The 71,034-nt window shown below is 42.2% G+C and overlaps 3 protein-coding genes, 1 long non-coding RNA gene and 1 pseudogene across 8 annotated transcripts in view; 1 reads left to right on the top strand and 4 right to left on the bottom strand.

Annotated features, from left to right (window-relative positions):
• Positions 1-7,220, bottom strand: part of LOC139355943 (uncharacterized) — an 8,157-nt gene extending 937 nt beyond the window's left edge. The window contains exons 1-3 of one of the 5 annotated variants that reach the window (XR_011607279.1): positions 7,079-7,099; positions 1,917-2,020; positions 1,594-1,743 (exon numbers count right to left, since the gene is read on the bottom strand). This is a non-coding gene — a long non-coding RNA (uncharacterized lncRNA). Of the gene's footprint in view, positions 1-1,593; positions 1,774-1,916; positions 2,021-4,160; positions 4,312-7,078 lie in introns of those variants that run through there. The other 4 variants (XR_011607280.1, XR_011607278.1, XR_011607282.1 and 1 more) reach the window with 4 other exon arrangements.
• An 18,448-nt stretch (positions 7,221-25,668) lies between these two features.
• LOC105499844 (defensin beta 4A-like) lies at positions 25,669-27,841 on the bottom strand. Its single transcript, XM_011772651.2, has 2 exons — positions 27,648-27,841; positions 25,669-25,911 (listed from the first exon to the last, which is right to left on the bottom strand). The coding sequence occupies exons 1-2, from the start codon at positions 27,703-27,705 to the stop codon at positions 25,775-25,777; spliced, it is 195 nt and encodes a 64-aa protein (XP_011770953.2). The 5' UTR covers positions 27,706-27,841; the 3' UTR covers positions 25,669-25,774.
• Positions 27,842-29,725: 1,884 nt separating this feature from the next.
• Positions 29,726-31,387, top strand: LOC105499845 (60 kDa heat shock protein, mitochondrial pseudogene; annotated as a pseudogene).
• A 14,727-nt stretch (positions 31,388-46,114) lies between these two features.
• Positions 46,115-49,124, bottom strand: LOC112423340 (defensin beta 4A-like). The gene is made up of 2 exons (XM_024787073.2): positions 48,765-49,124; positions 46,115-46,357 (listed from the first exon to the last, which is right to left on the bottom strand). The coding sequence occupies exons 1-2, from the start codon at positions 48,820-48,822 to the stop codon at positions 46,221-46,223; spliced, it is 195 nt and encodes a 64-aa protein (XP_024642841.1). The 5' UTR covers positions 48,823-49,124; the 3' UTR covers positions 46,115-46,220.
• A 9,262-nt stretch (positions 49,125-58,386) lies between these two features.
• LOC105499846 (beta-defensin 103A) lies at positions 58,387-59,848 on the bottom strand. Its single transcript, XM_011772653.1, has 2 exons — positions 59,573-59,848; positions 58,387-58,618 (listed from the first exon to the last, which is right to left on the bottom strand). Exons 1-2 carry the CDS (start codon positions 59,628-59,630, stop codon positions 58,473-58,475), a joined length of 204 nt encoding a protein of 67 aa, XP_011770955.1. The 5' UTR covers positions 59,631-59,848; the 3' UTR covers positions 58,387-58,472.
• Between the last annotated feature and the right edge of the window lie 11,186 nt (positions 59,849-71,034).

Genomic DNA, 71,034 nt, shown 5'->3' with positions numbered 1-71,034 from the left:
TGACATAACATCCAGGAGGTTGAGCTTAGTCCTACAGAGAGCAGGTCTAGAGAGCCAGAGAGAGAATGACCAACAACCATAAGAAAAAAGTGAGTATGAAGTGTTTCCGTTAGAGTTTATGTCTCTTAAAAGCATGGCATTGTGATGGAAAGCATACTCAACTAGGATTAGGAATCTTGGTTTCTAATTCCTGATCCATCCACCACAACTATAGTTATTTGCAGCCAGGTTTTGCTATGTGAGTCACAGATGCTCCTAATCTCTCATAAGAAGAGAAGGATACATGTATAGATACAGGTATATATTCATATCTGAATCTACATCCATATCTATAGCTATGTATCTGTCTATCATCTATGTAATCTATCCTTTATCATCTATATTCTATTAACCATCTGTCTATCTATCTATCTATCTATCTATCTATCTAATTATCTATCTATGTCATCTATCATCAATCATCTATCTATCACAATCAGGCTGTTAGGCTATTCACCAAATAGATCTGGCTATTTTCCTGACACAAAGTAGGATTGCCTCCCTACCTTTGAGACTTACTTGGGTAACAAATTTTGAGCAGAAGTGATGTGTCCTTTCAGGGCTGAAGCCCTTACCTGCAAGTGTAAGAACCTCAGAGCTCTTTCCTTTGCAGTGGCCAACAGTAGTCAAGGTGGTGGCTGCTCCACCAGGGGGAGCTGAGCAACTACAGTGAGCAGTGCAGCCCTGTGGCCATGATGCATTTGTACCAGAAGTGGGAATTAAATCTTTGCTCTTTTAGGATACCAAGATTTGAATGTTGTTTTCACCACATCGTTACCTGGCCCATGCTATCATATGCAGAAGATTGCCAGGAAAATGAGAGACCTCTAGTTAAATTTGAATATCAGATAAACAATGAATAATCTTGTAGTATAAGCTTGTCCCAAGTGTTGCATGGGACATGCCCATATTTAAAACTGTTCGTTTTTGTATATAATTTAATAAGTAAATCTATTTTCAGGTACTGTTGAGTATTTGGTAAGAGGGTAATCTTGGGAATCAAACCAACTTAAGCTTGAATCTTGGCTTCAACATATACAATCCTTGTGACTTTGGACAAATGATGCCATTTTTTTGGACTCATAAGACAGGGCTAAAAAATACCTGCCCCAGAAATATTGTTATGAGGAGTACATGGGAGATAATATGTGAAAACACAACACATCTTTGCTGTGATGTCTGGTAAAGAGAAAGTGGTCAGCATTATTTGTTGTTAGTACTAGTGTTGTTGTTGCCATTGTTTTGATTCACATGGAAATGGTTTGTAAGCTGTGATGCTTACTATTAATGTTATCTATCACAATAGTTAGTTAAGTCTGGTATCTATTGCAACAACTAGATTAAGGTAATCTTGGGAAAAAATTTTAAATTTCTTTAAGCTTCTCTCTCCTGATTTGTAAAATGAAATTTGTTGTACATGCTGGGCTTTTTCTCAGCTATTCGGCTGTTCTGTTACTCCATATTTCAGTGCATCGTTGGCTGATGAATTAATTTGGCCCATGTCAGCTCCAAGGGCATCCACCTCATCATCCTCCAGGTGGACTCATAGCTTACCTGAGGCTGTTTGTATTAGACACCCAAGAAGGAGAAACAGAAGGAACAGCAGTCTCATGATGGGAAATGAGTGGTCAGGATTATACGATGACCTCACAGCCCGAAGGTAGCTCTTTCTCCAGTGTACATTAATTGACGAGGACAAGTGATCTGGGAATGAGTTTGAATTCAGTTGGGAAACTAACACAGGAATAGAAAACCAAATATTGCATGTTCTCACTTATAAATGAGAGCTAAGCATTGAGCAGACATGGACAAATATGGGAATTATAGACACTGTGAACTACTAGAGGGTGGAAGGAGGAGTTGGGTTAAAAAATTACCTCTCTGGTATTATGTTCACTACCAGGGTAATGAGATCCATACTCCAAAACACAGCATAATGCAATATTGCCATGTAACAAATCTGTGCATGTACCTACTGTACCTAAAACAAATTGAAATTTTAAAAAATGAACATACAGCAAATAAATGGGTCTTTTTTGAAATATTTTTGGGTAACTAATACTTAAATCCAAGAAGCAGCATTTTATTGCACTTTGGTTTCATTTTAGCCAATTTCTGCATGTGTGTGGCTAAGCACACCACAAGGGCGTGATGCAAAAATGACAAAAGAGATACGCTGAGCTACCTGCAAATGCCTTTCAGAAATAAAATAAAGCATCCCTTAGTGGTGATGCTTCTTCTCAAGAGCAAATGAATCCACTTAAAGTAAATCACTGCAAAATTTAAAAAGAAGAAGAAGAAGAAGAAAGAAGAAGAAGAAGAAGAAGAACAAGAACAACAACAACAACAATAACAACAACAACAACAACAACAGTTCAACCAGAGAGAAAAAGCTTGCATTCCTGATTCAAATGTTCAAATTACGCATGGGTGTAACCTTTGAATGTTCCATCTATGAACTCATGATTACAGATCCAAGTCTCCTCCTTTTCAAATAGAAGGGCTTCCGAGTAATTTTGCATTTTCTGGTGGATTTTCATTTTTGCTTATGACTCTGAGGTTTGGTGCCTTTTTTCCCTCAGAATAAATTATTATACAATAGTGATTTTGAGGATTCATCCATTTATTCATCTATCCTCATTCTTTTCATATCCCTGCATCTGTCAGCTTTCCCTTTGGAAATACAAAGAAAACCACCCTTTAAAAAAATTGTGTTTTTTCCATTCTATAAAAAAGTTTATTTTTAATGCCAGACCATGTAAGGGCAGCTATTTTAAAATTGCATTTTGATTAAAATTGAATTTTGAGTTAATGCACGATTACTTTCTGTCAACTGCCTGTTTCCACACATCTATGGATTAAATAAACCAATATTTAATACCATTGGCATTACATTATTTCAAGATCTGAAAGTGCTTCATGAATCATTAAGGAGAGGTTAAATTCTTCTTTACAAATTTCAATAGCATTTGGGGTACAGGGAGTTTTTTGTTACATGGATGGGATTATATAGTGGTGAATTCTGATATTTTAGTACACCTGTCACCTGAGCAGAGTACATTTTACCTAATGTGTAGTTTTGTATCCCTAGCCCTGCCCACCATCTGAGTCTCTAAAATCTATCATATCACTCTGCATGTCTTTTTGTATTCATAGCTTAGCTCCCACTTATAAATGAGAACATATGGTTTTTTGGAAAACCACCCATTTTAGAAGCTAAAAAAGGAGAAGAAATTCTGTAAATGGAAATTACCTTTTTTCCTTTGTCGAGTTGAATTTTTGATTTTTTTTTTTTTTTGTTACCCAGTTAAAAGAGATAATTCTAGGCAGACTCTTACCGTGTCAAAGTCTTGCATAGGTTACAACTAGGTGACCCATTAGCGGCCAAAGGATTTCTTAATCCATGTAGTACAATGCATTCTTATGGTAAAGGAATTAAACAGCAGGAAGTATACAAGGTAAAGCACTGAAATTCTTCCTTGTCTCTTTCCCCTCCACATCTGTGTTGCTTTATATTATTTCTACATCTCTCTCCTTCTCCACACCGTGAGCTTCTAAAGTAACAGGCACTGTCTGATTACCTTACTTCCTCAGCCCCTGAGCAGTACCTAGCAGAGAGAAGGTTCTCACGTATTTGTTTAAACAAATGAGACTTGAGTGAAAGAATCAATACATGGATGAATACATTGATAGAGGGAGGAAGGAGGTAAGGAAATGCTGCGGCCTAAATGTTTGAATGCTTGTGTCTCCCCATTCATCTGTTGAAATGCCAACCCCCAAGGTGGCGATGATATTAGGAGGTACGGGCTTTGGGGAGGTGATTAAGTCATGAAGCCAAAGCCCTTCTGATGGAATTGCTGCCCTTATAAAAAGAGGCCTGAAGGAGCTTGTTTGTACTTTTCACCGTGTGACAACACGGAGAAGGAAGCGGGCTCTCTCCAGACACCAGTGATGGTGTTCAATCTTGAACTTCCAGCCTCCAGAACTGTGAGAAGTAAACTTCTGTTCTTTGTAAGCCACCCTGTTTATATTACTTTTCAATAGCATCCCAAATGGACTAAGGCAGAAAGGAAGGAAGAAAACAAGAAAGGAAAGCAGGGAGGAAACTCAGGGATGCATACCTTTTGACCTCTCTAACAGTGGTTACCCTTCATTAATAATCAGTATGTGTTGAGAAGCCAAAAGACAGATTGTTGCTGAGACGTAGACATCAGAGAAATCAGCCAAGCTATGATGTAAGCTGTGGTCTTTGTGGAAATAGAGATTTTTTTTTGTACCTAAGAGCAAAAGAGCTCTAAAATCAGATAACCCTTGTTTCAAAGTTTTGCTCTGTCATTCATTAACTGAGTAATCTTGTGCAAATAACTCAACCTTTCAAAGCTCCAGTGTCTCCTGTTTATTTGGTGATGGCTATAGTGCCAACCTCCTAGTCTTTATCTCAGAAAAAAAAAAAAATCTTAGGGGGAGTCAGTTGCTACCAAATACCTGTCCACACAGAAAGTTGTGTTTTATCTAGGATCACCACAAGAGTTTCAACCCCATCAAAAAGTGGGTGAAGGATATGAACAGACATTTCTCAAAAGAAGGCATTTATGCAGCCAAAAAACATCTGAAAAAAGCTCACCATCACTTGTCATTAGAGAAATGTAAATCAACCTAAACTGTAAGAAGAATTTTTAAGTCAACTTCTGGATACCTGAAATCATACAAGATACTACTTTCCTCCATAAGGCCTGGAATGTCTCCAAAAAAATCCCTAAAATTTAAAATTTAATAAGGACAACTTTGCCTTTTAGGGTCCATAGAATTAGAGGCTGTTAGGGAAACTTTGGCCGTTTAGGGTGTGGGAGAAAGATGGTCTTAGATAAGACCTAAAATTGTAGGAACATACTGAATTTCACTTATCAAATGTTAGCATAACTTAAGTTTACAGAATTTAATGAAATAATGCTGAAACTCCTCTGTCACTCCAGTAAGAATGAACATTCTTGAACACCTATCACGTACCATGAATCTTGAAAGTGGTATCTTAGTTGACGTAACTTTTATAAGGGATAGGCATTTTCTCTGAGCAAGTCAGTGTAGGTTATACAAATAGTGATTGAGCTGGGATTTGAACTCTATCCACAATCAAAACTTTTGCTTAATTTACAGTCTTTCTTGCTAAGAAAGAAAGATAATGTTTTTTGAATAAAGGAACACATCTCTGGTGAGATAAACCAGCTCTGTGTGTTTGACAGCAAAAGAGCTAGAGGTTTAGAGAATGAACAGGGTCGTGCATAAAAGGTTGTCTGACTTGCACTTTCCTAACAAAGGGGAAACTCTGCATCAGGTGGAGCATGGTGGGTCAAGTGGGTAAAGGCTAGCGCTCCCTAAGCAAGCTCACCAAATAATTTATAACCCAAACAGAAATACTTTTTAGGGGCCTATTATTGATGGTTACGCTTGAACAACAGACATAAACTGGGACTGCCCCCAGATAATCTGGATATATCGCTACCCTGTCCCTAAGGAAACTCCTTTGTTGGTAACCACCAATTTCTCTGCTGCAGGCTTAGTTAAAGCCTTGGAGTTGATCACTGTCTCTGCATTGTCCTCCCCGTCACCACCCTGGAAATTGTCAACAACACATTGACCAATCATAGGGGTCTCCTAGGACACAGAGATCATTGATGGCACAGGCTCATCTTTCTAGCTCATTCCAGTTTTGTCTCTCGGCCAAAGATTATGGTAGGAAAAGACTTGAGAAAGAGTACCACCTTCTTCCACTGGGAAATCGTTCAGCAACTCAATTAGTATGCATTTCTGATTTTATGCTAAGGTTGAACACACTTTTACTTCTAACTACATACCATCCACAATCGCATCCTAAAAGAGACAGCATTGTCACGGTAAGCATTCTTCCAGGAGGAGATGCTGAGTGGGTTTTCCTGCTTACCCATTCTTGGGGGGTGTACAAATTCATCTGTCATCTCTTAGAAAATCCTCATCACACAAGGATAACATCAAATTATTTTTGGAACAAGGTAAGGGTATCAGTGAACAATTTCTTTAATATTGTAGCCCATGTATCACCTCCTGGGTTGGGAGGGGGTCTGGTGAGGATGCTCTAATCTGCCTATCCTCAGTCTCTCTGGGCACAAGCAGCCTCCTCCAGCCCCCTCCTCAGCCTGCCATCGATCAAGTCTTCATTCTTGCTCTTCATTTACCTCTGTCCTTAGACAACTGCATGAAACTCTCAGTAAATGAACTAAGTAGGTTTCTTACATTTTCCCTTGGTCCAGGGGAAAGGTAGAAATTAAATGTTTCCACTTTGAAATTTTCAATCAGTATTTGAACCCTTTAACACATAGAGATCTATTTTTGTTTAGTGATCCTGACCTGGAATAAAAGTAATGTTTCTGGTAAAATATTTTAAATAAATCACACAATTTAACACAGAGGCTGTGAGGATTTTGCCTCCTTGGCCTCAGCAATAGGACTTTTGTGATAGTAATGATGATGATGATGAAAATGTCTTAGTCCTTTTGTGATACTATAACAAACTACTTTAGAATGAGTCATTCATAAACAATAGAAATGCGTCACTCACAGAGGCTGGGAAGTCCCAGATCAAGACCCTGGCAGATTTGGTGTCTGGTGAGGGCCCATTCCTTATAGAGAGTGGCTTCTAACTGGACCCTCACAAGGTAGAAAGGGAAAGGGAGCTCTCTAGGACCTCTTTTACAAGGGTCTTAACTATTTGTGAAGGCTCTGCCCTCATGAACTAATCCCTTCCCAAAGGTTCCGCTTCTTAATACTATTGCATTGGGGATTAGATTTCAGCATGAATTTTGGGGGAGAGACACAAACACTCAAACCATGGCGAATAATGATGGTGATGATAATACTGATAATAATAATAATGCCACTAGAAAGTAAAGTGGAGGCTGAAAGCTGTTGTCTACATTCCTGTCTCCTACACTTGCACCCTGAAAGCAATCCTCTTTATTGCCTCCCACTCCTTCTTTAACCCCAGTTGGTCCTACTGGAAACCCACCTTGCAGTTGGTTCCTCCACCCTCCACAGGCTGTGTGCTGTATGTCCCTTTGGGCAAGGACACCTGAGAGCAGCTTCCAGTGACCACATAATTAGGGGTCAGATCAATGGGCAGAGGCAGGGCTGAGTTAGGTCATGCAGAAGGCATTATGACCCTAGTGACAGAAGTCAGGTTTGAGTGGCAGTGAGGGAAAGAAGTGTGGTAGGATGTGGGGACTGTGCAGGCACCCCTTTCATAGGGTTTCCCTTAAAAGCTGGGCAAACACAAAAGATGACAGCTCTTGTGTGTCCAAGAAGTGTTTTTCTTTTAGTTGGCATAGATGCAGTAGAGGGGAATAAGAGATAGAGCAGGTGAGAGAAAGAATTGCTGGAGTCCTGATATGGTTTGGCTTGGTGTCTCCACCCAAATCTCATCTCCAATTGTAATTCCCATATGTCAAGGGAGGGATCTGGTGGGAGGTGATTAGATCATGGAGGCAGTTTCTCCCATGCTGTTCTTGTGACAGTGAGTGAGTTCTCATGAAATCTGATGGCTTAAAAATGGTGCTTCCCTCTTCTCTGTCTCTCCTATGAGCCTTGGTCGTTTCTATGAAAAAAACATATTAAGTTCAGTAACTTGTTGTGAGTTTTTCATCATTTTTTTTCTCCATTAAACAAACGTAGGCTTAGGTCTTTTGTGTTACTAATTTTTGCTCAATTCATGATTTGAAACCAAGATATAGTCGACCTTCTGTGTTGACGGGTTCAACATCTGAAAATATTCAGGAAAAAAAATGTGTCTGATCTGAACATGTATAGGCTTTTTTTGGTCATTATTCCCTAAACAATATAAGATAACACCCATTTACTTAGCATTTACATTGAGTTAGGTATTACAGGTAATCTAGAGATGATTTAAAGTACATAGCAGGAAATGTAAAGGTTATATGATAATTCCATGCCATTTTACATCAATCACTTCAGCATCTGAGGAATTTCATATCCACAGAGGGCCTGAAACCAATCCCTCACTGGATACCAAGGGTCAAGTGTATTTGTTAATTACTGTTGAAGTAGCAAATTGTCATTAACTTTAGTGGCTTTAAACAACACTAATTAATTATCTTACACTTTGGGGGAATAAAATATCCAAAATCCAGGTGTCAGCGGGACTGTGTTCCTTTCTAGAGTCTCTAAGTGAGAATCTTTGTTTGCTGTTTTGTTTTGTTTTGTTTTGCATTTTCAAGCTTTAGAAGCTGCCCAGCTTTCTTGGCTTGTGGCTTCTTCATCTCAAAGCCTGCAATGCCTGTCAAGTCATTCTCACATCACATCATGAAGACACTGACTGTTGTGTCTCTCTTTCCAAATTTAAGGATGCTTTTGATTACATTGGTCTCATTTACCTAATCTAAGATAACCTCCCTATTTGAAAGTCAGCTGATTAGCAACCTTAATTCTATATGCTAACATTAATTCTCATCTGCTATGTAAAGAAGCATACTCATAGGTTCTAGGAATTAGGATGTGGACTTCTTTGGGAGGCCATTATTATGCCTACTACATCTAGTAAAATAAAACTCAGTGGTGTAGCAAATAAATACTTTGGCCACAAAAATTGTCTTTAAGGGAGAAAAATGTCTGTGAATAACTTTTGAGTATATGGACATTGCAAATATCATGGGATATGTAATGTAGACTCTACCTAAACTTCCAGGCACCAGGAGAGCAACAAGTTCACTCAAACTAAAAATGTCACATATTATAAAAATTAAATGACTAAATAAATACACTATTAGACAGGCCTGGGATCAAGGTGAGGTGGGTAAGTTTGAGCTGGGCAATAGCAGGATTAGATTCTGTCCTTATTTAAAACTGGAATATTTTGTTGATCATGGGTTACTTTTGAATCAATTATTTTTTACAAAAAAAATGCATTATAAGATCATCTATCTTGAGTGCAGAAGTTTTTGATCCTCAAATTTTGCACCTGCATCTGGTGCCTCCCTCGCCTCTTGGCCCTGTTAAAGGATCTAGACAAAATCCCTAGGTCTGATTTTTTTTTTCCAATTTTGATACTCTAGGAAATCCAACGGATTATTTTAGATGAAAATGCATTTAGCCAGAGGTTGACGGTATGCACATTAAGTGAAGAGTTAATATCAAGAAGCAGAGAGCTTCATAGACATGTAGAGTATTCCTGCAGAGATCACGATTTCACTATCAAACCCTCCCAACGAGAGAGGGCAGGGCTAGGCAGGTATCTTGATGCTTCCCCTTAGAGTCTATGCTGTCTTTCTTCTTAATATTTGCTCCCCTCTCGTTGTGTTCTGTGCTATATTGCCTTCATTTAACTGTACCTTCTAAAAGGACCTGTTTTTAAGAGCTTTTGCATGAATCGAAATTATGTCTAGATGTGAGGAAATGCTTTGTGCAATTCAATTTTGCCATTAAATGTATAATAATTTATGAAGTAACACCTCTTCCTCAATGACCAGTGCATACATGAATAAGAGAAAGTCCATACCTGTAGAGAGCTCATAGACTAATGGAGAAGTAAAACTGTATCCACATGAGCAGGAGGCACAATTGCATAAGCAGCCTAAACCAGAAGGAGGGAGTGCTTGTGAAGAACAGGAGGTCAGGGCGTTCCCTCCTTAGTGGATCACCCTGATTCCAGGAGGAAAAAGGTCTTTGAGCTGGGACAATAATGAGTCACAGTCTTCAGGGAAGATATGGGGTAGGTGAGGGCATGCAAGGAGAGGAAGTAGGAGGAGCAAAGCACAGGTTATAGGAAAACAATGGGAATAATTGGGGAAGGTCAAGGGTCCTAAAGGGAACAGATGTCAATGAACCTGGAAAGCATTCCAGGTTCTGGGAACTAAGCCTCCCCCAAATCACAGCAGTGCCAGTCTCCTTGTCAGAAACGTACGACTCATAATCATTCACTCACAACTCATGATCCTGATGGAAAAGCTCAGGCTTGGAAAAGAAACTCACCATGGATTTATTCAAGATGATACTGACACAGACTTTGTGTCTTTCTGACATGGGGTTTGGAATTCTAACATCCTATTGCTCTTGTTGGTTTTGGGTTACTGGAGGAGCAACCCAAAAAATTTCTCCTGTACCATCCCTGACCTCTGGTCTGGGGAGCTGGGAAGGACATTCCAAGGATGTCAGAGATTGGCTTGTCCAAAACCAACATTACACAGTCACAATTACAATTACTAAGACCAAGATTCCACATCTTTGAACACCGTAGCTTCATTTGGTTTACATGTCGCATGTCTCTGCTGAGGGAGCCCTTTCTGAACCCACATCAACCACAGCAACTTCTTGGACTCCTCATTACTTTTTGCAGCATTTTATTCTGTCATGCCCATAGGTGCCAATCTGTTTCAAGCTTGTAGAGCAAACATTCAGAACACACACACCTTTATTCCTGTGTCAGCTAGCAGGGTTTCTTATATCTTTAGAAAAAACCTGAAGAAAGGAAAAAATGAAAAAAAGAAAAAAAAAAAAAGAAGCAATAAACGATAAGCAAACCAAAGAACAATAGGAGCGATAGGGTGCTGGAATTCAAAATCCCATGTTAGAAAGGCACAAAGCCTGTGTCAGTATCATCTTGAATCAGTCTGCGGTGAGTTTCTTTTCCACGTCTGGGCTTTTTCATCATAATCATGAGACATGAGTGAATGATTTTGTGAACCTCAGTTTCTTAAAAGGAGGCTGGCCCTGCTGTGGTTTGGGGATGCTTAGTTCCTGGAACCAGAATGTGAAAGACTGATCTCTGCTAAGTGACCGGGGCCTCCAGATGGGCTCAGGTAGGAGCTCAACAAGGATTTTTTGAGAATTCAGCTCCACTACAAAAAAATAACCTCAAAGCTACCCTACCTCCATTTACACACACAGGCCAGTAACCTCTGCTTTCCAAATCATGAAGTCCATTAAGTATTTGAACTGAGATGGAAGAAAAAGATGTGGCTTAAAGGGTAGAAATTGTTTAATGTGAATTTAATATAAAAGTACCTTAGGGCCAGGCCCAGTGGCTCACGCCTCTAATCCCAGTACTTTGGGAGACTCAGGTGGGTGGATCACCTGAGGTCAGGAGTTTGAGACCAGCCTGGCCAACCTGGTGAAACCCTGTCTCTACTAAAAATACAAAAATTAGCTTAGTGTGGTGGTGGGCACCTGTAATCCCAGCTACTCAGGAGGCTGAGGCAGGAGAATCACTTGAACCTGGGAGGTGAAAGTTGCAGTGAGCCAAGATAGTGCCATTGCACTCCAGCCTGGGTGACAGAACGAGACTCCGTCTCAAAAAAAAAAAAAAGAAAAAAAAGAAAAAAAAAGAAAAAAAAAAGAGGGACAGGGAGGGGCAGTGAGAGGGAGGCTGGGAATAAAAAAAAAAGAAAAGAAAAATAAAGTAGCTTACAATTAAAAACAATAATTAATAGTAGAAGTAAATCTTTGTAATGAATTGTTTCTAATCTCTAAATTCTGTTCTCCATCTCACCCTTCCATTTGTCCTCCCTCCTTCCCCTCCTCCCTCCCTCCCTTTTGTCTCTTCCTTCCTACTCTCCTAAGTGGTGGAATATCGCCAGTGTCTGGTGCCTCCAGGAACGCCGCTGCTTCTCTGTAACCCAAACGCATAAACAATATGGATAAAATGAGGCTTTTTCAATGTAATTTCTATCAGATTTGATATCTCAGGTCTTGGTCTCAAATTATCTTTCTCTCTCCCTCCCTTCCACTCTCCTTTTCTTCCTTCACCCTTTTATTTTATTCTTATAATATCAAGGAGAAAATAAAATTAGGCATTCGATTTTAAAAGTGGCGTTCAATAGGCTTTTTTGTTCTGTGAACCTAGAGCAGCCACAGAGGGTAAGCGTTCTCCAGAGCCTTCCATCTGAAAAGACGAAGGGCCAGCGTCCCAAACACAACTTCCCAAAGTACGGGCTGTGCCTTATCATTCCCTAAAATTCTCTAGGTCACTCAAATCTACACTTTAAATTCAAAAATTTAGAAAATGACATTCTATATTTACTTCTTTGGATAAAATCAAAATTTCTCGCTTTTATTGAAAAATAAAAGTCACCTGACAGGTTTCAACCATCGTTTTCGCGGTCATAGAGTGAAGATCAGGGAGGAGATGAGATTTACAAGCTACTGGGCCCCTCTGGCTTAGAAGAGGGAGTGAGGCAGCCATGAGGCTTTTAAACTCCTTTCATATTGAAGGAAATAGAGTTTGGTTCAATAAAGCAAGGCATGCAATCTACTCAGTCTAGAAGTGAGCGTAGAAGAAAGAGAGAAATGGAGTCAGGCTGTAGGCTGTAGGGGAAGACAGGGAGAGAGGGAGTGCCCTGACACTGAGAGAAATACAAGAGGCAGAGAAAGAAGAAAGAGAGACAAGGGAGAGATACAGATATAAGAGAGACAGAGAAAAAGAGAGACAGAGAAAAAGAGAGACAGTGTCTAAAGCCATATCACCTTGAACACATTTGATCTCCTCTGATCTTAGCAGAGGCCGATCCCTGAAGCTAAGCAGGGGTGGGCCTAATTAGTACTTGGATGAGAGAGAAAGAGGTGAGAGAGTGGCAAGAGAAAGTCTCTACCCCATTTTTTCACTTGTCCAAACCTCCTGTTTCCCTGACCCATCTCACGTGGAAGAGGCATCCGGAATATGAAGAGGAACGAGAAGAGAAGATACAGAACCTTCATGGGCAATGGCTGGGAGCTTCACCACAAGCTGAGGCTGGGGAGGACACCGAGCCTTCCACCTAAACAGGTCTTGGCCCCTGGTCACTGGGCAGAGTTTGGAACAGGTATTGCCTGCCATGTTAGTGATTACAGTGATTGAAACTAACCACCTTACCGGGGCATCAGAGAAATGGCCCTCTGACAGCAAAGTACACCCAGGAGCTCCTAGGCAAATTTGGACTCAGGAAACCCCAGGACATCCCCTTGTTCTGCTCATAGGACCAGGACTTCTTTCTGTCTTGCACCATTTGGGACCTGGGATGTGAATGGAGTGAGGGGCAATGCCTTTCTTATAGGGGAACAGTCTCAGGGCCTGTGAACTGGAGATCACCTGCCTGCTCTGTGGGATGTCATGTTTTTCCTGAATGTCTAGGGACAGTCTCAGGCCAAACTGTGAGCTGGTTCCATCTAATTCTATCTATTGCTGGAACATTCAGCTCCTGGGGATGAAACAGGGTTGGCTCAAACCCAGGGCCCCTGGAGGGGCTCACAGCTTCTGGCAGTACCAGGAGCATGGTGGGCCCCGTCCTCCCAGCAGATCCGAACTGGTGAAATTCATGTGAAAGTTGCCCTGAAACTCCCTATCTTCCCCCCGGGACAGAGACGAGGCTGATGGGTGCCCATTTGCTTCCTCTGAGAAGGAGAATGGGAGGGTGGGATTGTGACTACATGTGTCCCCTCAGAGTCCACCCAGGCCCAGCCAGGAGGTGGCCTATGGCCACACTTGAGTTCCTTCCACTCACACTGTCACTCAGGGAACGTCCGCTCCACAGGACTTCAGGGCTTTGCGAGCCAGGGCTTTCTCTGCTTTCCACAGACGTCAGCGCTAAGGGAGTTCACTGCCATTGGGATTTGGTGGAGAAGCACGGAGTGGGGCTGCAAGGCCTCCACGTGGTCTCCATGTTGGTGATGGGACCCACTTCTGCAGAAGCCCTGTGTTTTCAGGGCTGTGTGAGGTCTCTGGGGACTCTCAGGACTCTGTCCTTCCTCCATAACCCAGAGTAGCAATCGGTGGCCACAGGCAATGAACAGAGCCCCTGGTGCCAGATGCTCAAGGGTGGGGCTTTTCACGGGAAAATAAGTGGCATTCATCCTGGTTCCTCCCTCTTTGGATGTAAGGGAAGTTTGAGAGACGAGCAGGCCCCAGTGTCAGTGTCTATACTGTCACGGAAGTGTAGCAGTGACAGACTTGGGGACAACGAGCCTCGAGCCATGGTCTACACTGAAAATGTCACACTTTAAGAACTCACAGTTTGAGGCAGGCCAGAGGTGTTTTTAAAGAAAGCTGCAATGCATTGTATGACCAAGATCTTTAATGTCTTTCTTATCATGAAAGAAAGTTTCTGATGGGGTATGCGAAGAGAGGGCTGGGTTGGGTGCCCTCAGAACTGCTAAAAGAATCTGCATCCGGGGCTGCTGCTGCCTCACCAGGGAGTCACTTCCTCTGACAGGGCTTTGTTTTCCTCTGTGCCGAGCAGGCTGGAATTGAGGGGCAGACTCATTCATTCCTGACACTAAAACTATTTATTCCTGGCCAAGGAAGCCAAACAGAAAAACTGAATGTGAAAAAAAAAAAGTCTATATGTGCTCTAAATTAATAAATAATTTTAAAAATATACTTTCTACGTCACTGTCACCTCTTGAAAGTAACAAGCAAATGTCATGACACTTCACCCTAATTATCTCAGCATGGATCTGTTATAAATAAGGAAAAAAATCCCGCATCAATCACAATACCATTTATGCACATTAACAAGAAAAATTCCCTGGCCTGAACACTGGGACAGGAGCCGTAGGTGCTCAGGAAGCAAACTGTCAGTAAATTATTGCCAAACAAAAGTGTGTGCATAGACATTGAAATTGTTCCAAGAATAACTTGATGGCTGTCGATTTTTCTGGGTACATGTTCAATCTGGATTCACACATCGAATTAGGTTGTCACACCTCTCTCTTTGTTGAGTAAATATTCTTAAGGAAATGCCATGGTACTTGGCAAGGGGCCTTACTGGAGTTATTACATAACTCTTACATGTAAATAAGAGTTTGAGTTAAGAAAGTGGTTCCCATCTTTTTCATGTGTGGCATCACTCCCGATGGATATGTTCTTAATGACTCCTATGCTTAACATGATTATTATAAAAGTAATACACTCGCATTTAAAAACTCACACATAGAAGAGCATGAATTTCTCCTATAATCCCATCGCAAAACCGATAGCATTGTGGTTTTATACTTGTCCTCTCTAGATCTCAGTACATTTGTGAGACCTTGTTAGAGAAGGAGGTGAAATTGCTCTGAAATAGGAAAGTCACTGTGACATGCAGCGCCTCTGTGTCCCTGGGGAAGAAGCCACCAAGCCTTAGGTAACATTGGCCTGGTCGCTCAAGGACAGCTGGGCTGACTGTTCCCATGAAGATTCCTATGGTTGCAGCTACTTCTTTTTTCCTGGAACAGCCCAACCTGACTCCTTCATAGCAGTGTTCATCCTGGTGATGAAGTGTTTGATAAAGATCAAGGGAGGAGTACTTTTGTCTTAAAGGTAGGGTGATTATCTTGCTTCAGCAAGGAAGACTATGCACCAGCATAGACAAGGGGTTTTTCCCAAACCAGAGGCTGTTATCTGTGGCAAACTGGTTCAGTTCCCCAGGTAAGAGTGGGCATTCCTTCAGAAAGGCTCCCAGAAAGCAAAGTCTCTCATATCTATAATTTTAGAAAGCAAAGTTTCTTTGCACTGTGTCCTCAATGGTAAATAACAGAAGCACTTTTACTGGCTCTCAACGCTGGAGGCAGGGCCAACTTCATGAGCTTGAGGACTGGGCAGTGACACAGGGACATGCCCACAGAAGGGTCAGTGCCTGGTATCAGGCTCTGCTGACACCCTCTTGACCTTCTTAGTTTTTTCTTTGAACTTGTGTTTTGTAAGTGAAGCCCACTGAGACAATGGAGCAGGCGCATGGGCAGGGTGGCTATGAAGGGGTCGAAGTGGGCAGGCTCAGGCCAAGGGATATGAAGGCCACATGCTAAAGCTTGCTGCCCTGAGCACAGGGCCTTGGAGTGGCCCAGGCACGTCTGGACTGGGAAGGAAGATGGCAACAGACCAGGATGGGAGGCGGCAGCAGCAGCAGCAGCAGTGTCCTCAGCCCTGGGGTGAAAGGAGGGTCTCTGTGTGGAGGCAGCCCCGAAACCTCTGTGCCTGTGCTTTCTCAGAGTCATCCTTGGAGCTTCTGCACAAACATTTACCCCCTGACCTGAGCACCGGGACAGGAACCATAGGTGCTCAGATAGCAAATTGGGAGGAGAGAATCACAAAACAAAAGTGTGCCCGTGGACATTGCAATAGAGTATGCCAGTGACAGAGTATACCGGGGATAGAGTATACCAGGGAGAGAGTATACCAGGGAGACAGTATATCAGTGACAGAGTATACCAGGGATAGAGTATACCAGGGATAGAGTACACCAGGGATAGAGTACACCAGGGATAGAGTACACCAGGGATAGAGTACACCAGGGATAGAGTACACCAGGGATAGAGTACACCAGGGATAGAGTACACCAGGGATAGAGTACACCAGGGATAGAGTACACCAGGGAGAGAGTATGCCAGGGAGTTCTTGGAATTCCTCAGAGGGTTTAGAGTTCTTCAAGGTGTTATCCAAGGCTCAGAAATAGAAATTAAATATATAATGATAGTCACAGAACCTCTGATGGGACGGGCATGGTGGGTCACATCTGTTATCCTAGCACATTGTGAAGCTGAGGTTAGAGGAATGTTTGAAGCCATGTGTTGGAGACCACACTGGGAGGTATAGTTAGACCCCATTTTGAAAAAAAAAAAAAAAAGATTAGCTGAGCACCATGGCACATGCCCATAGTCCTAGCTACTTGGGAGGCCGAGGAAGGAGGATCACATGAGTTCAGGAGTTTGAGGCTGCAGTGAGCCATGATAACCTCTGGTTAACAGATGGGGAGCATATCTCAAAAAAAAAAAAAAAAAAAAGAAAGAAAAAGAAAAGAAAACTTCTGATCAATCAATTATTAACAAGTCGAGTAATTTAAAAAATAAAGTTCTTCTTGTTAAAGATACAACAATAGAATTCGAAAACAAGAGTTTTGAATAAGTTACAAATCGTGATGCCACATTTGGTCGGCTACGGGTCTCTGCAACTTACAGAACATGTCAGAAGATGCATCAATATTCCACAGGAGAAACTTACATTTAAAATTAAATTCAAACTTCCATAAAACTGATTTGCTTGAAGAGTTCAATCCTTTGAAAAAAATAGTTCCACAAGAACCAGCAGCTCCAGATATACTAAAATGTGTGTCAAAATAATTTATCCCAGTGTTGTCAGACGTTAGATAATATTCCAGAAACAGTTGCTTCAGCAGATTCTTTTCAAAAGGAAAAATGAAGTTGTTCAAGGCATAAAGTTCGTTGACCTAATAAATAAATTGACAGAAAAATTGGCTAGAAAAATTATTGGAATCTTCTAGATCCAATTAATAAAGTAATATTATTTATTCTATTAAAACTATGACACTGATTTCTGGTGGGGATTTTTATGATTCTGTTGTTACTCTTCTATAAATATTATCCCTATTACATATTTCAAATGATAAAAAATATAGGCTTGAGAAAGCTGAATATCCTCCCGCCTTTCACGACACTTTCTTCTGCTGTTCTTCGAACAAGGTGCCCCGCATTTCCATTTTGCACTGAGCCTTGGGAATTTTGTAGCCGGCCCTGCCATCGCCATTTTTATACAAGTTATCTCATTTGATCCTCAGAAGCAAACATGCCAGGGCGGTATTACCCAGGTTTACAGAGGCAGGTCCTGGAGCCTAGAAAGGTTAGAGGACATATTCAAAGTCACTTGGCTACTATGTGGCAGAGATGCAATTTGAAATAAAATCTCCCTCTCTTCAAAGTCCATATTCCTAACCACCGCCACATGGTGTCCTGATAACCTCCCCTCTTCCTCTTCCTACAACCCCAAAGCTACAGTAATGCTCTGCCTAAGGCCAGAGTCCATGGAGCTACTGTCATCCTCTCCCATCTCCTGAGCTGAGTGCTGAGTCCAGAGCCTGGCCTGACCTGCAGGAGGTGAGGGAATGAGCGCGCAGTTACTGCCACCTGTTGGCGGCTCATCTATCTGACCCTGAAACGCAGATTAATCTCAGTCTCCTGGCTGCCTGAAGCCTGGATGTGCACCTGAGACTTCTAGTAATTTCTCATTTCCCCTAATGAACCTATTGAGAGTTCTCACAATTTTATGCATTCTCTCAAGCAATTAGCTTTCATTTATTTATTTTTAATGTTCTCTTTTGTGTCCACATTCTTTTTTATTCACTCATTTTCCTGTTTACTTTCGGCTTCATTTGTTCTTTTTCTCCCCCAGGGTTTTTACAGTGGAATATTCGATTGTCTATTTCTGAGCTTTTCTACTTCCCATTATAATAGCAGTTAATGTTATGAATTTCCCTCCAAGCACTGCTTTAGCTGTATTGCCACAAATTTTGGTATGTTATGTTTCCATTTGCTGTCATGTGAAAACATTTTTAAATTTCTCCTTTGACTCATTAGAAATATGTTGAGTAATGTCCAAATATGGTGGGAATTTTCCAGCTATTTTCCTTTAATCACAGTTTCATACATTCCACTGTGGATAGACATTGTGTTTCATATGATTTTAAATTGCTTTGATTTTTTGTTTCTTAGACCAGTACGAGCTCTCTTAGATAATATTTTAATGCATTTTACTGTTATTGGGAGGAGTGTCCCATAAAGCTTAAATAGGTCGCAATGGATGATACTGTTATTCAAGTCCTCTCTATCTTTATTTATACTTTGCTGCTAAAAAAAAAAATCATTTCAAAGAAAAAAGAGTTGAAATATTCAATGATAATTGTTAATTTTTAAATTTCTTCTTTTAGTTCTATTAATTTCTATTTAAGAACTTTGAGATTCTCTTATTAGGTGCATACTAATTTAATAATAATAATATCTGTTCTTGGTGATTTAACAACTTTATCATTGGAAAACATAGCCTCTTTACCAGTAATAATACACCTTGCTGTAAGATCTACTTTGATTTATAGCCAATTAGCCAATACAGCTAATTCTGTTTTCATTAGATTAATGATTCCATACTATAATTCTTTCTACCCCTTTACTATGAACCTATCTTTGTCCTTACATTTGATAAAGACGTTGGATTTTTATAGACAGCATGTATTTGGGTCTTGTTTTATACTACAAGTTTGCTAGTGAGGAATTCTCTTAGTTTTTGTTGTTGTCATTAGAAAATGCCTGGCCGGGAGGCTGAGGCAGGAGAATGGCATAAACCCGGGAGGCGGAGCTTGCAGTGAGCTGAGATCCGGCCACTGCACTCCAGCCTGGGCGACAGAGCGAGACTCTGTCTCAAAAAAAAAAAAAAAAAAGGAAAATGCCTGGCCTTCCGCATTCCCCTCTATGCACACAAATAATGTCATCTGCTTGGAATGAACCTAGTCTACCATTTCTCAGTCAAGGAAACCCGGACATTAAGAAATTCACCCAAGGCTGAGTGTGGTGGCTCATGCATGTAGTTCCCAGCACTTTGGGAGGCCGAGGCAGGCGGATCACGAGGTCAGGAGATCAAGACCTTCCTGGCTAACATGGTGAAACCCTGTCTCTACTAAAACTATAAAATATTAGCTGGGCGTGGTGGCAGGCACCAGTAGTCGCAGCTACTCAGGAGGCTGAGGCAGGAGAATGGCATGAACCTGGGAGACAGAGCTTGCAGTGAACTGAGATCCAGCCACTGCACTCCAGCCTGGGTGACAGAGTGAGACTCCGTCTCTTCCAAAAAAAAAAAAAAAAAAAAAAGTGAAAAAGAAAAGAAAAGAAAAGAAAATGCCTTTACTTATTATTGGAATCTGTGTTTAGCATTGGTCTAGAAATGTATTTTTGCTTGTAAGGGTCCTATGTTGACATAGTTTTCTTCATTTGGTACTTAAATATGTCACTTTATTTTTTCTACTTCTGTAAGCAGTGTCTTCTCTCAGCATGTTTTTAAGATTTTCTCATGATTTTTGATTCAAAACAATTTGATTATTTATGGTTTGGCTCTGTGTCCCTACCCAAATATCATCTGGAATTATAATCCTATAATCCCCAGTGTGGGGAGCAGGACCTGGTGGCAGGTGTTGATCATGGGGAGGTGATTTCTGCCATGCTGTTCTCATGATAGTGAGTGAATTCTCAAGAGATGTGATGGTTTTATAAGTGGCAGTTTCCTTCTGTGCTTGCTCTTGAGCTCTGTCTCTCTTCCTCTCTCTTTCTCTCTCTTTTTTCTGACACCATGGTAGACTTGCTTGCTTCCATTTCACCGTCCATCATGAGTGTGAGATTCCCGAGGCCTCCTAGTCATGCTTTCTGTTAATCCTGAATAACTGTGAGTCAAAGAAACCTCTTTTATTTCTAATTATCCAGTCTCATGTAGATCTTTACAGCAGTCTGAAAATGAACTTGTGTAATTATGATATTCTTGTTCTGTTTTTTTAAAATAATTATTATTCTTTGATGCCTTTCAGTACCAAATTTGTATGTTTCTAGTCTCATGACATTAATAAAAATAGGCTATTATTTCATTAACTTTATATTTTCTCCTGGAACTTCTTTCTGCCTTCCATCCACGTAGGTGCTGGATTGCTTGATATTTCTATGAAGTGCACTGTTTATTTTTTATCCAGCCTTTTATTTTCTCCCTTTGCTTCATTTCCTCATTTGTTTGTGTTAATGTAGACTCAGCCTTACTGATCCTTTCTTCTATGCTGTCATACGTCGTAAATCCAATTCAGAATATATTTTTGTTCACACGCTCATTTTGTTCTATTGCTGGAGGGTCCATTTTGTTCTTTACATGTGTTCTTCCTCATCAAAAAGGTTTACTCTTCAGCCCTTGACATATTTATAACTTTTGTGATAGCTCCTTTACATTCCTTTTTCTAATCCTAGTATCTTTGTCATTATTGGGTTTGTTTTTACTGAATGACTTTTCTGCTAGTTTTGGGCCATATTTTCCTACTTCTTTTCATGCTTGGAAATCTTTTATTGGAATCAGGATCTAATAAGGCCTATGTTTTTTTTTTTTTAATTAGGAAACAGGGTCTTGCTCCGTTGCCCACGCCGGAATGCATTGGGGCAATCTCAAGTCACAGAACCTCTGCCTCCCTGGTTGAAGCAATTCTCTTATCTCAGCCTCCTGAGTAGCTGGGACTACAGGCCTGTGCCACCATGTCCAGCTAATTTTTGTATTTTTCGTAGACATAGGTTGGCCTGGCTGATCTTGAGCTCCTGTCCTCAAGTGATTCACCTGTCTTGGCCTCTCAAAGTGCTGAGATTATAGGCATAAACCACCACGCCTGATCAGCTTAAATTGCTGAATAACAATTTTGGTTGTTGGTTGTTTTTTTTTTCCGAAAGAATGCTAGAGATTATCTGGTTCATTTTTGGGGTTCTATACATTCATTTGCTTTTTTCAGGAATGAATTCAAATTGTCTTGATGCAGTAGTTGCAGAACAGTTTAATCTAGAGCTGACTAGCACCACTACTTGCTGATGACTTTCTGAGGACTCTGAGTTCTCTCCACTTTACTGTGGGGATGAAGAGTTTTCAAGACTTGTCTGTCCTCCTGAAACTGCCATTCACTCCCTTACAGAGTCTTTGCTTTTTTCTGACTTGGGGAATCTTAGCCTAAGTGTGCACACATCATAACATAGCCCAAGAGTGAAAGCACTCTTATTTTTTCCAACACTCAAGATCAATGCTTCCTTCACTGGCCCACTCTCTGATATGTGCACTGGAAATTGGGCTCTGGTACAGGTTGGGTGTTTGTACTCTCCAAATACTATGTTGAAATGTAATCCCCAGTCTTGGAGGTGGAACCTGGCAGGAGGTGTCTGGGTCATTGGGGTGGATCCCTCATGAATGGCTTGGTGCTGTCCCAGAGATAATCAGTGAGTTCCTTCTTTGAGTCATGGGAGATCTGGTTGTTTAACACAGTGTGGCACCTCCCCAACTCTGGCTCCTTCTCTGACTTGTGATACTCCTGTTCCCCCTTCCCTTTCCTACCCAGATGGAAGCTTTCTGAAGCCTCAAAAGGAGCAGATGCTGGCACCATGCTACTCATACAACTACACAGTAGGGAACCAAAATAAACTTCTTTTCCTTATGAACTACCCAGCATTAGGTATTCCTTTATAGCAGTAAAAACAAACTGACACAGAAAATTGGTACTGAGCAAGGGGCATTGCTGTAAAGACAGCAGAAAATATGGAAGTGGCTTTGTCACTGGGTACTGGCAGAGGCTGAAAGAGTTTCCAGGGCCCAGCAAAAGATAGGAAGATGAGGGAAAGTTGGAACTCTTTAGAAACCTGTTAAATGTATGTGACCAAAATGCTCATAGAGATATGGACAGTGAAGTCCAGGCTACCAAGGTGTGAGGTGGAAAAGTGGAAGTTATTGGGAATTGGAACAAGGGTCACCAGTGTTAAATTCCAGTAAAGAACTTGCCTGCATTGTGTCCATGTCCTAGGGATTTCAGCAAAGTTGAACTTTAGAGTGATTACTTAGAGGATCTGATCTAAGTAATTTCCAAGGAGCAAAATGGTCAAGATATGTGGCTGCTTCTGCAAGCTTACAGTGAGATACAGGAGCAAAGAAATGATTTAAATATGGAACTTATATTTAAAGGGGAAGCAAAGTATAAAAGTTTGGAAAATTTGCAGCCTAGGAATTTAGTAGAGAAAGAAAAAGCATGTTGAGATGAGGAATGTAAGTGGGCTGTGGAGAATCACTTGCTAGAGAGATTCCATGACTGAGAAGGAGCCATGTGCTAATGGCCAAGACAATGGGGAAAAGGCTTACAAGGCTTTTTTGAAAACTTTGAGGCATGCCCTCCTACTACAGCCCACAGGCCTAGGAGGAAAGAATGGTTCAGTGACCACATCCAGGGCACAGCTGCCCTGCTCAGCCTCAAGACACTGTTCCCACATCCTGGCTGCCCAGGCTCCAGCCTCAGCTCAAAGGGCCTAATGTACAGATTGGCCACTGCTTCAGTGGGTGAAAACCACAACGTCTTGGCAGCTTTCATGTGGTGTTAAGCCTGCAAGTATGCAGAGTGCAAAAAGGAAAGAGGCTTGGCAGCTTCCACCTACATTTCAGAGGATGTGTGGCCAAGCCTGGTTCTCCAGGCAGAAAACTGCTGCAGAGGGAGAATACCAACAGAAAAATTCTACTAGCGCAGTGCTAAGGGGAAAAGTGGGGTTGGATTCCCCACACAGTGTCCCCAGTGGGGCATTGCCTAGTGGAGCTGAGGGAAGGGGAATACTGCTGTACAGACTTGAGAATAGGAGCACCATTGACAGCTTGTACCCTCAGCATAGAAGAGCCACAGGCATCAGATTCTGACCTGTGATAGGAGCCATGTGGGCTGCACCCTGGAAAGCCACAGGGGCAGAGCTGCCCAAGGTCTTCAGAGCCCACCCTCACACCAGAATACGGAACATGGAATCAAGAATTGTTTTGGAGCTTTGGGGTTTAACGACTTCCCTGCTGAGTTTCTGACATGTGTGGGGCCTGTAATCCCTTTTATTGTCCAGTTTCTGCCTTTTGGAATGGTGGTGTCTAGTCAATGCCTGAACCATCATTGTAACTTGAAAGGCAATAACTTATTTTTGATAGTACAGGCTAAAAGGTGGAAGGAACTTGAGTCTCAGGGGATGAGACTTTGGACTTTGGACTTTTGATTCAGTTAATGCTGGAAGGAATTAAGACTTTTGGGAGTGATTGGGAAGGGATGATTGTATTTTGCAATGTAAGAAGGACATGAGATTTGAGGGTCCAGGGGAAGAATAATATTTTTCAGATGTTTGTCCCCTCGAAACGTCATGCTAAAATCTAATCCTCAATGTTGGAAGTGGAATCTGGTGGGGAGTGTTTGAGTTGTGGGGTGAATCCCTGATGAATGACTAAGTGCTTTTGTCCCAATAATGAGTGAGTTCTTGCTCCGACTTCATACAACATGTAGTTGTTTAAAAGAATCTGGGACCTCCTTTCACCCTCTCGCTCTGCTCTCACCAGGTGATATTACTGCTCCCACTTCACTTTCCACTAGGACTGAAGGCTTATTGAGGCCTAATGAGGGCCAGATGCAGGTATCATGCTTCTCACACAGCCTGCAGAATAGTGAGCCAAAATAACTTCCTTTCCTGCTGTATTATTCCACCTCAAGTATTCCTTTAGAGCAACACACACAGACTAACACAAGGAGTATTGTGTTGTGTGAACTTTGACCTCGGTCTTCTCAATGCCACAGGATGCTGGTCTCCATGGGAGTCTTCCTCCCTGTCCTATCTTTCAAGACCCAAATGGCCATTAAAGGGTCTTCTCAAATGAAAGGAGAGTTTCATCCTAAGAGAGTTTTGCTGCTTCCCCTAGAACATAGGAATGAATGCCATTGTCATGGTGACATTTTAATTTTTCTTTTCCTGTGAAGTTTCACTTCTTTTATACAATCAACTGATATATGCTTCCAGGAACCAGGAAATCCACTAATTTATTCAAAATAATAATATATGCATGGTGAATATTAAATGACTAAATAAAGGCAGGGTCTGACTGTCCTGGCATCAAGGTAGGTGAGTGTGACTGAGTTGGACAATTACAGGATTAGACCCCGCCTTGATTTAAATTTTGGACATTTTCTTGATTATGGTGATTTTTCATGAATGTTATTTTTTTAAAAATCTATCACATTATAAGATCATCTATCTTAAGTATGGAATATATTAATGCTTGCATTTTATATCTGAGGCCAGAGCCTCCCTCAATACACCCTAGTCCTGGCTCTGTCATCGCATCTGGATATTATCTGCATCCAGATAAAAATGTTTTTACTCTAACAAGGTCTGGTTACTCTTTTCAATCTTGAGATTTGGAAAAACAATGGATTATTTTGGAAGAAAGGTGCATTTTCCCTGAGGTTGATGATATGCACATTTAGTGCAGAGTTAACGTGAAGAAATAGAGAGCTTCTTCTGCATGTAGGATACACCCACAGAGTTCATGATTGAAGGAGCAAACCCTCCTAAGGAGAGAGAACGGGGCCAGGGAGCCATCCTGATGCTTCCCCTTAAAGTTGATGCATCTTTCTTCTTGAGGTTTACTCCCTGCTGCTTGTGTCCCATGCTGTATGGTCCTCACTTAATTGTGCCCTCCAAAAGACTTGTTTCTAAGAACATTTACTTGGATCCTATTGAGTTTGTATGTAAGGACACCCTTGTACAACTGCATTTTGCCATCCAAGTTATGAAATAGCTTATGAATGAGCAGCACATAAACGAATAAGACAAAGTCCACACCAGTAGAACTCTCATAGCTAAATGGAGAATTAAAAATTCATGCACCTCTGTAGGAGGCGTAATTGCATAGGAAACCTTAACCAGAAGAAGGGAGTCCTTGTGAAGAACAGAGGACTGGGCATCCCCTCCCTTGGCAGATCCGCTATGATTCCATGAGGGAAGTGGTCTTTGAGTTGGGCTTGCTTTTTTTAGGGAAGATGTGGGGTAGGCATACAAGGGGAGGGTGCAGGAGGATCAAAGCACACGTTCTACAGAAAAGTCGGAAATAACTGGAGAAGGTCAAGGGATCCAAATAATACAGATGCCTGTGACCCTGGAAAGCACTCCAAGCCCCACTGTGGCATCCTTGACCCCTGTCTGGAGAGCAGAAAAGGGTGTCCCAAGGATGTTAGAGATTGGCCTGCCCAAACCAGCACCACACCATAACCGCAATGACTAGGATCAAGATTCTGTAAATCTGAACACCACAGTTTAATTTTGTTTACATGTCGCACATCTCTGATGAGGGAGCCCTTTCTCAATCCACATCAGTTACAGCAACTTCTTGGCCTCCTCATGGCTTTTTGCAGCATTTTATTGCAGAGACACCACAGACGCCGATATGTTTATACCTTCTAGGGCAAAAGCCTGGATGACATATGGCACCACTCTTAAGGCAGGTAACAGGATTCCTTATATCACCAAAAACACCTAACAGGAAAAACACAAAAAGAGCAAACAGCGTGTTAGAACTCAAAACTCATGTTGCAAAAACACAAACGCTGTGTCTGTATTGCCTTGAATAGATCTGCAGTGGACTTCTTTCTGAAGCCAGGGCTTTTCCATGAGACGTGAGTCAATCATTTGGATGGAAGTTTCTGACATGGAAACTGGCACTGCTGTGGTTTGGGGGATGTTAGTTTTTGTCGAATCTGATTGTGAAAGACCCTGATCTCTCCTGAGTGACTGGCGTCTCCCGGTGGGGTCTGGTAGAAGCTTGGTAATGTTCTCTTGTGACTTCAGCTCCACCACAAGTAGATAAGATCAAAGCCACCCTACCTCCCTTTTAACACACAAGCCAGTAACTTTTTGCTTTTCAAATCATTTAGTCTGTTAAGTATTTGATCTGAGAAGGGATAAAAAGATACAACTCACAGAAATTGTTCAATGTGAAATTAACACCATGTAACTTACAGTTGAAAACCACAATTAACCATAGAAATAAACTTTTGTAATTGCTTGTTTTAATATCTAAGTCCTGGTTTCACCCCATTCTTCTTTTTTTATCCCTCCCTGCCTCTCTCCCTCCCTCCCTGCCTCCCTGCCTCTGTCCCTCCCTCCCTGCCTCCCTCCCTCCTTTGCTCCCTGCCTGCCATCCTGCCTCTCTCCCTCCCTGCCTCCGTCCCTCTCTGCCTCCTTCCCTCCCTCCCTGCCTCCCTGCCTCCCTGCCTTCCTTCATGATACTGTCCTGGGTGTTGGAAAATTTGAGGTCTCTGGAGCCACTCAGAGCCCCGTTCTTCTCAAAAAACCCAGGACTCATAAATAAAATTGGTAACATGACGCTTTCACAATATAATATCTATGTGATTAATTGTTTTCGGTTTTAGTCTCAAATTTTCTTTTTCCCTCTCTCTATCCTTCCCTTCCACTCTCCCTCTTTTATCCTTTCATGGTTTTTATTTTATTTCCATAATATGAAGGAGAAAATGAAGCTTAGGCGTCCCGGTTAAAAGTTGCTTTCCATGGGCCGTCTCTAGACTGTGAACCTGCGGTGGCCTCGTGGCAGGGACTGTTCTCAGGGTCTCCGATCGGAAAAGTCCTGGGGCAGAGTGTCTGCAGCAGTAGCTCCTACAGTATAGGCTGCACCTTAAAATTATCTGGAACTCTCTAGGTTGCAGTATCTACCCTTTCAATATAAAAATTTAGAAAATGACATTCTGGACTACTTTCTTTAGATAAAATTAAATTTCTGACTTTTATTTAAAAAGTCACCTAACAGGTTTCAACCACAGTCTTAGCAGTTGTAACGTGAAAAGCAGTGAGGAGATGAGATTTACAAGCTACTGGGCTCCTTCATATTGGCTTAGAAGAGAGAGTGAGGTGTCCATCGGGTTCTCAAGCTCCTTTTCTATTGAAGGAAGCAATGCTTGGTTCAACTAAGTAGGGCATTCAGTCTACTCAGTCTAAAAACGTGGGTAGAAGAAACGAAAGAGAGAGAAAGAAGGTCATGCTCTGGGGAGACAGGGAGAAAGAAAGAGATAAAAGAACAAGAGAGAGAGGGAAGGAGAGAGAGAATCAGGAAAGAAGGATAGAGGGGACACAGAGAGAGAGAGAGGCAGGAAAGAGAGGTATGAGGGAGAGATAGGTGGAGGGATATGAGAGGAGACAGGGAGCCTGTACCCCATTCTTCCATTTTTACAACCTCCCATTTCCCTGGCCCACCTCACCTGGAAGAGGCATCAGGAATATGAAGAGGAACGAGAAGAGGAGATACAGGACCTTCATGGCTGATGGCTGGGAACTTCACCAGGAGCTGAGTCTGGGGAAGACACTGAGCCGTCCACCTTATAAAGGTCCTGGCCCGTGGTCACCGGGTAGAGTTCAGAACTGGTATTGGCTGCAACGCTGATTACAGGGATTAGAATTCAACCACTTTGGTGAGTCAGAGAATGGTCCTCAAAGAACAATGCACACGCAGGAGATCTTATGCAAATTTGGACTCGGGAAACCCCAGAAAATCCCTTCCTCCTGCTCTTGGGACCAGAAAATTCCTCTTATCTTGCGCCACTTAAAATCCAGTGTATGAGTAGAATGAAGGACTGGACCTGTCTCACAAGGGAACAAACTCAAACTCAGGGTCTGTAACCTGCCACTCACCTGCTGCCCACTCTGTGAGATGCCCTGTTTTTCCTGAGTGTTTGTGGGCAGTCTCAGGCCAAATTGAGAGGTCTTTCCATGTAATTCTACCCATTGCTGGAACATTCAGCTCCTGGGGCTGATACAGGGCTGGCTCAAACTCAAGGACCCTGGAGGGACTCAGGGCTTCTGGAGGCACCAGGAGCATGGTGGGCCCCGTCCTCCCAGGTGATCCGAGCTAGTGAAATTCATGTGAACGCTCCCCTGAAACTCCCCATCTTCCCCCCGGGACAGAGATGAGGCAGATGGGTGCCCGCTTCCTTCCTCTGAGAAGGAGAATGGAGGGTGGGATTGTGACTACATGTGTCCCCTCAGAGTCCACCTAGGCCCGGGCCAGGAGGTGGCCTTTGGCCCACAGTTGAATTCCTTAGGCTCACGCCGTCACTCAGGGAAGGTCAGCTCCACAGGACTTCAGGGCTCTGGGAGCTAGGCTTTCTCTGCTTTCTACAGACGTCAGCGTGAAGGGAGCTCACTGTTGCTGGGATTTGGTGGAGCGGCACGGAGTGGGGGTGCAAGGCCTCCACATAGTCTCCTTGTTGGTGATGGGACACACTTTTGAAGGAGCCCGATGTTTTCAGGGCTGTGTGAAGTCTCTGAGGTCTCTCAGGACCCTGTCCTTTCTCCGTAACCCAGAGGAGCAATCTGCGGCCACAGGCAATGGACAGAGCCCTGTGCCGGGCCCTCAGGAGAGGACCTTTCTCAGGAAAATGAGTGACCTTCATCCTAGTTCCTCCCTCTTTGGCTCTAAGGGCAGTTTGAGAAACAAGCAGGCCCTAGTGTCCGTGTCTGTGATGTCTCGGCAGTGCAGCTGTGACAGAGCCATGGGGACGATGAGCCTTTACTCATGGCCTGCCTGGTCTCTTCCTTTAGAATGTCAGGTTCTGAAGAACCCTGATTCCTGTCAGGCCAGGGGTGGATTTAAAGGAAGCTGGTAGTGATATTGTGTGGCCAAGATACTTAATGACATTTTTATAAAAGGAAGTTTCTGGACCTAGAATGGTGGCTCAGGCCTGTCATCCCAGCACTATGGGAGGCTGAGGCAGGTGGCTCACGTGAGGTCAGGAGTATGAGACCAGTTTGACCAACATGACAAAACCCCGTCTCTATGAAAAATACAAAAATTAGCCAGGCATGGTGACTTATGCCTATAATTCCAGGTATTTGGGAGTTGAGGCACGGGAATCGCTTATGACAGAGCAAGACTCAGTCTCAAAGCAAAAAAAAAAGAAGGTTCTGATGGCATATGCAAAGAGAGGGCTGGGTCAAGTGCTGTCAGAACTGCTAAACAAATATGCATCCAGGGCTGGAGCTCAGTCACCAAGGAGTCACTCGGATTGTCAGGAGTTTGTCTCCCTGTGTGTTGAGCAGGCTGGAATTGAGGGGCAGACTCATTCATTCCTGACACTAAAACTATTTCTTCCTAGTGAAGAAAGCATACAGAGAAACGGAATAGGAAATAAAACCTTTATGTGCTCTGCCTAAATTAATAATTTATGGCCTTTGTTTTTTTGGTATATTTGCATGTCACCTTTAGAAAGTAAGGCGCAGCCCTCACTTGCTGCTGATGACCTGCCTCGCCATGCGCATGTCCTGCCACCGCCCCGCAGAAATGCTTCAATGACCCACAGTCTTTTGCCAGATGAGCCCGGTGTCCAGGGTACTGGCTCCTCATCTCACTCAGACTGATGCCAAAGATGTACAATTTGGTGCCAATATCTGAGCCTTAATGCTTCAAGGTGTAGGCCTTTTAGCCGATGCTGTAGCCTTATAATGGGGCCAAAGGGAAGAACAGTGATTACTGAACAGAGCTGGGGAAGTCCCAAAGTAACAAAAGATGGTGTGACTGATGCAAAGTCAATTGACTTAAAGGATAAATATAAAAACCATGGAGCTAAACTTGTCCAAGATGTTGCCAATAACACAAATGAAGAGACTGGGGATGGCACTCCCACTGCTACTGCACTGCTACCCTCTCTTTCCAAGTAAGGCTTCCAGAAGGTTAGCAAAGGTGCTAATTCCAGTGCAAATCAAAAGAGGTGTGACGTTAGCTATTGATGTTGTATTCGCTGAACTTAAAAAGCAGTCTAAACCTGTGACCAAACCTGAAAATTGTGCAGGTTGCTACAATTTCTGCAAATGCAGACAAATTGGTAACATCATCTCTGATGCAATGAAAAAGGTTAGAAGAAAAGGTGTCATCACAGTAAAGTTTGGAAAAACGTTGACCGATGAATGAGAAATTATTGAAGACATGAAAATTTGACAGAGGATATATTTCTCCATACTTTATGAATACATCAAAAGGTCTGAAATGTGAATTCCAGGATGCCTATGTTCTGTTGCGTGAAAAGAAAATTTCTGGTGTCCAGTCCATTGTACCTGGTCTTGAAATTGCCAGTGCTCACCGTAAATCTTTGGTCATAATTGCTAAAGACATTGATGGAGAAGCTCTAAGTACACTTGTCTCCAATAGGCTAAAGGTTGATCTTCAGGTTGTGGCAGTCAAAGCTCCAGGGTTTGGTGACAATAGAAAGAATCAGCTTAAAGATATTGCTGCTGGTGGTGCAGTGCTTGGAGAAGGGGACTGACACTAAATCTTGAAGATGTTCAGCCTCGTGACTTACGAGAAGTTGGAGAGGTAACAAGGCTCCAATTGAAAAATGTATTCAAGAAATCATTGACCAGTCACATGTCACCACTAGTGAATACGAAAAGGAAAAACTGAATGAACAGCTGGAGAAATTTTCAGATGGAGTAGCTGTGCTGAAGGTTGGTGGGACAAGTGATGTTGAAGTGAATGAAAAGACAGAGTTACAGGTGCCCTTGATGCTACAAGAGCTGCCATTGAAGAAGGCATTGTTTAGGGAGGGGGTTGTGCCCTGCTTTGGTGCATTCCAGCCTGGACTCATTGACTCCAGCTAACGAAGATCAAAAAATTGGTATAGAAATTATTTTAAAAACACTCAAAATTTCAGCAATGACCATTGCTAAGAATGCAGGGGTTGCAGAATCTTTGATAGTTGAGAAAATTATGCAAAGTTCCTCAAAAGTTGGTTATGATATTATGTTGGGAGATTTTGTGAATATAGTGGGAAAAGGCATTGTTGACTCAACAAAGGTAGTGAGAATTGCTTTATTGGATGCTGCTGGCATGGCCTCTCTGTTAACTACAGCAGATGTTGTAGTCACAGAAATTCCTAAAGAAGGGAATGGCCCTGGAATGGGTGCAATCTGTGGAATGGGAGGTGATATGGGAGGTGACCTGTTCTAATTCCTAGAGTAGTGCTTTACCTTTATTAATGAATTGTGACAGGAAGCCCAAGGCAGTGTTCCTCACCAATAACTTCAGAGAAGTCAGTTAGAGAAAACGAAGAAAAGATTGGCTGATGTTTAAGAAACCACTATAACCATTGGCTACTTGTTTCAGCTGACAAAATCTATCACGGTTTACAGCTATCATTATCCATGCCTACGGATAATTTATTTTCTTTTTTGGATGAAAAAATGTTGTACATTCCTGATACTGGGTACAAGAGTCATGTACCAACGCACAGCTTTCAACTTAAATCACTGAGTCATTTTTACTACTGTTCTGTTCAAATCAGGACTTCAGTGCTTGCCACCACCAGATGAGAAGTTAAGCAGCCTTTCTATGCAGAGTGAGAATAGTTGTGCTCATAGTAGAGAAACACCCAATTATGTGACAACCTTTGTGTAATAAAAATTTGCTTAAAGTTAAAAAAAAGAAAGTAAGAGGCAAACATCATGATACTTCACAGTAATTATCTCAGCATGAATCTCTTAAATATGAGGGAAAATTCCCTCATCAAGCACAATACAATTTATACATCTTAAGAAAATAATTCTTCGATATTATTTATTATCTTGTCAATATTTCACATTTCTCCAGTTGTTCCAACTATGGCTTCATGGCTGTTGATGTTTCCGGATACAAGTTAATCTAGATTTGCTTATTGAATTAGGCTGTCACATCTCTTAATTTGTTGAGTAGATATTCTTAAGGAAATGTCATGGTACTATGAGAAGAAGCTTACTGGCGCTTAGAGTTTGAATTAAGGGACTGATTCCCATCTTTTTCATGTGTGGCATCACTCCTGATTGATACGTTCTTAATGACTCCTATGATTAGCATTATTATAATAAAAGTAATACACTCACATTTAAAAACTCACCCATATCAGAGAGTGAATTTTTTCCTATACAGCAGTTCCAATCCCAGGAACCACCGAGAGCATTGTGGTTTTATACTTGTTGTCCTCTCTAGATCTCAGTACTTTTGTGAGGCCTTGTTAGAGAAGGAGGTAAAATTGCTCTGAAATAGGAAAGTCACTGTGACATGCAGCGCCTCTGTGCCCGTGGGGAAGAAGCCAGCAGGGCTATGGTAACATGGGCCTGGTCGCTCAAGGACAGCTGAGCTGACTGTTCCCATGAAGATTCCAGTGGTTGCAGCTGCTTCTTTTATCTTGGCACAGCCCAATGAGACTCCTTCACAGCTGTGCACATCCTAGTGATGAAGTGTGTTTGATAAGGACCAGTAGAGGGGCATCTTTGTTTTAAAGGATGGGTTATTATCTTGTTTCAGCAAGGAAGACTGTCCACTGGCAGAACCATGGGGTTCTTCACCAAAACCAGAGATGCAGCAATTCTAGGATTTGGAGACATGTTAAGATATAAATGACTTTTTTTTTTTTATTATTAATGAGCTAAAAGCAAAGCCAGGTTGTGTATAAAATGGGAACCAGCAAGTTTGACTGATAAATAGACTCACTGTGCTGTCTTTTAATGGAACATGACCCATGCTGTGTCCCTGTACCTCTTTCTGTCACTGGGGAGAGAATTTCAGGCTGTTTCTTTGTGGCAAAATGGTTCACTTCCCCAGGAAAGAGTGGAAACCCTCATTCCTATAGATAGGCTCCCAGAAAGCAAAGCCTCTCATATCTATGATCTAGAAAACAAAATTTCTGTGCATTATGTCCTCAATGTTAAGTAACAGAAGCAGTTTTACTGGTTCTCAATTCCGGAGGCAGGGCCAGCTTCGTGGGCTTGAGGGCAGGGCAGTGACACAGGGACTTACTCTCAGAAGGGCCGGTGCCTGGTGGCAGGCTCTGCTGATAGCCCCCTGACTTCCTCAGTTTTTTCTGTGAACTTGTGTTTTGTAAGTGAAGCTCACTGAGACAATGGAGTAGGCACATGGGCAGAATGGCTATGAGGGGAGACAAGGTGGGCAGGCTCAGGCCCAGGGACATGAAGGCCACATACTAGAGCTTGATGCCCTGAGCACAGACATTCTTGGAGTAGCCCAGGCATGTCTGGACCGGGATGGGAGGGGGCAGCAGCAGCCGCCGCAGTGTCCTCAGCCCTGGGGTGAAAGGAGGGTCTCTGTTTGGAGGCAGCACCAACACCTCTGTGCCTGTGCTTTCTCAGAGTCATCCTTGGAGCTTCTGCACAAATACCCCCTGACCTGAGCACCAAGACAGGAACCATAGGAGCTCAGATAGCAAATTGGGAGGAGAGAATCACAAAACAAAAGTGTGCCTGTGGACATGGCAATAGAGTATACCAGGGATAGAGTATACCAGGGATAGAGTAAACAAGTGATAGAGTATACCAGCAGTAGCATATACCAGCGATAGAGTATACCAGGGATAGAGTATACCAGCAATAGAGTATACCAGGGATATAGTATACCAGCGATAGAGTATACCAGCAATAGAGTATACCAGTGATAGAGCATACCAGCAATAGAGTATACCAGTGATAGAGCATACCAGGGATAGAGTATACCAGCGATAGAGTATACCAGGGATAGAGTATACCAGCGATAGAGTATACCAGGGATAGAGTATACCAGCGATAGAGTATACCAGCGATAGAGTATACCAGGGATAGTGTATACCAGGGATAGAGTATACCACTGATAGAGTATACCAGCGATAGAGTATACCAGGGAGAGAGTATACCAAGGAGAGAGTATACTATGGAGTTCTTGGAATTCCTCAGAGAGTTTAGAGTTCTTCAAGGAATTATCCAAGGGACAGAAATAGAAATTAAATATATAATGATAGTCATGAAACCTCTGATGGGACGGGCATGGTGGGTCACACTTGTTATCCCAGCACATTGTGAAGCTGAGATTTGAGGAATGTTTGAAGCCATGTGTTGGAGACCACCCTGGGCCGTATACTTAGAGCCCATCTTAAAACAACAACAACAACAAAGATTAGCTGAGCACAGTGGCACATTTCCCTAGTCCTAGCTACTTGGGAAGTTGAGGAAGGAGGATCACATGAGTTCCGGAGTTTGAGGCTGCAGTGAGCCATGGTAATCTCTGGTCAACAGACGGAGACCATATCTCAAAAAAAAAAAAAAAAGAAAGAAAGGAAAGGAGAGAAAAGAAAACTTCCGATCAATCAATTATTAACAAGAAGAGCAATTTTAAAAATAAAGTTCTTCTTGTTGTTAAAGATACAACAATAGAATTCAAAAACAAGAGTTTTGAATAAGTTACAAATCATGATGCCACATTTGGTCGGCTGTGGGCCTCTGCAGCTTACAGACCATGTCAGAAGATGCATCCAAATTCCACTGGAGAAATTTACACTTAAAATTAAATTCAAACTTCCATAAAACTGATTTGCTTAAAGAGTTTAATCCTTTGACAAAAATAGTTCCACAAGAACCACCAGCTCCAGATATACTAAAAATTTGTGTCAAAATAATTTATCGCAGTGCTGTGAGAACTTAGATAATATTCCAGAAACAGTTGCTTCAGCAGATTCTTTTCAAAAGGAAAAATGAAGTTGTTCAAGGCATAAAGTTTGATGACCTCATAAATTAATTGACAGAAACGTTGGCCAGAAAATTTTTTTGATTTATCGAGATCCAATTAATAAAGTATTACTATTTATTCTATTAAAACTATGACACTGATTTCTGGTGGGGATTTATGTGATTCTGTTGTTACTCTTCTATAAATATTATCCCTATTACGTTTTTCAAATGATAAAAAATATTGGCTTGAGAAAGCTGAATATCCTCCCGCCTTTCATGACACTTTCTTCTGCTGTTCTTCGAACAAGGTGCCCTGCATGTCCATTTTGCACTGAGCCTTGGGAATTTTGTAGCCGGCCCTGCTGTGGCCATTTTTATACAAGTTATCTCCTTTGATCCTCAGAAACAAACATGCCAGGGTGGTATTACCCTGGTTTACAGAGGCAGGTCCTGGAACCTAGAAAGGTTAGAGGACATATTCAAAGTCACCTGGCTACTATGTGGCAGAGATGCAATTTGAAATAAAATCCCCCTCTCTTCAAAGTCCATATTCCTTACCACTGCCACATGGTGTCCTGATAACCTCCGCTCTTCCTCTTCCTACAACGCCAAAGCTACAGTAATGCTCTGCCTAAGGCCAGAGTCCATGGAGCTACTGTCAATGTCTCTCATCTTCTGAGCTGAGTGCTGAGTCCAGAGCCTGGCCTGACCTGCAGGAGGTGAGGGAATGAGCGCGCAGTTACTGCCACCTGTTGGCGGCTCGTCTATCTGATCCTGAAACGCAGATTAATCTCAGTTTCCTGCCTGCCTGAAGCCTGGGTGTGCACCTGAGACTTCTAGTAATTTCTCATTTCCCCTAATGAACCTATTGAGAGTTCTCACAATTTTATGCATTCTCTCAAGCAATTAGCTTTCTTTTATTTATTTTTAATGTTCTCTTTTGTGTCCACATTCTTTTTTATTCACTCGTTTTCCTATTTACTTTCAGCTTCATTCGTTCTTTTTTCCCACCAGGGTTTTTACAGTGGAATATTAGATTGTCTATTTCTGAGCTTTTCTATTTCCCATTATAATAGCAGTTAATGTTATAAATTTCCCTCCAAGCACTGCTTTAGCTGTATTGCCACAAATTTTGGTATGTTATGTTTCCATTTGCTGTCATGTGAAAACATTTTTAAATTTCTCCTTTGACTCATTAGAAATATGTTGAGTAATGTCCATATATGTGGGGAATTTTCCAGCTATTTTCCTTTAATCACAGCTTCATACATTCCACTGTGGATAGACATTGTGTTTCATATGATTTAAAATTGCTTTGATTTTTTGTTTCTTAGACCAGTACGAGCTCTCTTAGATAATATTTTAATGCATTTTACTGTTATTGGGAGGAGTGTCCCGTAAAGCTTAAATAGGTCACAATGGATGATACTGTTTTTCAAGTCTTCTCTACCTTTATTTATACTTTTCTGCTAAAAAAAAAAAAACCATTTCAAAGAAAAAAGAGTTGAAATATTCATTTTTAAAAAAATTTTTCTAATATGATACATCTTTTTTATTATTTATTAATTTATTATTATTATACTTTAAGTTCTAGGGTACATGTGCATAATGTGCAGGTTTGTTACATATATATACTTGTGCCATGTTGGTGTGCTGCACCCATCAACTCGTCAGCACCCATCAACTCGTCATTTACATCAGGTATAACTCCCAATGCAATCCCTCCCCCCTCTCCCCTTCCCATGATAGGCCGCAGTGTGTGATATTCCCCTTCCCGAGTCCAAGTGATCTCATTGCTCAGTTCCCACCTATGAGTGAGAACATGCGGTGTTTGGTTTTCTGTTCTTGTGATAGTTTGCTAAGAATGATGGTTTCCAGCTGCATCCATGTCCCTACAAAGGACACAAACTCATCCTTTTTTATGGCTGCATAGTATTCCATGGTGTATATGTGCCACATTTTCTTAATCCAGTCTGTCACTGATGGACATTTGGGTTGATTCCAAGTCTTTGCTATTGTGAATAGTGCTGCAATAAACATACGTGTGCATGTGTCTTTATAGCAGCATGATTTATAATCCTTTGGGTATATACCCAGTAACGGGATGGCTGGGTCATATGGTACATCTAGTTCTAGATCCTTGAGGAATCGCTATACTATTTTCCATAATGGTTGAACTAGTTTACAATCCCACCAACAGTGTAAAAGTGTTCCTATTTCTCCACATCCTCTCCAGCAGCTGTTATTTCCTGACTTTTTAATGATTGCCATTCTAACTGGCGTGAGATGGTATCTCATTGTGGTTTTGATTTGCATTTCTCTGATGGCCAGGGATGACGAGCATTTTTTCATGTGTCTGTTGGCTGTATGAATGTCTTCTTTTGAGAAATGTCTGTTCATATCCTTTGCCCACTTTTTGATGGGGTTGTTTGTTTTTTTCTTGTAAATTTCTTTGAGTTCTTTGTAGGTTCTGGATATTAGCCCTTTGTCAGATGAGTAGATTGCAAACATTTTCTCCCATTCTGTAGGTTGCCTGTTCACTCTGATGGTAGTGTCTTTTGCTGTGCAGAAGCTCTTTAGTTTAATGAGATCCCATTTGTCAATTTTGGCTTTTGCTGCCGTTGCTTTTGGTGTTTTAGACATGAAGTCCTTGCCCATGCCTATGTCCTGAATGGTACTACCTAGGTTTTCTTCTAGGGTTTTTATGGTATTAAGTCTAACATTTAAGTCTCTAATCCATCTTGAATTAATTTTCATATAAGGAGTAAGGAAAGGATCCAGTTTCAGCTTTCTACTTATGGCTAGCCAATTTTCCCAGCACCATTTATTAAATAGGGAATCCTTTCCCCATTGCTTGTTTTTGTCAGGTTTGTCAAAGATCAGATGGCTGTAGATGTGTGGTAATATTTCTGAGGACTCTTTCTGTTCCATTGGTCTATATCTCTGTTTTGGTACCAGTACCATGCTGTTTTGGTTACTGTAGCCTTGTAGTATAGTTTGAAGTCAGGTAGCGTGATGCCTCCAGCTTTGTTCTTTTGACTTAGGATTGTCTTGGAGATGCGGGCTCTTTTTTGGTTCCATATGAACTTTAAAGAAGTTTTTTCCAATTCTGTGAAGAAACTCATTGGTAGCTTGATGGGGATGGCATTGAATCTATAAATAACTTTGGGCAGTATGGCCATTTTCACGATATTGATTCTTCCTATCCATGAGCATGGTATGTTCTTCCATTTGTTTGTGTCCTCTTTTATTTCACTGAGCAGTGGTTTGTAGTTCTCCTTGAAGAGGTCCTTTACATCCCTTGTAAGTTGGATTCCTAGGTTTTTATTCTCTTTGAAGCAATTGTGAATGGAAGTTCATTCCTGATTTGGCTCTCTGTTTGTCTGTTACTGGTGTATAAGAATGCGTGTGATTTTTCCACATTAATTTTGTATCCTGAGACTTTGCTGAATTTGCTTATCAGCTTAAGGAGATTTTAGGCTGAGACAATGGGATTTTCTAAATATACAATCATGGCATCTGCAAACAGGGACAATTTGACTTCTTCTTTTCCTAACTGAATACCCTTGATTTCTTTCTCTTGCCTGATTGCCCTAGCCAGAACTTCCAACACTATGTTGAATAGGAGTGATGAGAGAGGGCATCCCTGTCTTGTGCCAGTTTTCAAAGGGAATTTTTCCAGTTTTTGCCCATTCAGGATGATATTGGCTGTGGGTTTGTCATAAATAGCTCTTATTATTTTTAGGTACGTTCCATCAATACCGAATTATTCAATGGTAATTGTTAATTTTTAAATTTCTTCTCTTAGTTCTATTAATTTCTTTTTAAAGACTTTGAGATTCTCTTCTTAGGTGCATACTAATTTAATAATAATAATATCTGTTCTTGGTGATTTAACAACTTTATCATTGGAAAACATAGCCTCTTTACCAGTAATAATACACCTTGCTGTAAAATCTACTTTGATTTATAACCAATTAGCCAATACAGCTAATTCTGTTTTCATTAGATTAATGATTCTGTACTATAATTCTTTCCACTCCTTTACTATCAGCCTATCTTTGTCCTTATATTTGATAAAGACATTGGGTTTTTATAGACAGCATGCATTTGGGTCTTGTTTTATACTACGAGTTTGCTAGTGAGGAATTCTCTTAGTTTTGTTGTTGTCATTAGAAAATGCTTGGCCTTCCGCATCCCCCTCTATGCACACAAATAATGTCATTTGCTTGGAATGAACCTAGTCTACCATCTCTCAGTCAAGGACACCTGGACATTAAGAAATTCACCCAAGGCCGGGTGTGGTGGCTCACACCTATAGTTCCCAACACTTTGGGAGGCCAAGGTGGGTGGATCACGAGGTCAGGAGATCAAGACCATCCTGGCTAACATGGTGAAACCCTGTCTCTATTAAAAATACAAAATAATTAGCCAGGCATGGTGGCAGGCCCCTGTAGTCCAAGCTACTTGGGAGGCTGAGGCAGGAAATGGCGTGAACCCAGGAGGCAGAGGTTGCAGTGAGCCGAGATCAAGCCACTGCACTCCAGCCTGGGCGACAGAGCGAGACTCCGATCTCCTTAAAAAAAAAACAAAAAAACAAAAAACAAAAAAAACAAAACAAAGAAAAGAAATGAAAAGAAAATGCTTTTACTTATTATTGGAATCTGTGTTTAGCATTGATCTAGAAATGTATTTTTGCGTGTGAGGGTCCTATGTTGACATAGTTTTCTTCATTTGGTACTTAAATATGTTTTTTTTTTTTTTTTTTAACAGCAGTTGTCATCATCGTCTCTTTTTTTTTTAATTTATTTATTATTATTATACTTTAAGTTGTAGGGTACATGTGCATTACGTGCAGGTTTGTTACATATGTATACTTGTGCCATGTTGGTGTGCTGCACCCATCAACTTGTCATTTACATCAGGTATAACTCCCAATGCAATCCCTCCCCCCTCCCCCCTCCCCATGACAGGCCCCTGTGTGTGATGTTCCCCTTCCTGAGTCCAAGTGATCTCATTGTTCAGTTCCCACCTATGAGTGAGAACATGCGGTGTTTGGTTTTCTGTTCTTGTGATAGATTGCTAAGAATGATGGTTTCCAGCTGCATCCATGTCCCTACAAAGGACACAAACTCATCCTTTTTTATGGCTGCATAGTATTCCATGGTGTATATGTGCCACATTTTCTTAATCCAATCTGTCACTGATGGACATTTGGGTTGATTCCAAGTCTTTGCTATTGTGAATAGTGCTGCAATAAACATACGAGTGCATGTGTCTTTTTAGCAGACACAGCCGAAACCTCTGCAGACGCAAACGACTCTGTCTGACAGCTTTGAAGAGAGCAGTGGATATGCTGCTTAAATATGTTACTTTATTTTTTGTACTTGTGTAGCAGAGTCTTATCTCAGCATGTTTTTAAGATTTTCTCATTATTTTTGATTCAAAACAATTTGATTATTTACGGTTTGGCTCTGTGTCCCTACCCAAATCTCATCTGGAATTATAATTCCATAATCTCCAGTGTGGGGAGTGGGACCTGGTGGCAAGTGTTGATCATGGGGAGGTGATTTCTGCCATGCTGTTCTCATGATAGTGAGTGAATTCTCAAGAGATGTGATGGTTTTATAAGTGGCAGTTTCCTTCTGTGCTTGCTCTTGTGCTCTGTCTCTCTTCTTCTCTCTTCCTCTCTCTTTTGTCTGACACCATGGTAGACTTGCTTGCTTCCACTTCACCTTCCATCATGAGTGTGAGACTCCCGAGGCCTCCTAGCCGTGCTTTCTGTTAATCCTGAGTAACTGTGAGTCAAAGAAACCTCTTTTATTTCTAATTATCCAGTCTCAGGTAGATCTTTATAGCAGTCTGAAAATGAACTTGTGTAATTGTGATATACTTGTTCTGTTTTTTTAAAATAATTATTCTTCTTGGATATCTTTCAGTACCAAATTTGTATGTTTCTAGTCTCACGACATTAATAAAAATAGGCTATTATTTCATTAACTTTAGGCTTTCTCCTGGAACTTCTCTCTGCCTTCACACACACGTAGGTGCTGGATTGCTTGATATTTCTATGAAGTGCACTGTTTATTTTTTATCCAGCCTTTTATTTTCTCCCTTTGCTTCATTTCCTCATTTGTTTGTGTTAATGTAGACTCAGCCTTACTGATCCTTTCTTCTATGCTGTCATATGTCCTAAATCCAATTCAGAATATTTTTTGTTCACATGCTCATTTTGTTTTATTGCTGGAAGGTCCATTTTGAACTTTACATGTGTTCTTCCTCATCAAAAAGGTTTACTCTTCAGCCCTTGACATATTTTTAACTTTTGTAATAGATCCTTTACATTCCTTTTTCTAATCCCAGTACCTTTGTCATTATTGGGTTTGTTTTTACTGAATGACTTTTCTCCTAGTTATGGGCCATATTTTCCTACTTCTTTTCATGCCTGGAAATTTTTGATTGGATTGGGTATATAATAAAGCCTATTTTATTTTTTAAAATTAGGAAACAGGGTCTTCCTCCGTTGCCCACGCTGGAATGCAGTGGTGCAATCTCAGGTCACAAAACCTCTGCCTCATTGATTTTAGCAATTCTCTTATCTCAGCCTCCTGAGTAGCTGGGACTACAGGCCTGTGCCATCATGCCCAGCTAATTTTTGTATTTTTCATAGACATAGGTTGGCCTGGCTGGTCTCGAGCTCCTGTCCTCAAGTGATTCACCTGTCTTGGCCTTCCAAAGTGCTGAGATTACAGGCATGAACCGCCACGACTGCCCAGCTTAAATTGCTGAATAACAATTTTGGTGTTTCCCCCCGCCCCAAAGAATGCTAGACATTATTTGTTTCATTTTTGGGTTTTTATACATTAGTTTGTTTGTTTCAGTAATGGCTTGAAAATGTCTTGGAGCAGTAGTTGCAGAATAGTTTAATCTAGAGCTGACTAGCACCACTACTTGCTGATGACTTTCTGAGGACTCTGAGTTCTCTCCACTTTACTGTGGAGATGAAGACTTTTCAAGACTTGTCTGTCTTCCTGAAATTGCCACTCCCTCCCTCCCAGAGTCTTCACTTTTTTTGGCCTGGGGAAGTCTTAGCCCAAGTGCGCACACACCATAACATAGCCCAAGAGTGAAGGCATTCTTCTTTTCTACAACAGTCAAGATCAATGCTTCTTTCACTGGCCCACTCTCTGATATGTGCACTGGAAATTGGGGTCTGATACAGGTTGGGTGTTTGTACTCTCCAAATACTATGTTGAAATGTAATCCCCAGTCTTGGAGTTGGGACTTGGCAGGAGGTCTCTTGGTCATTGGGGTGGATCCCTCATGAATGACTTGCTGTTGTCCTAGAGATAATCAGTGAGTTCCTTATTTGAGTCATGGGAGATCTGGTTGTTTAACACAGTGTGGCACCTCCCCAACTCTGGCTCCTTCTCCTGACTTGTGATACTCCTGTTCCCCCTTCCCTTTCCTACCCAGATGGAAGCTTTCTGAGGCCTCAAAAGGAGCAGATGCTGGCACCATGCTACTCATACAGCCTACAGAATAGGGAACCAAAATAAACTTCTTTTCCTTATGAACCACCCAGCATTAGGTATTCCTTTATAGCAGTATAAACAAACTGACACAGAAAATTGGTACTGAGCAAGGGACATTGCTGTAAAGACAGCTGAAAATATGGAAGTGGCTTTATCACTGGGTACTGGCAGAGGCTGAAAGAGTTTGCAGAGCCCAGCAAAAGATAGGAAGATGAGGGAAAGTTGGAACTCTTTAGAAACTTGTTAAATGTATGTGACGAAAGTGCTCATAGAGATATGGACAGTGAAGTCCAGGCTATCAGGTGTAAGATGGAAAAGTGGAAGTTATTGGGAATTGGAACAAGGGTCACCAGTGTTACACCCTAGTAAAGAGCTTGGCCGCATTGTGTCCATGTCCTAGAGATTTATGCAAAGTTGAACTTTAGAGTGATTACCTAGAGTGTCCGGTCTAAGTAATCTCCAAGGAGCAAAGTACTCAAGATATGTGGCTGCTTCTACAAGCTTATAGTGAGACACAGGAACAAAGAAATGATTTAAATATGGAACTTATATTTAAAGGGAAGCAAAGTATAAAAGTTTGGAAAATTTGCAGCCTAGGAATTTAGTAGAGAAAGAAAAAGCATTTTGAGAAGAAGAATGTAAGTGGGCTATGGAGAATCACTTGCTAGAGAGATTCCATGACTGAGAAGGAGCCATGTGCTAATGGCCAAGACAATGGGGAAAAGGCTTACAAGGCATTTTTGAAAAGATTGAGTCATTCCCTCCTACTACAGCCCACAGGCCTAGGAGGAAAGAATGGTTCAGTGGCCACGTCCAGGGCACAGCTGCCCTGCACAGCCCCAAGACACTGTTCCCACATCCTGGCTGCCCAGGCTCCAGCCTCAGCTCAAAGGGCCTAATGTACAGATTGGTCACTGCTTCAGTGGGTGAAAGCCATAACGTCTTGGCAGCTTTCATGTGGTGTTAAGCTTGCAAGTATGCAGAGTGCAAAAAGGAAAGAGGCTTGGCAGCTTCCACCTACATTTCAGAGGATGTGTGGCCAAGCCTGGTTCTCCAGGCAGAAAACTGCTGCAGAGGGAGAATACCAACAGAAAAATTCTACTAGCGCAGTGCTAAGGGGAAATATGGGGTTGGATTCCCCACACAGTGTCCCCAGTGGGGCACTGCCTAGTGGAGCTGAGGGAAGGGGAACACTGCCCTCCAGACCTGAGAATAGGAGCACCATTGACAGCTTGTACCCTCAGCATGGAAGAGCCACAGGCATCAGATTCTGACCTGTGACAGGAGCCATGTGGGCTGGACCCTGGAAAGCCACAGGGGCAGAGCTGCCCAAGGTCTTCAGAGCCCACCCTCACACCAGAATTCGGAACATGGAATCAAGAATTGTTTTGGAGCTTTGAGGTTTAACAGCTTCCCTGCTGAGTTTCTGACATGTGTGGGGCCTGTAATCCCTTTTATTGTCCAGTGTCTGCCTTTTGGAATGGTGGTGTTTAGCCAATGCCTGAACCATCATTGTAACTTGAAAGGAAATAACTTATTTTTGATAGTACAGGCTAAAAGGTGGAAGGAACTTGAGTCTCAGAGGATGAGACTTTGGACTTTGGACTTTTGATTCAGTTAATGCCAGAAGGAGTTAAGACTTTTGGGAGTGCTTGGGAAGGGATGATTGTATTTTGCAATGTGAGAAGGACATGAGATTTGAGGGTCCAGGGGAAGAATAATATTTTTCAGATATTTGTCCCCTCGAAACCTCATGCTGAAATCTAATCCTCAATGTTGGAAGTGGAATCTGGTGGGGAGGATTTGAGTTGTGGGGCGAATCCCTGACGAATGACTAAGTGCTTTCGTCCCAATAATGATTGAGTTCTTGCTCCGACTTCATACAACATGTAGTTGTTTAAAAGAGTCTGGGACCTCCTTTCACCTTCTCGCTCTGCTCTCACCAGGTGATATTACTCCTCCCACTTCACTTTCCACTAGGACTGAGGGCTGATTGAGGCCTAATGAGGGCCAGATGCTGGTATCATGCTTCTCACACAGCCTGCAGAATAGTGAGCCAAAATAACTTCCTTTCCTGACATATTATCCACCTCAGGTATTCCTTTAGAGCAACACACACAGACTAACACAAGGAGTATTGTGTTGTGTGAGCTTTGACCTCGGTCTTCTCAATGCCACAGGATGCTGGTCTCCATGTGAGTCTTACTCCTTGTCCTGTCTTTCAAGACCTAAATTGCCATTAAAGGGTCTTCTCAAATAAAAGGAGAGTTTTTTCCTAAGAGAGTTTTGCTGCTTCCCCATAACATAGGAATGAATGCCATTGTCATGGTGACATTTTAATTTTTTTTTTGCGAAGCTCCACTTCTTTTATACAATCAACTGATATATGCTTCCGGGAACCAGGAAATCCACTAATTTGTTCAAAATAACAATGTATACATGATGAATAGTAAATGACTAAATAAAAGCAGGGTCTGACTGTCCTGGTATCAAGGTAGGTGAGTGCAACTGAGTTGGACAATTATAGGATTAGACCCTGTCTTGATTTACATTTTGGACATTTTGTTGATTATATGATTTTTTTCATGACTATGATTTTTAAAAAAATCTATCGCATTATGAGATCATCTATCTTAAGTATGGAGTATCTAAGTGCTTATATTTTATACCTGAGGCCAGAGCCTCCCTCGCTTCACCCTAGTCCTGGCTCTGTCATCACATTTGGAAAAAATCTGTACCCAGATAAAAATGCTTTTACTCTAACAAGGGCTGGTTACTTTTTTCTGTCTTGAGATGAGGAAAGACAATGGATTATTTTGGAACTAAGGTTCATTTTCCCAGAGGTCGATGATATGCACATTTAGTGCAGAGTCAATGTGAAGAAATAGAGAGCTTCTTCTGCATGTAGGATTTTTCAACCCACAAAGTTCATGATTGAAAGAGCAAACCCTCCCAAGGAGAGAGGGCAGGGCCATGGAACTATCCTGATGCTTCCCTTTAGAGTTGATGTGTCTTTCTTCTTGAGGTTTACTCCCCTCTGCTTGTGTCCCATGGTATACTGTCCTCATTTAATTATGCCCTCCAAAAGACTTGTTTTTAAGAGCATTTACTTGGATCCTATTGTGTTTGTATGTAAGTAAACCCTTGTACAACTGCATTTTGCCATCCAATTTGTGAAATAGCTTATGAATGACCAGCACATAAATGAATAAGACAAAGTCCACACCAGTAGAACTCTCATAGCTAAATGGAGAATTAAAAATTCATGCACCTCTGTAGGAGGCGTAATTGCATAGGAAACCTTAACCAGAAGAAGGGAGTCCTTGTGAAGAACAGAGGACTGGGCATCCCCTCCCTTAGCAGATCCGCTATGATTCCATGAGGAAAGTGGTCTTTGAGTTGGGCTTGCTTTTTTTAGGGAAGATGTGGGGTAGGCATACAAGGGGAGGGTGCAGGAGGAGCAAAGCACACGTTCTATGAAATTGTCGGGAATAACTGGGAAGGTCAAGGGATCCAAATAATACAGATGCCTGTACTCTGGAAAGCACTCCAAGCCCCACTGTGGCATCCCTGACCCCTGCCTGGAGAGAAGAAAAGGGTGTTCCAAGGATGTTAGAGATTGGCCTGCCCAAACCAGCACCACACAATGACCACAATGACTAGGATCAAGATTCCGTAAATCTGAACACCACAGTTTAATTTTGTTTACATGTCACACATCTCTGATGAGGGAGCCCTTTCTGAATCCACATCAGTTACAGCAACTTCTTGGCCTCCTCATGGCTTTTTGCAGCATTTTATTAGAGGGACACCACAGACGCCGATATGTTTATACCTTCCAGGGCAAAAGCCTGGATGACATATGGCACCACTCCTAATGCAGGTAACAGGATTCCTTATATCACCAAAAACACCTAAAAGGAAAAAGCACACAAAGAGCAAACAGTGTGTTAGAACTGAAAACTCATGTTGCAAAAACACAAATGCTGTGTCTGTATTGCCTTGAATAAATCTGCAGTGGTCTTCTTTCTGAAGCCTGGGCTTTTCCATGAGACGCGAGTCAATCATTTGGATCGAAGTTTCTGACATGGAAACTGGCACTGCTGTGGTTTGGGGGATGTTAGTTTTTGTCGAATCTGATTGTGAAAGACCCTGATCTCTCCTGAGTGACCGGGGCCTCCGGGTGGGGTCTGGTAGGAGCTCGGTGATGTTCTCTTGTGACTTCAGCTCCACCACAAGTAGATAAGATCAAAGCCACCCTACCTCCCTTTTAACACACAAGCCAGTAACTTTTTGCTTTTCAAATCATTTAGTCTGTTAAGTATTTGATCTGAGGTGGGATAAAAAGATACAACTCACAGAAATTGTTCAATGTGAAATTAACACCACATAGCTTACAGTTGAAAACCACAATTAACCACAGAAATAAACTTTTGTAATGGCTTGTTTTTAATATCTCTGAAATTAACACCACATAGCTTACAGTTGAAAACCACAATGAACCACAGAAATAAACTTTTGTAATGACTTGTTTCTAATATCTAAGTCCTGGTTTCAACCTCATTCTTCTTTTTTTTTATCTCTCCCTGTCTCTGTCCCTCCCTCCCTGCCTCCCTGCCTCTCTCCCTCCCTCCCTGCCTCCCTGCCTTTTTCCCTCCCTGCCTCCCTCCCTGCCTGCCTCCCTGCCTTTCTCCCTCCCTGCCTCAGTCCCTCCCGGCCTCCCTCCCTCCCTCCGTCCCTGCCTGCCTCCCTGCCTCCCTGCCTCCCTCCCTGCCTCCCTACTTCCCTGCCTTCCTTCATGATACTGTTCTAGGTGTTGGAAAATTTGAGGTCTCTGGTGCCACTCAGAGCCCCGTTCTTCTCAAAACACCCAGGACTCATAAATAAAATTGGTAAAATGATGCTTTCACAATATAATATCTATGTGATTAATTGTTTTAGGTTTTAGTCTCAAATTTTCTTTTTCCCTCTCTCTATCCTTCCCTTCCACTCTCCCTCTTTTATCCTTTCATGGTTTTTATTTTATTTCCATAATATCAAGGAGAAATGGAAGGTTAGATGTCCCGGTTAAAAGTTGCTTTCCATGGGCCATCTCTGGACTGTGAACCTGCGGTGGCCTCGTTGCAGTGACTGTTTTCAGGGCCTCCGATCGGAAAAGTCCTAGGGGCAGAGTGTCTGCAGCAGTAGCTCCTACAGTATAGGCTGGGCCTTAAGATTATCTGGAATTTTCTAGGTTGCAATATCTACCCTTTCAATATAAAAATCTAGAAAATGACATTCTGTACTACTTTCTTTAGATAAAATCAAAATTTCTGACTTTTATTTAAAAAGTCACCTAACAGGTTTCAACCACAGTCTTAGCAGTTATAGCATGGAAAGCAGTGAGGAGATGAGATTTACAAGCTACTGGGCTCCTTCATATTGGCTTAGAAGAGAGAGTGAGGTGTCCATCGAGTTGTCAAACTTCTATATTGAACCAATGCTTGGTTCAATTATGTAACGCATACGGTCTACTCCGTCTAAAAGTGTGCGTAGAAGAAAGAGAAAGACCAGCTCTGTGGGACAGAGGGAGAGAGAGAGATAGGGAAAATAGAGAGAGAGGGGGAAACAGAGAAAGAGGCAGGAGGGATGGGGAGAGAGAGAGCGGCAGGAGAGAGAGATAGAGAGAGAGGGGACAGGAGTGAGAGAGGGAGAGAGCAAGGGTCAGGTTAGAGAGAGATAGAGGGAGAGACAGAGGCAGGAGAGATAGATAGAGGAGGGAGAGAGCAAGTGTCAGGAGAGATAAAAATAGAGGGAGACAGACAGATACAGGAGACAGAGACAGGAGAGGGAGATAGAGAGACAGTCAGGAGAGAGAGGGATAGAGGGAGACAAGGAGAGACAGGAAATAGAGAGATAGAGGGAGAGGGTGCAGGAAAGAGAGAGAGGTAGAAGAGAGCGCGTAGGGAAAGAGAAACGAGAAAGACAGGGAGAGAGCAAAGGGCAGGAGACACAGTCAGGAGAGAGAGATGTAGGAGAGAGAGTCAGGAGAGAGAGAGAGAGAGGTAGGAGAGAGAGAGAGAGAGATAGGAGAGAGAGAGACAGAGGAAGAGAGAGAGGCAGGAGAGAGAGAGGCAGGAGAGAGCAAGGGTCAGGAGAGAGAGAGATGGAAGAAGAGAGACAGAGGCAGGAGAGAGAGAGAGAGAGAGGCAGGAGAGAGAGAGATAGAGGAGGGAGGGAGAGAGAAACAGAGGGAGGATTAGGGGAAATCAGAGAGGATATGGACAGCCTCTACCCGATTCTTCCATTTTTCCAACCTCCCATTTCCCTGGCCCATCTCACCTGGAAGAGGCATCAGGAATATGAAGAGGAACGAGAACAGGAGATACAGGACCTTCATGGCTGATGGCTGGGAGCTTCACCAGAAGCTGAGTCTGGGGAAGACACCGAGCCGTCCATCTTATAAAGGTCCTGGCCCGTGGTCACCCGGTAGAGTTCAGAACTGGTATTGGCTGCAACGCTCATTACACGGATTAGAATTCAACCACTTACCTGGTGAGTCAGAGAATGGTCCTCAAAGAACAATGCACATGCAGGAGATCTTATGCAAATCTGGATTCAGGAAACCCCAGAAAATCCCTTCCTCCTGCTCTTGGGACCAGAAAATTCCTCTTATCTTGCGCCATTTAAAACCCAGTGTATGAATGGAGTGAGGGGCTGGGCCTTCTCACAGGGGAACAAACTCAAACTCAGGGCCTGTAGCGTGGAACTCACCTGCCACCCACTCTGTGGGACGCCCTGTTTTTCCTGAGTATCTGGGGACACTCTCAGGCCAAACTGGGAGCTCTTTCCATCTAATTCTACCCATTGCTGGGACATTCAGCTCCTGGGGATGATATAGGGCTGGCTCAAACCCAGGGACCCTGGAGGGGCTCACGGCTTCTGGCAGCACCAGGAGCATGGTGGGCCCCGTCCTCCCAGGCGATCTGAGCTAGTGAAATTCATGTGAAAGTTCCCCTGAAACTCCCCATCTTCCCCCCGGGACAGAGATGAGGCAGATGGGTGCCCGCTTCCTTCCTCTGAGAAGGAGAATGGGAGGGTGGGATTGTGACTACATGTGTCCCCTCAGAGTCCACCTGACCCTGGCCAGGAGGTGGCCTATGGCCCACACTTGAATTCCTTAGGCTCACACCGTCACTCAGGGAACGTCAGCTCCGCAGGACTTCAGGGCTTTGCGAGCCGGGGCTTTCCCTGCTTTCCACAGACGTCAGTGCCAAGGGAGCTCACTGCCATTGGGATTTGGTGGAGAAGCACGGATTGGGGGTGCAAGGCCTCCATGTGGTCTTCCTGTTGGCGATGGGTCCCTCAGGACCCTGTCCTTCCTCAGTGACCCAGAGAAGTCATCGGGGATCATAAACAATGACTAGAGCCCCATGCCAGGTGCTCAGGGGCCAGGCTTTTCTCAGGAAAATAAGAGACCTTTTTCCTGGTTCCTCCCTCTTTGGATCTAAGGGCAGTTTGAGAGACAAGCAGGCCCCAGTGTCCATGTCTGTGATGTCTCGGAGGTGTAGCAGTGACACAGCCATGGGGACAATGAGACTTTACTCGTGACCTGCCTGATCTCTTCGTTTAAAATGTCAGGTTCTGAAGAACCCTTTTCCTGGCAGGCCAGAAGTGGATTTAAAGGAAGCTGGTGAGGACATTGCGCAGCCAAGACCTTCAATGACTTTGTCCATAAAAGGGAGTTTCTGATGGGGTATGCAAAGAGAGGGCTGGGTCAGGTGCCATTGGAACTGCTAAACGAACATGAACCCAGGGCTGCAGCTCAGTCACCAGAGAGTCATTCCCTTTGTCAGGAGTTTGTCTCCCTGTGTGTTGAGCAGGCTGGAATCAAGGGGCAGACTCATTCATTCCCGACACTAAAACTATTTCCTCCTGGTGAAGAAAGCATACAGAGAAATGGAACGGGAAATAAAGCCTTTATGTGCTTTGTCTAAATTAATAATTATGTTTTTAAAATGTATATGTCGCTGTCACCTTTAGAAAGAGGCAAACATCATGATACTTCACACTGTTATCTCAGCATGGATCTCTTACAAATGAAGGAGAATTCTCACACCAATCATGGTACTATTTACACAAATTAACAAGAATAACTCCGTGGCCTGAACAGACAGGAGCCGTAGGTGCTCAGGAAGCAAAGTGTCAGTAAATTATTACAAAACAAAAGTGTGCCCAGTAAATTATTGCAAAACAAAAGTGTGCCCAGGGACACTGAAATTATTCCAAGAGTAGCTTCACGGCTGGGTGCATGTTCAATCCAGATTCACATGTTGAAATAAGTTGTCACATCTCTTTCCTTGTTGAGTAAATATTCTTAAGGAAATGCCATGGTACTTGGCAAGGGGTCTTACTGGAGTTATTACATAACTCTTATATGTAAATAAGAGTTTGAGTTAAGAAAGTGGTTCCCATTTTTTCACGTGTGGCATCACTCCTGATTGATACGTTCTTAATGACTCCTATGCTTAACATGATTATTATAAAAGTAATACACTCATATTTAAAAACTCACTCATAGAAGACAGTGAATTTTTCCTATACAGCAGGTCCAATCCCAGGAACCACCAATATAGCTTTGTGGTTTTATACTTGTTGTCCTCTCTAGAGCTCAGTACATTTGTGAGGCTTTGTTAGAGAAGGAGGTAAAATTGCTCTGAAATAGGAAAGTCACTGTGAAATGCAGCACCTCTGTGTCGCTGGGGAAGAAGCCACCAGGGCTATGGTAACATGGGCCTGGTTGCTCGAGGACAGCTGGGCTGACTGTTCCCATGAAGATTCCTATGGTTGCAGCTGCTTCTTTTTTCCTGGCATGGTCCAATGTGACTCCTTCACAGCCATGTTTGTCCTGGTCATACGCTTTGTCTGATAAAGTTCACCAGAGTATCACTTTTGTCTTTGAAAGGTACAGTTATGATCTTGCTTTAGCAAGGAAGACCATCCACCAGCACAGACATGAGGGCCTTCCCAAAAGCTCAAAACATAGCTATGATGGGATTTGAGGGCATGCCAAGCTTAGGTAAAACCTAATTTAATTCATTTTTATGAGCTCAAAACAAAGCCGTGTAAAAGGGGAACCATCAAGCCTGCCTGAGAGACTCATGGCCTGCTTTTAATGGAACATGAGGATCCATGCTGTGTCCCCAAACCTCACGCTGTGTCCCAAACCCCTTTCCTGTAACCGGGGAGGTGCTTTCAGGCTGTGTCTTTGTGGCAAAGTGGTTCGGTTCCCCAGGTGAGAGTGGGAAGCCTCATTCCTATAGATAGGCTCCCAGAAAACGAGGTGTCTCCCATCTGTGATTTTAGAAAACGAAGTTTCTCGGCACTAAGTCCTCAGCGTTAAGTAACAGGAGCAGTTGTATTCATTTCTATTTCTGTGGAATGGCCAGCTTCATGGGCATCAGGGCAGGGCAGTCCCCTGCTCTCGGAGGGCTGGGGCCTGGTGTGAGAAAGCCACCCTATCGACATTCCGAATAATTTTTTCTTTGAACCTGCGTTTTGTAAGTGCGGTCTTGTGAGTGCAGCATGTGCATGGGCAGAGTGGATACACAGGGACACAAGCTGGACAGGCTCAGGCCCTGGGGCACCACGGGCACATGACTGGTGATAGCTGGTCTAGCTGCCCTTAGCACGCGCAGCCCTGGAGCAGCCCAGACACCTGGGGGCTGGGATGTGAAGGTGGCAGTAGCAGCAGCAGCAGTGTTCTCAGCCCTAGGTGTTCTCTGTGTGGGGGCGGCACCGACACCTCTGTGCCTGTTTATCCCCAGAGTTACTCTTGGAGCTTTTGCACAAATGTTAACCTTCTTGCTTGCTCACTGGGACAGGAACCATAGATGACCAGGCAGCAAACTATCAGTAAATTAATGAAAGACAAAACGTGCACATGGACATTGCAATAAAGTAGACCAGGGAGTTAGAGTTTTTCAGAGTGTTTAGAATTCTTCAAGGAGTTATCACGGCCTCAAAAATGGAAATTAAATTTACAAAGATCATCATGTTCAACAGAGAAGAGTGCTACTTTTATATAAACTTTCAGATGAATCAAACCTTAATAAGCAGGGCAATTTTTAAATAGTTCTTCTTCTTCTTATTAAAGATACAGAAATGGAATACATAAGCAGGCATTTTCAATAAACTACAAATTATGATGCCACTTTGGGTCTGGCGTAGGCCTCTGCAAATTACAGGAAATATCAAAAGAGGCATCAGAATTCCATTGGATAAGTTCGCATGTAAAATTCAGTTCAAACTTACAGGATTTGTTTAAACCATTTTAAAAGAATTCATTTTATGGTGGCTCACACCTGTAATCCCAACACTTTGGGAGGTTGAGGGGGACAGAAGACCTGAGGTCAGGAGTTCGAGACCAGTATGGCCAACATGGGGAAACCCCATCTCTACTAAAAATACAAAAATTAGCCAGGTGAGGTGGCGCATGCCTGTGATTCCAGCTACTCAGGAGACGCAGGCAGGAGAATCACTTGAGCCAGGGAGACAGAGGTTATAGTAAGCCGAGATTGTGCCACTGCACTCCAGCCTGGGAGACAGAGCGAGATTCCTTCTCAAACAAACAAACAAACATTTTTAAAAGAATCACTAGCTCCAGATATACTAAAATTTGTTAGCATATCAAAATAATTCATCCCCATATTGTTATAGCTTAGAAAATATTCCAGAAGCATTTGCTTCAGCAGATTCTTCTCAAAATAAAAAATGAAGTTGCACCAGGTATAAAGTTTGATGACAAAACAAATTAGTTGACAGATGAGTGGGCCAGAAAAATTGTGTGATTCACCCATATATCCCATTAGTAAGACATTACTGTTTATTATATTATAATCATGACACTCATTTTGTGGGGAGATTTGTATGACTGTCATTACTCCTGTATAACTATTATCTCTATTTCATTTTTCAAATGATAAAAAATATTGGCTTGAGAAAGCTGAATATCCTTCCACCTTTCACGACACTTTCTTCTGCTGCTCTTTGTACAAGGTGCCCTGCATTTCCATTTTGCACTGAGCTTTGGGAATTTTGTAGCCGGCCCTGCCATGGCCATTTTTATACAAGTTATCTCATTTAATCCCCAGACAGAAACCTGCCAGAGGGGTATTACCCAAGTTCACCGAGGCAGGTCCTGGGGCCTAGAAAGGCTAGAGGACATGTTCAAGGTCACCTGGCTACTAAGTGGCGGATGCAATTTGAAATAATATCCCCCTCTCTTCAAAGCTCATGTTCCTAACCACCGCCACATGGTGTCCTGACAACCTCCCCTCTTCATCCTCCTACAGCCCCAAAGCTACAGTAATGCTCTGCCTAAGGCCAGAGTCCATGGAGCTACTGTCATCCTCTCCCATCTTCTGAGCTGAGTGGTGAGTCAGAGCCTGGCCTGACCCTGCAGGAGGTGAGGGAATCAGCGCGCAGTTACTGCCACCTGTTGGCGGCTCATCTATCTGACCCTAAAACGCAGATTAATCTCAGTTTCCTGGCTGCCTGAACCCTGGGTGTGCACCTGAGACTTCTTGTCATTTCTTTACCCCTTAATGAACCTATTGAGAGTTCTCACAATTTTATGGATCCTCTCAAGGAATCAGCTTTTATTTATTTATTTTTAATGTTTTTTTGTGTGTGTCCATTTTCTTTTTATTCACTCTTTTTCTCTGTCTCTCTTTTTTTTTTTTTTTCTTATTTACTTTGGGTTTAATTTGTTCCCTTTTCCCTTACCGTTTCTTACAGTGGAACCTTAAATTGTCTATTTGTGAGCTTTTCTGCTTTCTATTATAATGGCATTTAATTATAAATTTGTCTCGAAGAGCCGCTTTTGTGGCACTTCCACAAATTTCATTATGTTATAGTTTCATTTTCTAACAGTTCAACATATTTTCTAATGTATCTTGTGATTTCTCCTTTGACTATTTAGAAACATGTTCATTGATGCCCCAATATATGGGGATTTTTCCAGATGACTTTCTGTTATTGATAGCTTTGTAAATTCCACTGTAGATAGACACTATCTTTTGTATAATTTTAAACTTTGTTGATTTTTTGAGACATTTCATAGGTTAGTATGAGCTCCATTGGGTAATATTTTAATGCATTCTGCTGTTATTTGGTAGAGTGTTCTAGAAATCTCAAATAGGTTGTGCTGGATGATACTGTTGTTCAAGCCTTCTCTATCTTTACTAATATTTTGTCTGCTTTTAAAAATCTATTACAAGAAGAGAAGCGTTGAATTGTCTAATTGTAATGTTAATTTGTCTATTTCTTTAATGTCTACTGATTTTTCTTTAAGAATTTCAAAATTCTGTTATTAGGCACATACTGATTTAATATTAACGTCTGTTCTTGGTGATGTAACCGCTTTATCATTAGGAAAAATATCCCTCCCTATTACTGATAATACCCCTTGCTCTAAAATCTACCCCAATTTATGTCAATGAGCCAATATAGCCAATACTATTTTCTTTATACTAATGTTTTCATACTATATCTCTTTCCATCCTTTTATTTTTACTCTAAATTTGTTCTTACAGTTTATATATAAAGTGGGTTTTTATAGACAGTATGTAGTTGGGTCTTGTTTTTTACTGAACTGAAAATCTCTATCTTTAAGGAGCTTCTAGAATGTCCACAGCACGCTCTTTTCATCATGTGGAATCAAATTTTTACCTGGCATCTTCCCTTTCTACCAAAAAAATTATTTTTGCTTTTTATAGTATGGACTTGCTGGTGAGGAATTCTCTTAGCTTTTACTGTTGTTACTGGAAAATGCCTTTACTTATTATTTGATTATGTGTTTACCCTTTTTTAGAAATATACTTTTGCTGGGATGGATTTCTAAGATAACATTTTTTTTTTCTTTTGGCAGTTGAAGATATCACTTATGTTTTGTTCTTCTGTAAGTAACATGTCTCCTTTCAGGCTGCTTTGTAGTTTTATTTTTGTTTTTGAGATGGAGTCTCACTCTGTTGCTCAGGCTGGAGTGCAGTAGGGTGATCTCAGCTCACTGCCATCTCCACCTCCTGGGTTCAAGAGATTCTCCTGCCTCAGCCTCTCGAGTAGCTAGGATTATAGGTGCGTGCCACCATGCCAAGCTAATTTTTGTATTTTTTTTTTTTAGTAGAGACAGGGTTTCACCATGTTGGCCAGGCTGGTCTCAAACTCCTGACCTCAGGTGATCTGCTCGCCTTGGCCTCCCAAAGTGCTGGGATTATAGGCATGAGCCATTGTGCCTGCCCTCAGGTTGCTTTTAAAATTTTCTTTTTATTACTGATTTAAAATAATTTGATTATGATATGTTTCAAGTGGTTTTCTTCATGTTTGTTCAGTTTGGATGTCTTCGTGTGGTAATTTTGTGTGTCTATAGTCTCACCAAATTTGGAAAACAATAGGCCATTCTTTCCTTAGTTCTATCCTCTCTCCCAAAACTTCTTTTTTTTAATATTTGAGACAGAGTCTTGCTCTATTGCCCAGGCTGGAGTGCAGTGGTGTGATCTCGGCTCACTGCAACCTCTGCCTCCCGGGTTTAAGCGATTCTCCTGTCTCAGACTCCAGAGTAGCTGGGATTAGAGGTGCATGCCACCACGCCCAACCAAATTTTTATTTTTAGTAGAGGTGGGGTTTCACCATATTGGCCTGGCTGGTCTTGAACTCCTGACCTTGTGATCCGCCCTCCTCAGTCTCCCAAAGTGCTGGGATTACAGGTGTGAACTGCCACACCTAGCCATCTAAACACACATTGGTGCTAGGTTGCTTCATGTTTCTGCACAGGTCACTGCTTATTATTTTCCAGCCCTTTCCTCCTCTCTTTGCATTATTTTTTTTATAAATATAAACTCAGTAGTAATATAAACTCAGGTTTACTGATCTTTATTTTGGAATATATGCCACAATCCAATTCATAATATTTTTTACTCAGATGTTTATTTTTAATCTCTGGAAATTCCATCCTTTTTTTCTTTATATCTCTCACTCATTATAAACAGTTTTTCTCTTCAACCTTGGACACATTCATAACATTTATAATAGCTCATTTATATCTTTTTTGCTGATCCTAGTGTTCTTGTCATTTCTGGATCTGTTTTAACTGAAAGATTTTCCTCTTGGTTATGACCATATTTTCCTGCTTGGCTACTAAGTTTTTACCAGGTTCAGTGCATTATAAAGCACAAATTGTTGAATGATGGATTTACTTGTTTCCCTTTGAAGAATGTTAGGCTTTATTTTGTCACACATTTAAGTTTCTTATAGATCAGTCTGGTCCTTTCAAGAATGGTTTAGAAAAAAATTTGTTAGAGTAGTTGCAGAACATTTTAATCTAGAGCCAAATAGCACCACTGCTAATGTGTTAGTTGTCTGAGAACTCTGCAGTCTCTCCACTTTGCTGGTGGGAATGAAAACTTTTCCAGCCTTTAGTGCTCCTGAAATTGTTATCCAATCCCTTTTGGGTGTTTTCGTTCGCCTCTGGCCTTGTGAAATCTTACCTCAAGCATGCTCACATGAAAACACAGCAGCCCGGGACTGAAGATTTACCATGTGTCCCTGCCCCTACCGCCAACACTTGGGGGCCTCGCTTCCTTCTAGGTACCCTCTCTCTGCTATTCTGCCCTGGAAGTGGGGGTGTCTTGTGCTTCGGAAAGTTTAATTTCAGTCTCTTCAATGCCTCAGGATCGCTGGTCTTCGTTTGAGTCTTCCTCTGTGTGCTGTGGTCTGGACCCTGCCGCTGTAGTGAGCTGGAGGCAGTTGAAAGCGTCACTTCACTGGTCTGTTGCACTGCTTATTACCCAATCTCTGAACACAGCTGTCACACTTGTTGACAGGTTCCCTTTTGTCTACTGTCAGAGGGAGATTCCCATAGCAGTGAGTCCATTTTGGATGGAAAGTGAGGAGCAGTCTCATCTTTTTGGGACCTTGAGCCTTTCTTCCTAAGAGCCTTGTTGTATTGTCTTTTCTCCATATATAGTGCCATGACTGGGGTCTGGTGTCAGGTATGCAGGACCACGCACTCCATTTGCTGGAATCCTTCTGCATCAACGTTGAGAGAGCACTAGATAGTTAAACTGCAGTACCTCCAAATCATTTGAATGATTAAAGATACTTCAATCAATAAATCATTTGAATGTACTTCAATTCAATAAATACTTGTGAACAACCTTCATGCTCAGGGCACTTTACAAGCAGTCCAGGAAGAATTAAGACAAACTCCTTGCTTTAAGGCTCACAAAATCTAATATGGAGATGGGCAGTATGTCACTGTACATAATGTAAAAACCAAGCAAGGGTTATAGATGGAGGACTCAAGTCAGAACCCTGTGGTGAACCAGAGGAAAGACTGTAAGCATTTGGGAAATCACCTGTGTTTTTAAGATAGAGATAAAATGTGAGACGGTCCCGGAAGGACAGGTTAAAGTTTAGAGATTAAGTTGGAGGAGTGAGGCAGACATGAGGCCAACCAGAGCAGAGGCATGGGTGAGAGAAAGCAAAGTGAATATCTGAGGAAGAGCCAGGTTCCCTATTTCTCTGAAGACAAAGTTTTTGGAAGGAATTGGGATAGCCCCTGAGGGATGCATGAAAACCTTAGAGATAGATTTAGTGGAGAGATGCCATTTGGGGTAGAGGGACTGAAAAGGCTCAAGGCTTGGGTGACATGAAAGCAAAGGGCGTATTTCAAGAGAGTGAAGAGTCCAACTTCACTGGGGCGTCACGTTCACAAAGGAGGAATAGAACCTGGTAACCCTTGGGTAATAAGGTCAGCCTCCCTTGTAGATTTCTCCAGAGATTCTACTTTCTTTGAAAGAAAGGTGAGTCCTTAAGATTTTCTGAGTTGCCTGTTTGGAAACAACTACCAAAATGACCAGCTTTTTTTTTTTTTTTTTTTAAATCAAGCTCCTAATTTTTTTTGAAAAACATTTTAATTTGATTTTACTTTTATAAACTTTAAGAAGGCATTTCCACACTTTACAACATTCTCGTCATGTTTCTGGGTTTTTACTTCTTTCTTCGACAGCATTTTCGGCCACGTGTCGAGCACTTGCCAATCTGTTCCTCCTTTGGAAGGCAGCTGAGCACAGCACACCGGCCACCTCTGACTCTGCAATAATATTTCTGCAATGTGTTTATGATTCCTCCATGACCTGCAATGACAAAATAGCACACATGGAAAGGTTTTAGGACGGCTTTTGGTATTCCTCAAATAAATAACTCATCTGTTGCTTTTCTTGTATTCTTTTATTTCTTTTTCCTTTTTCTATAAAATTGGGAGAAAAATAAAGGTATGACTAAACGACCCATAGACAATGTTTCTACGGCTGCAGCTCAGCTGTGGACCCACAGTGGCACCAGGGAAGTGGCGTGACCCTGTGACTGCCACAGGAACAGTGGGGGTGCTGAGGCTGTGGTGTCCTCAGAGGCAGCCCAAACACTCCACCTCCAACCACTGCACTTAGTAAAACAGGAGCCTGTGCTTCTGTTCTGTTCAGAGTAAATCAATCTTCCCTGCTGTATTAAAATTTTATGTTGGATTCATGTCTCATCAGCAGGTATAACAATCTTCCCATGAAGAGATGGGGAAAGAGCTTTGGGGAGCTATTTAGTTTCTTACGAGTGGATCAGGAAAGTTTGGGAAACCTGATTTACAGTTCTTTTTTTTTTTTTTTTGAGATGGACTCTCACCCTGTCACCCAGGCTGGAGTGCAGTGGCGCGATCTCGGCTTACTGCAACCTCCACCTCCCAGATTCAAGCAATTATCTGTCTGTCTCCCGAGTAGCTGGGATTACAGGTGCCTGCCACCATGCCCTGCTAATTTTTGTATTTTTAGTAGAGACAGGGTTTCACCATCTTGGCCAGGCCGGTCTTGAACTCCTGACCTCGTGATCCACCCGCCTCGGCCTCCCAAAGTGTTGGGATTACAGGTGTGAGCCACCATGCCCAGCTGCTAAATGATTCTTGTCTGAAAAAAAAATGGTGATGCCTAGTTCCCATACAACAAACCTGCTTGGTCTAAGGCGCTCTGAAGGATGGAGAAAGACTGACTCTGAATTATGTATTCTCAATTAGTTCAATCCTTGGATTTCCCAGCCCATCTTACCTGGAACAGGCACCAAAAACAAGAAGAGCAAAGCAAACAGAAGATAATGGATCCTCATAGCTGCCAGGCTTCACCCCACGCTGAGACTGGATGGAAAGGTGTGCTGGGTCACTTTATAAAGGTTCCAGCCATGGCTGCAATTCTTGTCATGTTACAGTGATGAGACTATGACATGTTTCCTGATGCGTCATACCAGTACCTCTCACCATGTAGAACACACCCACTCACTCAGTTCATTAGGAACCCAATGGACAGGCAGAGCTCCCTGTGAATGTGTGGCTGTCCTGGAGCTCTCTGGGCTCCAGGGGCTTGTTTGAGTGTGGGTTGGATTGGGTTGTGGGTACAGATAGGGCTGGCATGGGCAAGAATGCCCCCTTTGGGGAGTAGTCTCAGGGCATGTGGCTAGGGCCTGACTTGTCCGTACTTTGTTACTCTGGAGCTTTTCTTCCTCTTCCTAAAATGCTGGGAGAGTCTAAGACCCTCCTGGGGACCACATAAATCCAGCCCTGGACATATTCAGTATCTGGCAATAGGACTAGCTTTTTGGTAGTGAAGTAAGGGAGGAAAATGGGCTACATTCCCTGTCCCCCTGGCCCTTGGCCTATGATGGAGTGCTATAATTTGAGTGAAACATAGGTCATTCTTTCATTTTTATTGCGGGGGGAGACAGAGTCTCACTCTGTTGCGCAGGCTGGAGTGCAGTGGCCTCATTACAGCTCACAGCAGCTGCTGTCAGGCTCAAGAGGTCCTCCCACTTCAGTCCCCTGAGTAGCTGGGACCACAAATGCATGCCTCCACACCTGGCTAAATTTTAAATTTTCTGTAGAAAATAAAGTGGGTTCTCACTATGCTGCCCAGACTGGTTTTGAGCCCGGATGTGAACTCCGGGGCTCAAGCAATCGTCCTGCTTCGGCCTTCTAAATTGCTGGGATTACTGGTATGAGCCACTGTGTGCAGCCCATGTCTGATTCTTCATTATTGTCTAAAACCTACCAAATTTATGAGTAAAGAAGGTGTTTAATTTTGCTTCATCAGATAAAGGGGATGCTGGGATGATAGATTTAATAGACTGGCGTCTCCTCCTAGTCAAAGACTATCCCTGTACAAAAGAGGGGCTTCAGAATAGACATTTAAGACCTCAAGTTACTCTTGACTCAGGAGCATTCGAGGTTGTCCAGGGGCCAGATGATTTCCCCTGGATATAGATTCAATGTTCGAGGGAAAAATGCTAAAAAAGAAAAAAAAAACAGCGATTAAGCGATTAGACTTAAATGTTCAGGAATCCAATAGATGGGTTATATTTGGTTGACTATCAATTGGGAGTGAAGTAAGTCAATGACAATTCAATTGGGAGTTGAAGTCACCATGATGTCTCCTAGCTGCTGCTTCATGTGAATGCAATTATAACGGATCCACTAAGGATCCAGGGTGTGTTAGTTCTGGCAGTGTGTGTTCAGAATTTGTGTGCACCACACCTGTCAGATTCAGTAAGCAAACTCTGAACACACACTATAGGAAGGGACAAGTATCATGTTTTCAGGGTAGGTGAGGGTGAAGTGGGTGAGATACAAAGAGGAACCAGTCTTGGTTCTTTCTCTCCAGAAGCTCCATGTAGGGCCAGGTAGATGGGCAGGCAGTCAAATTATAAATTTAGGATGGATTCTAATGGGAGTCATAGGAAGAGTTCAAGCACAGGGCTGCAGAAATGTAGAAGAAAGATAACTCAGGCTAAGAGTGGAGCTCGATCAGCAGATGTAAGACTTTAGATTTGTAGATAGTTCTTTTTAAAATCTAACTTTCCTCTTAAGTTCATGATTTGAGACAAAGCAATTGGAGATATTTATAAATGGGGGAAGGAGGTGAGTGTGGATGGGATGAGTGCTGACTTCACAGTCTTACGATGTCAGAGATAACAATGGCGTTGGGTATTGTAGAAGATTAGCACCAGCTCTCAGCCTGGGGTGCAGAGAGTCAGACGCTGGAGATGACTTGCTTTTCCACATGGAGAATAGACCTCCACAGATGAACCCCTGGTCTAACCTGTTCCTTCACAGACTGGGAGGCATTTTTATGACAACACCACTATTTCATAAAGGTTCCTTGGGAAGGAAAAAGCGCCACTTTTTCTTGTCAACTAATTTGGGAGCTGGGAATTGGCGACTGGGCTGTGACAATCAGCCTTTTCAAGTTTGGACACACTCCTCACTCACAAAATCAGTTTTGAGGGGGACTTATGTGTTTTAAGAAAATTATAAAAGTAATGCATTTTTATGGTAAAATTCAAACAATAGAAGAGAGAGACTGTGTAATTTACTTCTTTACTCTGGGGAACCACTGGTAACTGTGAATTGCCCTCTTTTTGGCTTATTACAATCCTTTTTATGTCATAAATACTTTTAGCCTCCCAAATGATAACAATTACACATGTACTGTCCTAATAGTTGGGTGAATAAATTCATGCATCTGAAGCTTTACAACACTAACAAGAGCTGGGTCTTGTCACTCCCTGCCCCTGGGCTGAGTCATAGCTCTTGGAACTGCAGATCCTGCAAATTTTTGCACTCCATGTTCTTGATTTCCTTGTAGCTCTCACAGCCAACATTTCTACAATTTTGATTAGGTTGCGCGAGGAAGAGAAACTTTAGTTATTTATCACCTTTGTTCATGTCAGACTTTCCTTTAATTATTCTTTTTAAATCCTGTTCTGAAAATGTGGAGCAGAAATGTGAGTGCTCCAAGTTTTTGGCTTGAGGGCAGAGCTCTGTGGAAGACAAACACCAGGTCTGAAGTGAGGCATCATTGGGCTGTGGCTCAGCCCTACCATGTATGGTGTGGGTTTACCTGAATGAATTACCTAAGCTCTGTGAGCATCTGTAACTCAGCAACAAAGCACAGAGAGCAGTACATTTCCTGTTTAGGTCACAGTGAAAGCCCTATGAGTTAATGGTGTGAAATTGACTTGTACATTGCAAATTACCATGTGACCCATGTATCACCAAAGTGTCACCCACGTGACCCTCGGCTAACAATATCAAGCCTCTGACATGGGCTCCCAGCACGGGAATCCAGGTTGTCAACTCTTCTTCATCTTGACATAGTCTAAGATGAAGGTTGGCTCAGCCATTCTCCTTTGCAGCCATTAATCTTATCACAACCACCATTATATAAGTTATATAAAGGCAGACAGTTTTGCAGTTTTATAGATGAGTACACTGAGGCTCAGAGAGGTTGAGTGTCATGCTGTAGTGAATGGCAGCATTGTGACCTGAAGCCAGCGTGGCCAGTCATTCCTCTGTCTGCTCTCAGAGCCATCCCTTGCCTGCTGGTGGTCTACACTCATATGTAGTGGTCTGTACTTAGGTGTGTACCCTTTTCCATCACCCCATTGTCCCTAAACTCACTGCATCCTCGCATCTCAAGAAATCTGTCCAAACTACTTTTCCTAAGTTCAGCCAAGCCTTTTACATCCCCAGCTCAATGGATTTTTTTTTTTTGTCTGTAATCTCCCAACCTGACTACTTTGCAATATGTGTCTTGTAAGGCCACTTTCAGAAACCTATCCCTCCATTTCAGTTCAATATCCAGAGAACTTCATGGACATCTGTTCTGTATTAGGGTCTTTGGACCTGGTGCTGTGCAGGATAGAAACATAAACAATATTTACTCTCTAGGCTCTGAATTTTCACTATTTCCCAGTCTAATGGAAAAAGATACAAGCTGACACAGTAACACGATGTAACAGACATCTGCTTTCCATTTTCTCCTCCTGTCCTTCCCATTACTGCCTTTGATTCATCATGGAATTTTTCTTCCTTCTCCTGTCCCTGAAGTCCCCAAAAGGGAGCATCTACAAGAATTTAACACTTTTATGGCAATCATAATGATGATGATGACAACGATCCTCCTCCTTATCATCATCACCACATCATCGTAACAGATTTATTGAGCACATATTATGTTCCAGACACTGTGCTAAGCAATTTACCTGCATTTATTTCATTTGAATCATGCAGTAATTTAATAATGTTGATACACTTACTTGCATTTCACAAATGGGGAAACTGAGACCTAGAAGGCCAGTTGATGCTCCCATGTTCCTAACTGTATTCCAGATGCTTACTTGCTGGCCTCTGCTGGCTTCATACGATCTTTGGGATGTGGTTATCTATGCCTGCATGCAGCTACCTTCCATCTTCATCTCTAGTCTGGACCATTTCTCTAATGTTCTCAACCAATCTTTACATCACTTGAATATCTTTACCATCTTAAGAACATTAATACCTTGTACCTCTTCTCTCTTTATGTAAACATCAACTTCACTCCCCAGATTGCTTGGTGACAGAGGCTGGAAACTAGATTCTTTCTGACTCTCCTCTTCCTAATTGCCCAGACACCATCACACATGGCATCTTTTCTTTCTTTCTTTTTTTTTTTTTTTTTTTTTTTTTTTTTTTTTTTTTTTGAGACAGAATCGCACCCTATCTCCTAGGCTGGAGTGAAGTGACGCAGTCTTGGCTCACTGCAACCTCCACCTCCCGGGTTCAAGCAATTCTCCCACCTTGGTTTCCCAAATAGCTGGGACTACAAGTATGTGCCACCATGCCCAACTAATTTTTGTATTTTTAGTAGAGACAGGGTTTCACCATGTTGGCCAGGCTGGTCTCGAACTCCTGACGTCAATTGACCTGCCCTCCTCGGGCTCCCCATGTGCTAGGTTTACAGGCATGAGTCACCATGCTTGGCCAGGCATCAGCCAATTCTTTCTACAAAGTGGTTTGCATAATTTTCAGGGACCAACCCAAATACCAGCTCCTTGTTGAAAGTGATCCCCAGTTGAAAGTGATCCCAATCACCCCAGTTGAAAGTGAACCCTCCCTCCTCTGCAGTTCTGCAGAGCACATTTTGCATGACACTTGGAGCTTCTACCAAGTTCCATAATGAATGCCGTATACTATTTGTGAACATTTCTTATTATCTTTAATAGATGGTGTCTTTTCATTTATGTCCTTACATTAATGAGTAAGTACATACTCAAGTCCTATGTTGCTTTCACCCTTTGGATAATAAGAATTATTTTCAAATCCTAGAGTATCCCGTAGGATGCTCAGGATGAATATTACAAAGAAGAAATAATTCCAGAAGATTAAGGAAATAGGAAGAGAACGCTAGCAGCTAATGCAAAGACAACAAATGATTTACAACATGAGAACAATCTGAACACACTTATGGTTTAACAAAACATAAATAAATTCATGAGATACTGAGTGTGGCAGGCAGCCACTACAATGGCCCCCAATAACCCCTGCCTTTAGGGAATGCTGGTATCATGCTTTGGTACAGATATGATATGATATGGAGCAGAAGCTTACGAGACTGAAGGCCAGAAGACCAAGAACTGAACTCAGGGCTGCTGTGTTTTGGATGCCAGTGGGAGAAAGAGGCAGACCTGAGTGCCAGAGCCATCTAGAAGAAGCAATCAAGAGTTAATACAATGGTCGAGCATGAGAGAAGAAATTAAGAGAGGAGGCAGACTAGGGAGACTGCTCAGGGGACAGGGTAGATGGCGGTCCCATTAATTAGAATTAAAGTGGTGATACCAGCAGGCACTGAGGGAGACACGCTATGGAGAGAGACAGCCAGGGTTAACATATGACATCTTTTTCAAACAGGCTCAAACTAGTTTAGGAATTTATAGGCTTAGCAGTGATGCGGGGTTGCGTGCCTTTCCCAGAGTTTCTAAAATCATGCCTGACAAGATGGGGAATGACTCTCCTAATTCCTATGGGCAAAATCAAGGAGCGGATAAGTGTATGAGAAATTCATATACAGTTACCCTAAAGACATTTTTCTACCCTTCTGGCGGCAATATTTTCACCACAAATAGAATGAAGTGCATAATAGTGCCTCAACTTCTGTTTACACTGTGATACTCCAGTTGGATTCTTCCTATTTATTCATAGCCCTGTCCCAGTGAAATCTCACCCTATGCCACCTCTGGCCACCAGCCTACACAGTTGTGCTGGCTGCTTCCTCAGGCAGGACTTTTAGGGGACAGGTGGCTCTTACAAAACAATCATGAGGTCAACTTATCAATGGGCGAGGCAGCCGAGGTGGGGAAGTGGTGCGTCCAAGGCAAAAGGTGTGACTCAGGGGACTTTTTTGTTAAAATAGCTCAGCTGCCACCGTCCTTTCTTCAGAACTGGTAATTGAAATGAGCCTATTTACTGACGTGGTAATAGGCCACGGATGACTATTAAATAATTTGCTCATTGTGGCTGGTATCTCTGGAGCTGTTATTACGAACCTGGCACTGCAGTTGGTGCTTTAATGCATTTCTCTGACAAGAAAAGGGCATAAAGTAGGTATCAGAATTTTTACTTAAGGATAAGGAGGAGGCACAGTGGCTCATATGTGTAATCCTAGCACTTTGGGAGGTCAAGGTGGGTGGATCACCTGAGGTCAGGAGTTTGAGACCAGCCTGGCCATCATGGTAAAACCCCGTGTCTACCGAAAATACAAAAATTAGCTAGGAGTGGTGGCAGGCACCTGTAATCTTAGCTACGTGGGAGGCTGAGGCAGAACAATTGCTTGAACCTGGGAGGTGGAGGTTGCAGTGAGCCGAGAGCACGCCATTGCACTCCAGCCTTGGCGACAGCAAAACTCTGTTTCAAAAAAAAAAAAAAAGATTAGGAAACTAAGGCTAAGACAAATGAAATAACTTTCTAAAATTTGAAGCCCAGGACCCTCAGGCTCAAAGATTATGCTAACTACTTGCTTTATTATTCAGATTATTGTAGTTATATTTTATATCCACGTTTTTGTCATAGGTTTTTGGTGTGGGGCTTCCCAGTGGAAAGGTAAATGATTATATATGGTGGAGAATAAATGAGAGAGGGCTTGGGGAATGGAAGCCATACCTCACCCACTTGGCCCAGACCACAGGGCTACTCCTGTTTTGAGGATTTCCAGCTAACTGCCTTATAAAAGTACATAGCACGGTATTTATGGTGCTAGAGCACCAAGAAAAATTCAATAAAATGATGAATTTGACATCATCTCTGGCTCAATCTCCTCTTCAATATTTTTCAAGAGATTTTATGATTGCATATATTAGGGGCCAGCAAACTTTTTCTGTAATGGGCTAGATAGTAAATATTTCCAGGCATTGCTGGCCATGTGGCTTCTGTTGCAACTACTTAATGATTCTGCAGGTGTAGTACAGAAGCAGTCATAAACAAAACATAAACAAATGGCCGTGGCTTTGTTCCAATAAAAATTTATTTATAAAACGGGGTGGCAACTGGATTTAGCCAGTAGTCCATAGTTTTCTGACCCCTGGCATAAATTTGTGAGACAGTGAGTGTGTGGCCGGCAGCCTCTATGATGGCTGCCAGGGATCCCTGTCTTTGTGAAATGCTGTTATTCATGCTCTAGTGTAAGCCACTCCTTTTGATTATGAGCTGACTACATTCACTCATTTCTAATAAATAGATTATAAGTCTATGAAGCAATAGATTATAACCTAATCTCAGAAGTCATGAGAGTAAGCTATAAAAAGGCTGTGGGTTCAGTTTTGGATGCCTTCTCACTCTTCTTGCTCTTATGGAAGCCAGCTGCCATGTTTTGAGCTGCCCTATGGAGAGACCTTTGAGGCAACGAACTGAGGGGGTTCTCTGGCTAACAGCTAGGGAGGTGCTGAGGCTCTGAATATACCAGCCCACACGGAACTAACTCCTGCCAGTAACCATGTGAGTGAGTTTAGGGAAGTAGATCCTTCCCTGTGTAGGCTTGGGATAAAACTGCAGCCCTGGCTGACAACTTATCTGCAACTTCGTGACTGAGCTTGACCTAGAAGCACCCAGCTGGGCCATGCCTGGATTCTGCAACCCACAGAATGTGTGAGATAAACAATGTTTGTTGTTTTCATCCACTAAGTTTTGGGATAATTTGTTACATAGCAATAGATAGCTAACATAGTGAGGTATAGTGCAAAGAACAGAAGAGATTTAGAGACCTATGTTCCAGTCCCAGTTTTCTGACAAATTTACTATGTAAATTTAGGCTAACTGTCAACCAAGTCAGGCCCTTCCATTTATTATTCTTCCTACTAAAGGGAAAGGAATCATAGATTTCTGAGGTCATTACAGGTCTAAGTCTTCATGGTTCATTGAATTGAGTCAAGCTGATTCCTGCATCTAAACCAGAGTCTTGAACTGGAAACCTATGGGTCAAATATAGTCCATCAACGTATTTTGATATTAGGTGTCAACATTTAAAAAACTAAAAATTTTGTATAAAAATCCAGCTTTCTCACTTCTTCAGAAAAATGCAATGATTAAACCACCAGGGCTCACATTTCTACATGGAACACTAAGATTTATCAAAAAATCTCTTGTCCCGTTACATCAGGGGTCCCTAACATCTGGGCCATGGACCAGTACCAGTCCATGGACTGTTAAGAACCACGCCACACAGCATGAGGTGGGCGACAGGCAAGTGAGCGAAGCTTCCTCTGTATTTACAGCTGCTCCTCGTCACTCACATTACCACCTGAGCTCCACCTCCTGTCAGGCAAGTGGCAGCATTAGATTCTCATAGGAGCGCGAACCCTATTGTGAACTGTGCAGGCCAGGGATCTAGGTTGCATGCTTCTTATAAGAATCTAGTGCCTGATGATCTGTCACTCTCTCCTATCACTCCTGATAGAGCTCTTTATTTGCAGGAAGCCAAGCTCAGGGCTCCCACTGATTCTATACAGTGATGAGTTGTATAATTATTTTTTTTTTTTTTTTTTTTTTTTGAGACGGAGTCTCGCTCTGTCACCCAGGCTGGAGTGCAGTGGCCGGATCTCAACTCACTGCAAGCTCCGCCTCCCGGGTTCACGCCATTCTCCTGCCTCAGCCTCCCGAGTAGCTGGGACTACAGGCGCCCGCCACCTCGCCCGGCTAAGTTTTTGTATTTTTAGTAGAGACGGGGTTTCACTGTGTTACCCAGGATGGTCTCGATCTCCTGACCTCGTGATCCGCCCGTCTCGGCCTCCCAAAGTGCTGGGATTACAGGCTTGAGCCACCGCGCCTGGCCTGAGTTGTATAATTATTTCATTGTGTGTTACAATGTACAACATAATAATAGAAACAAAGTGTACAATAAGTGTAATGCACTTGAATCATTCCAAAACCATCTCCCCCACCTTGGTCCATGGAAAAATTGTCTTCTACAAAACTAGTCCCTGGTGCCCAAAAGGTTGGGGACAGCTTCTTTACGTAGAATATGAGCGCTCCAATGCACTGCAGTACCTGATTCCTTACTCTCTCTCACTGGCCTGGCTCTGATGGACTTTGGGGAACCACTTGAATGATGCTTGATTTTATTTTGAGATCTTTCCTAAAACAGAGAAATTAAGTTCTTTTACCATCTGGTTGTATCTTGGGTCCAGGACACTGGCTAATTTTTAGTTCAATGTGGCCTTTGCGAAGTTCTATGATGTCATAACATCTAGATCCACAAGTCCTGCCAGCGCAAACTTCAGGGAAATCCCAGATTAGAGCCACATATTCCTATGTTAGAACATTAGAGCTCTTATGTTCTTCTCTCTCTTCGTCATATCTAGAATACTTCTTATCCCTCCATCTTTATAGAAAAACACAGATACTTCTACATACACACACACATTTCTAGTTTCACACCATCGTGGTTGGTAAAACATACTTCATATGATGTTAATGATGTTAATCTTCTTAATTTTATTTATTTAAATGTATTAACTTGTTTTGTGACCTAACATGTGATCTACTCTGGAAAATATTCTATGTGCCCTTGAGAAGAATGTGTATTCTTCTCTTGCGTAGAATGTTCAGGATGTGTCTGTCAGGTCCATTTGGTCTTTAGTGTTGTTCAAGTTCACTGTTTCTTTATTGTGTTTCTTTCTGGATGACCTATCCAATGTTGAAAGTGGGGCACTGAAGTCTCTGCTGTTACTGAATTGCTCTTACTCCTTTCAGTTCTGTAAATCTTCACTTTATAGATTTACAATTATTATCTTGAGGAATTGGCCACTTTATCATTCTATGATAACCTTATTTGTCCCTTGTTACAGTTTTTGACTTAAAGTCTATTTTATCTGATATAGTTACAGCCACTCTTGCTCTTTTTGGTTACCATGTTCATGGAATGTTTTTTCCCACCCCTTCACTTTCATCCTGTGTGAGTTCTTCTAGCTGAAGCGAGTCTCTTGTGGACAGAATATAGTTGGATCTTGCTTTTTTATACATTCAACCACTTTACATGTTTTGATTAGAAAATGTAATCCATTTACATTCAAAGGGATAGGTAATGACTTACTATTGTTATGTTGTTGATTGTTTTTCTTTACTGTTTGTAGTTCCTTTGCTTATAAAATCAATGTACTGTTCTCTTTCTAAACTTCAGATCTCAGAGTGTATTTAAGAATATCACGTCTTTGAGCAGTTGCTCATTAATTCAGTCTCAAAACTGGGCATCTTCTTTAAGTCAAGCTATGAGATCCTCACACCATCCTGTGCAATGGCAAACCAAAAATGTGCTTTAGTTTTTCTCCCAAGTATATTGAAATCTCTTTATCTAGTTTTTGCAGATGGAAGATTATGGGAGTGGAAGTCAATCCCCTCCTCTTCTCTGTTAATCTCTGATATAAGCATGTGCACAGAGGCGGTTTTTGCGATTTCTCCATTTTCCAGGGGACAGCGTCTTTGAAAAGAAAGTCTTTTTTTCTCTCTTTTTATTTCCATAAAGGCTACTCAGCCAAATAAATGAGATAACTGTTTATTTCCCTACCCAGCATCCTATTTGTTATTTTTTCAAGATTCCAACTTCTTCTTACCTTTTTTGCTTTTTTCCAGGAAGAAAAAAATATTTAATTAGATCCTAACTTGAAGAATCCAGGCTCAACACCTCCTGAGATACAAAAAGAGGGTGACAGTGTGCCTTAATGATCCAAGAAGGCATGAGGTGGAGCAGGAAAGAAATCAAATGCTACTTTGGTGAACAATAAGATCCTAACTCTTGGGGAAGTGAGAAGCATCTCAGTAATCAAGGAAATATTTCTTTCTTCACTTTGGGTTAAGACTGTACAGTCCTCAAAACCTAACATTTGTCCTGGGGAGTTATACAGATGTTCTATCTAACAGGTTCATGAGCTATGAAATAAGCTTGTCTGCACTCACCCTGGTGGGCACTCATGGAGAAAGCCTGAGGGTTGGACCAGTACCCAGTAGACAAAGCATTTTGGAGAGCTCAGCCCCTCAGGCTTAATGTTCTCTGGAGCTTGGGTGTGACTAGACACCCATGATATTTCTGCTGTTGTTCTCGGTGACTGTTTCAGCCTGTTTAAGGGAAGGGAAAGAGGTGCTGGGACAATAAAGTGGTGTCCTCCCTGCTGGCAGGTGGGAGGGAGCTATCCCAAGCAGTGAAGGAGAGAAGGAGGG

Source organism: Macaca nemestrina, chromosome 8, assembly GCF_043159975.1.
Source record: "Macaca nemestrina isolate mMacNem1 chromosome 8, mMacNem.hap1, whole genome shotgun sequence".
In the NCBI taxonomy this organism is placed as follows: domain Eukaryota; kingdom Metazoa; phylum Chordata; class Mammalia; order Primates; family Cercopithecidae; genus Macaca; species Macaca nemestrina.
The sequence above is the reverse complement of the archived record's forward strand: the minus strand, read 5'-3'. Positions and strand labels throughout refer to the sequence as shown.

Excerpts from the sequence above, each read along its gene's own strand:
- LOC105499844 (XM_011772651.2), bottom strand. The coding sequence starts at position 27,705 with ATGAAGGTCCTGTATCTCCTCTTCTCGTTCCTCTTCATATTCCTGATG. Across the intron at positions 25,912-27,647 it reads ATTCCTGATGCCTCTTCCAG|GTGTTTTTGGTGATATAAGG; the intron begins GTGAGGTGGGCC and ends TTTTCCTGTTAG.
- LOC112423340 (XM_024787073.2), bottom strand. The coding sequence starts at position 48,822 with ATGAAGGTCCTGTATCTCCTGTTCTCGTTCCTCTTCATATTCCTGATG. Across the intron at positions 46,358-48,764 it reads ATTCCTGATGCCTCTTCCAG|GTGTTTTTGGTGATATAAGG; the intron begins GTGAGATGGGCC and ends TTTTCCTTTTAG.
- LOC105499846 (XM_011772653.1), bottom strand. The coding sequence starts at position 59,630 with ATGAGGATCCATTATCTTCTGTTTGCTTTGCTCTTCTTGTTTTTGGTG. Across the intron at positions 58,619-59,572 it reads GTTTTTGGTGCCTGTTCCAG|GTCATGGAGGAATCATAAAC; the intron begins GTAAGATGGGCT and ends TTGTCATTGCAG.